Source organism: Benincasa hispida, chromosome 2 (genome assembly GCF_027475165.1).
Source record: "Benincasa hispida cultivar pf3 chromosome 2, pf3_genome.v1.1, whole genome shotgun sequence".
In the NCBI taxonomy this organism is placed as follows: domain Eukaryota; kingdom Viridiplantae; phylum Streptophyta; class Magnoliopsida; order Cucurbitales; family Cucurbitaceae; genus Benincasa; species Benincasa hispida.
Window position 1 is genome coordinate 15070691 of NC_143479.1, and position 72089 is coordinate 15142779.

General features: G+C 32.7%; 4 protein-coding genes and 1 long non-coding RNA gene across 5 annotated transcripts in view; 1 reads left to right on the forward strand and 4 right to left on the reverse strand.

Moving 5' to 3' along the window:
- Positions 1-8100, reverse strand: part of HDA05 (histone deacetylase 5) — an 8919-nt gene extending 819 nt beyond the window's left edge. The window contains exons 1-12 of the mRNA XM_039022412.2: positions 7469-8100; positions 6678-6879; positions 6361-6507; positions 6066-6178; positions 5197-5408; positions 4001-4065; positions 2850-3020; positions 2587-2670; positions 833-956; positions 598-719; positions 200-393; positions 1-36 (exon numbers count right to left, since the gene is read on the reverse strand). The exon at positions 1-36 is cut by the window's left edge and continues 100 nt beyond it. Of these exons, the coding sequence (XP_038878340.1) occupies positions 1-36; positions 200-393; positions 598-719; positions 833-956; positions 2587-2670; positions 2850-3020; positions 4001-4065; positions 5197-5408; positions 6066-6178; positions 6361-6507; positions 6678-6879; positions 7469-7653 (1655 nt within the window). The 5' untranslated portion in view covers positions 7654-8100. The remainder of the gene's footprint in view (positions 37-199; positions 394-597; positions 720-832; positions 957-2586; positions 2671-2849; positions 3021-4000; positions 4066-5196; positions 5409-6065; positions 6179-6360; positions 6508-6677; positions 6880-7468) is intronic.
- A 26773-nt stretch (positions 8101-34873) lies between these two features.
- Positions 34874-37593, reverse strand: LOC120070754 (PLASMODESMATA CALLOSE-BINDING PROTEIN 1-like). Its single transcript, XM_039022630.2, has 4 exons — positions 37353-37593; positions 36678-36917; positions 36330-36363; positions 34874-35495 (listed from the first exon to the last, which is right to left on the reverse strand). The coding sequence occupies exons 1-4, from the start codon at positions 37429-37431 to the stop codon at positions 35216-35218; spliced, it is 633 nt and encodes a 210-aa protein (XP_038878558.1). The 5' UTR covers positions 37432-37593; the 3' UTR covers positions 34874-35215.
- A 5141-nt stretch (positions 37594-42734) lies between these two features.
- Positions 42735-47732, reverse strand: TT7 (Cytochrome P450 superfamily protein). Its single transcript, XM_090310977.1, has 4 exons — positions 47244-47732; positions 47158-47164; positions 44316-44773; positions 42735-43556 (listed from the first exon to the last, which is right to left on the reverse strand). The coding sequence occupies exons 1-4, from the start codon at positions 47691-47693 to the stop codon at positions 42909-42911; spliced, it is 1563 nt and encodes a 520-aa protein (XP_090167103.1). The 5' UTR covers positions 47694-47732; the 3' UTR covers positions 42735-42908.
- A 5401-nt stretch (positions 47733-53133) lies between these two features.
- On the forward strand, positions 53134-55218 carry LOC150037668 (uncharacterized). The gene is made up of 3 exons (XR_016527930.1): positions 53134-53263; positions 53748-53779; positions 54850-55218. It is a non-coding gene; the product is annotated as an uncharacterized LOC150037668 (long non-coding RNA).
- An 11042-nt stretch (positions 55219-66260) lies between these two features.
- Positions 66261-71765, reverse strand: HSP101 (heat shock protein 101). The gene is made up of 6 exons (XM_090310978.1): positions 71099-71765; positions 69835-70016; positions 68362-68987; positions 67972-68254; positions 66701-66898; positions 66261-66563 (listed from the first exon to the last, which is right to left on the reverse strand). Exons 1-6 carry the CDS (start codon positions 71763-71765, stop codon positions 66261-66263), a joined length of 2259 nt encoding a protein of 752 aa, XP_090167104.1.
- Positions 71766-72089: the final 324 nt, after the last annotated feature.

A 72089-nucleotide genomic window follows, 5' to 3' on the forward strand; every position in this document is an offset into this window, starting at 1 on the left:
TTTTCTTGATATAAAAGATCGTTAAATTGCTCTAGCCTGTAAGAGAAGATCGAAAGCAAGAATTGAGAGAGATTAGTTTAAGATTTTGTGTTAGAAACCATGAGTTGGAGTGGAGGATCCCATAGTAGAAAGTATTAGAAGAAACTTGAGACTTTCTCACATGAGAAGAAGAGGCTAAAGAGAGAAGCTAATAACTCACGTAATTCTATACAAGCACAAGTAAGATTTCTCCTCGCTGTTGCTTTCAGGATGAAGAAAAGCAACTCCCCCTTGGCCCCATGTATTGGTATACTCGCGACCGAAAAATAGCCGATGAGGAAAAGTTTTCCACATAATCTCCTTTGGTGCAGTCTTATCCATTGAACCTGTACATGGTCTGTTCATACCCTCAACCTACAAGTTACTCTTCAAAGGTTAGACAAGAAGTGAGTAAAGTAAAACGAGAAAATTCAACATTGCATCGAGTCCATACACTACAAAACAAGACATAATACAGACGCTTGAAAATGATGATTGGAATGATTTTATGACGATCATAAATTATAGTTAATCCAGGATTATTAAAAGGAAATACTGTAGACATAGATAAAGTAGAACCTGTCCTCCTATAAGATAACAAAGGAATCTTGGGCACCACAAATTTGATCCAAATGCAGCATACCAGATGTCGGTTTTTGATAGCTCCACTCTCCAAGGGTGGGTAACATTAACCGCTTGACCTGTGTTACGGTGAAAACCATCGTAAGAACAAAAGAACGTTTCTTTGCACATGAATCAAAGCTAAAAGATTAAAAAAATACGGATTTGAAAAGATAATCTCAGTGCTCTTTACCCTGCCCGTCTTCCTTAACTTCTAATTGTGAAAGTGTGATACCCTGAAGAACTTCCTCGAGACTTTTTAATCTACCATTGGAAGAAGCTTCATCATCCGAATCAGAGCTTGAAAGCAATACCTCCTGGAAATATTGAAGAACAAATTTAACAGGATTATCATGTGCCTTGAATATTTTTATAGAAAGAGAGGGAGAGAGAGACCCAAAAAGATTTACAGATAACAATGCAAAACATATCAAAATAGATCATGTTGAACCTTTCATTCCCGTCTCACAAGTCAAAATTCGCTGGTGAATGAGAGAGAGAAAGAGAGAGAGAGAGGCCCAAAAAGATTTACGGATAAGCAATGCAAAACATATCACAAATCGATCATGTTGAACCACTTCATCCCCATCTCACAAGTCAAAATTCGCTAGTGTATGTGAAGGCTCGAGGAAAAACAAAGATAGAGATGATTATACTTGTACAATGTTCCTATTATGGGTGAAATTGAAGAATTACAGTTATGTGCCAACCAACAATCTATATGGACCAATCACAACCATTGGATTGAGCTAAGCTGTCTAATTGCGCAAGATAAATTCAACACACTACAAGATAGGAAGTTGTCCTTGAGAAAACACGATAGATGAGCACAGAAAGATTGAATAGGTCAAGTGTTCATCCTAATGACATGGTAGGATGAAAGTACCTGGTTCAGAAAGATAAGTATCCATCCACAAAAGGGCAGAGGAGGGTGAGCACACAAGTCTCAACCGAGCATGTGTACATCTCAAACAAGTATTGCAGGAAATGCATACAAATTCTTCACAGGACAAATGCAAATTTTTCTAGTACAAAGTAGGATGAGGCAATGGGCATACCAAGCCTGATAAGGTAGGTTCACAAAGAAGAGAGAAGACGAGGTCAAGAGGTGCCCATCCATGTGGTCTCTCTTTTTGCAATGGTGAAGGGCGCAATAGCCTCTCCATAAGGCATGAGTTTAACAACAATTAATTTGATACTTGAGCACCTTCGGGGACTGTCTTATTCGATGTTTGTTCAAATAGGAATGCTTTCAAAAAAAATACTACTGCTGCTATTTCTATTATGTTAGCAAGGTTAATAGCAGCAACAACAACTAGTTCATTTACAGACCCGATTGATTGATTACAAAAAGAACAAAATTATTTTGAAACACTAGATGAAAAGATAATATTAATCTATAATTAACCAGGAAGAGAGATTGACCTCCAAAAGTTTCTCACCCTTGACAATTCAAAGTTCGAAACATGTTCCTGGGCACTAAAGCAACAAAAGTAATCACTATTCCCTTTCACAATGGAGAAGGGATGAATCCGGATCAAGTATTCAAATTTGTTTGTTACTCAACTTTGCCAACTCAAGCCCTAACTTGATTTGAACTATAGAGTTTTTGGCAAGCCCGATATTGAGCCTCAAATTCTCTCCTATGCACATAATTTTTTGGTCTTCCTCGGCCTTCCTTCAACATTCTTGTTTGGAAGAGTCAAGTAGTGCCAATATGGAGCAAGTCAACTCAGACAGTTTTCCATCTAAATTCAGCAAGTGCAGTCTCTACTCTAAACTATTACCAAAGGTTTGAAAAGATATAGAGAGAGAGTAATTGAAAGAGCATTCGACATTCTACTCATGATCTAATATATATTATCGGATAACACAAATCTAATCATATTCAATAGATATCCACATAATGTGTATACAATGGTGAAAGGTTGGGAAATATGGGATTACCGGGAGTGGCACTTTTCTACTGATCAAATTGTCTGGTAATTCCTCTGAAAGTATAGGCCAAAAAGGACTCAATTCTTGGCGAACCTGACAAGAATCACACGGTTCTTATAGAGGGGTGTTTATTGCTAAAAATGCTTATGAAACAGAAACATTCAAGAATAACAAAAGCATGAAAAAAGGAGTTAACGGGTGGAAGAAGCTCCTACCAATCCAGGGTAAAAGAAATAATAATGGAAGGGTGAAAAAAATAAGTGAGAGCTTACTGCTTGGATCACTCGCCATGTTGACTCAAATGGATAAGTCTCTGAAGACTTAATCATAGTTCTTCCATCAAGCAGAACTTCCGCACAGGCAAGCATCGAACTTGCTATAGAGTCAAGATTATATCCTCCTTCCAGGGCCAGTACAATCTTTCCTTGTGCAAGATTCATCAACTGGAGAAGATAGGAAAACGAGTAACAAGGCTACCATCAAAGCATCATTTATTAAGTTTTGGTACTAAATACTAATTGTATGCCAAGGAGCATGCAAGCATTAACTCAAATTTTGAAGTCATTGCAAGAAGATGGTCATCAAATATAACCTTTTTTGGTTTAATTTACAGATTTTCAACTTATTCTAAATCTACATTCATAATTTAAAGCATAATACAGAAAAGCAGATGGTTATTTTAAGCTTTATTGCTAGAAATATTATAAGGAAAGTTAAATAGAATAAACAAATGATATTCTAAACCACATGTGGGTATGACGACCACAACACAGAACCCCTGGAAAGTGATTTCTCCTCGAAAAGCCTGATTAAAGGATGCTACAAAGAGGCATTAAACCTAATAACCTTTTAACCTCCTTCCAATATCTCTCAGCCCTTAAGAATCCTACCATTCCTCAGAAACCAAACTCTCCATAAAAATATTTAAAAACTTCTAAAAAAAAAATTTTAATTTTAAAAATTTTAAAAATGCCACCAAGCTGTAGCCTTATCCCGAATTCAAGATAAGGGTGTTCAAATTGTATATTTAAACCAACATCATCTTCAAGCTCTCATCCAAATCAATTCCTTAAGATCTGGAAGAAGTGACATTGAACTTTGGATTCATTATTATGATTATGATTATTTACTGTTTAGCACAATCAACTGCTTGAGAAAATATAGTTCGGATTATTCTTAAAATAAGATTTCAAATACCAATCCTAACATATGTCTTAGTCAGATGTGATGGGTGCAGGGTGCATACTGAATTACTGCCAAATAAACACATGCGAGAAGGTATTGAACAAACACATATTCTCAGCATCTAGGAACTTGTAAATTTAAGCCTCAAATATATGAGACGGCAAGAAACTGTAATCAACGGACAAGCTACCCTTAAGGTTTAAGACAAATCCAAAATAGGAAAAAACTGAACACTTGCCTTTTTCAACATAATTGAGTATCCATACGGTGTGACACAGCAACCACCCAGAGGATCACCAACGGCTGTTCCAAGCATGAAATAATTTTTTTACGCATCCCAATGGTTTTCAATCAAATATATTTTGATATTAGTCTAGCACTACCATATTGAAAGGGAGAACTTTGGATATAAACATATAAATTTCTTTCATAATTTTGTAAGTGTCATCAAATTTTTTATTTTACTCACTCATTTTACAATACTTGTTTTCATTTATTAGGTACCTCTTTCATCATGACACAATAATCTTCGATTTGATAGAAGTCAAACTTAGACCAAACCTTTCAAGAAATATGAACTAAGTTTCCGTAGCTAAATTACCCCTCCGAAACATGTCACATGATCAAAGTCTTCAAATGACTAGGAGGCACCATTGAGACCCCAGACCTTTTTTTCCTCTTTCCTTCTATTTTGATGAAAAACCAAGACCTCAAAACTATAGATGAAGATCTTTGGACAATTCATACAGTTTTTCCTCCCTAAACGATCAACCAAGAGAAAAACATAATCTCCTCTAGGATTTTAGCATTCCAAAGAATAGAAAAGGGAAACTGGAGATGGTGTGATGGGTCAAAAAATGAGCGAGAAGAGACTCACAAGAAAAGGTGTCAAGTCGGAAGGCTAGATAGACCACATACAACAATCACTAGACTTCGGAAAAGATGAGCTCTTTGTAATAACCAAAGACCTACCAAAAAAAAAAAAAAAAAAAAAAAAAAAAACTTGATGTCTCCAATGTCTAGGTTTTGTGATGAGCGGCAAATTTTTTAAAAGAGAAAGAAAAATGGCCAGGAGTGCCATTATTAGAGAAGAAGACCAAATTAACATGCACTTCTTTTTTACAGGAGAGATTTAAGATTCAGGGAAACAAATTAAGAAGAGAATCAATACCAATCTAAAGGTTCTCCAGATATGGTTGCAAGTTCCCATTCCCCTAGAGAACTCTATAGAGTTGCGGAAACAAGGAGTACAATGAGAGCCATCATTAGACCAAAATAGTGAATGCTTCATTTTGAAGGGAGAGATTAAAGAGTCAGGGGGGACAAATTACAAAAATCACAATCTGTCTTTCAACCAGCCACCAGTTGAACAACCATATAATATAAATGGAGGGAAGAAGAAGAATTTTAATATCTCGAGTTAGTAGATCAGACCTGCATCAAATCCAGCAGAGACTATGATCATATCAGGATTATATTCCTTAGCAACAGGAAGCAAGATATGGTCCCAGACTGCTAGATAATCAACATCCCCACATCGTGCATTCTCCCAAGGGACATTTATATTATATCCTGCTCCGGGTCCTTCTCCAACCATGGTATAATAACCATCATCTGTGGCTGGATAAAAACTTCCAAATTCGTGCCTGTGTTTACAAAATAAGTTGGCTCATTACTGGCAAAAATTATAATAAATCTGATAGGATATAAAAACAACTTTAAAAGCCACGCTTCATTGGTGGTGGTGGTGGGGGGGTAAGAGATTTTGAATGTTGGAGGCGTCAAGGTTGTTATTTACTTAACAACCCCAACCACTAATTATCTACTTAACGACCACTGCGTACAAAATAGAGAAATCAGGATTCCTAAGGTCCACTTCAGGGAAGGAAGAATGTTCTGGGGAACAACACTATTAAAGCTCTTCATTAGAACTTTGGTTAAATGAAATAGAACTTTTCAGGATGTTGTGATGATCATCTCCTCTGGAAGATGGTGAACGTGCAAGCTTCAAATTGTAACTTCCTTTGCGAACATTTTGTAATGCCATTGGACTGCTTTTGTGTAAGCTCCTAGGCATTTCTGTCACGGTGCTTTATCCACTCCGTACTCTTTCATAGTTAATAAAGATTCAAATACAAGACTACCAAGTTACTATGACCTCTAGGGTGTAGATTTTGCCTTACTGGCTTCCTACAGTTTCTGGTTTCTTACTCCCATCAGAAAATAGAGAATACTCAGTCAATATGTGTGTGTGTGTGTACACACATATATTTTAGAAAACACCAACATCCTTACGCACCTACCGGTGAACAGAGAAGAATAAAACACGGGGATCCTCCCAGAACATCTTTTGCGTTGCATTGCCATGATGAACATCCCAATCAACAATTAAAATTTTCTTAATCCCCAGATCTGGCTGTATCATGAAAGATAATGAACTGACGGAAAAGAAAAGAAGGTAATTGAACTAAACTAAATACCAAACTTGAAAGCATTTTCTGGGAGGAACTTCAGAATAACAAAGTAAAGTACAGGATCGTACTGTTACAAGATTATCCATAAATATTTGCTTAAAACATAAATGGAAAGCGGTCCTACTCTTTCATTCAAAATAAAGCTTGCTGCCACAGCTATATTGTTGAACAAACAAAACCCCATAGCTTCATCATGTTCAGCATGATGACCCGGCGGCCTCACAATGGCAATGGCGGAATCCAAATCTCCTTTAGCTACTCTTTCAGCAACCTTAACACAATGAAATAGTTAGATTATATATTTAAAAGAACGGACTTCAGGCAACTTTTCTCTATTATACCAAATCTACACATTTCAGTCACTTAGCATATAAAAAGGACCACATAAATGCCCTGTCAAAAATTCAACTTTCAAATAGGAAAAATTCCTGCGGATATTACATCTATGACAGAGCCAGCAGCCAGATAAGCAGCTTCGGATGACTCTTCATTGAAGTATATAGAGTTAAGTTGTGAGGCAATCTTATCTCTTCGTGAATCGAACTCTTTGGAGCTTATATTCTTAATCAAGTTAACATGATTTTTGGAGTGAACTGCCAAGATATGTTTATCTTCTGCTTCTTTCCCATTCAAAACCACACACCTGAAAAAGGGAATAGCTAGCTCAACTACTTATTCAAGAAACCAAATCGAACTATCTCAAACAACAAACTCTGTGAGTTTGCAAGTAAAATTTGTAGGGAAAAAATCTGCCACCGTAAAATAAATTTTCCAATAACAATAAACGGTGCAGATAAATACTAGAAACAGCCAACATAACAGATGTGCGAGTTGCCACTAAGACTATGAAGCGTGAAGGAACTCATGGATTCCATGAAAATTCCAATTATCACGCAAAGGTAAAGCTATTGTCTAAAATAAATAAATAAACAATTCCTTCACCATGCATGCATCCGAGGAATTCAGAAAAATATTATTGTCAGACAATCAAGGAACAGGATCATGCTAAGGTGGCGATACAATTGTCCGTTTCAATGAACAATCTCAGAAAACTATAATTTGGCCACGAGAAGATAAGTATGATATGGCACAGAGCTCCATTCTAGACTTTTAGTAGAGTATATCCCAATTCTTCACTTTTTCATTTCCCATTACCTTCGCAACACTGCACACAGCTTAAAGCAAATACACAACAGAAAAAAACGCTAATGAAAAAACAAAAACGATCATGCCTCTGAAGAATGCCAGCGCTCAGTAATTTGTTCCAAATGGCCCTAATTCGATTGGGATTTTCAGGATGGTAATCTCCGTCAGGTGTGTGATGCTTGCACATCCTCTTGTCGTACAAAACTCCTACTCTCGGTGAATCGCCATTGCTTCCGTTGAATTTCCTAGTTCCGGAGCCATCAACCTCCATTTCTCCAAAAGAAAATGTAACCAGCGAAGTCCCTAAGCTGACGAAAACTTTCCGAAACTGAATTTGGCAGTAAGGTAGTTGCCTCGTCGGAGTGTCGTCGCTCAGTTGATGATCGACGAATTATCTGCCGGAGAATACAGAAGGGTTTGATCTCACTGGCCAATCAAACCACTCGCCAGTCAGCGCAGTCTCTCTAGTCTTACGAGGGACGGCTGTGATCGCAAGTCGGAATGGTTAAAAACAAAATAATTTCTCCAAAATTATCAGTTTTCAAACGACTGGACCAAAAAAGAGATACTTGAATGTAAATACTAAAACCAACATTTTGACTACGATCAATATTCGGTATACTGTCCTTCAAAAATAATAATAATAATAACTAAAAATAAAATCGGTGTAATGTATTCGTGTTCCTTTGTTGTTTTAAGTAGTCTTTAGTTGGAACAAGAGCATCATTTAACGAGTATGGATTTCTACACATTATCAAAAGACAAAAAAAAATTGTTATGGGTAGATTCACAAACTCTCTCATAAAAAATAGTGAAACTCGAGTCAGAAAACCATACCATAAGGCCCTGTTTAAGCATGGAAAAGGGACATTTGGGCCAAGGCCTAAAACTGATCTACTCGCCTTGTCTGAAGTCGATCCTCCTCATTTAATAAACGGGGCATGTTTTGACCTATTTTGGCCTCAGGAATATGATAGCTTAGGGTAAAAGTTCAAATTGACCTCCTCGACCTTGGTCAAGGTTGAGGTCGAGCCTCCCCATTTGATGAATGTGATGCATGTCTTAGCCCATTTGACTTGAGAATTAACCTAATATTTCTCAAAAGTCCTCATCTGGATGCTCTAGGTCAGAATTGTCTAAATACATCATTATGACTTCAGAAGAAGTAAGTTCATTATCATCCCTAAAAGTCTTACTACAAGCCTCTTATTGACTTAGGCATCGAAGGCGTTATGGCAAATCCCACAACTGTGTCTAGATTCTCTTTGCTTTGCAGGTAACATCTTCCCTTAATTACAAATTCATTATTGGTTACTGTCACGTGAAGGTCAGGTGTGTTTTACATCTATAATCACATCTTGTACATTAAGTATCATTGATCCTCTAATTAACAATATGTTTATGATCCAATCATACATAAAGTTCTGGCCAGTTAGAGGGTGGGGCCCCATTGTTCAAGTTCTGAATCAATGATAGCACCTAAAATGTGTTATCTTAATCCTCTAATCTAGCTCTTTATGATGTTTAATGTGCTTACATGATTATATTTGTAAGATCTAGAGTATTCGTTCATTCAAGACTGTTACGAGTCTGTCGGGGTTAATTTGCCAAATTAGAAACTAAAAGGAGCAACCAAGCTTCAAGGAGTCAAAATTACGAAAATGCCCTCAAAGACAAGCGCAGTGGTGCAATGCTCGGTGTCGTGCACTATGCTTGAAGGTAGTAGCACCATTAGGCGAGAGCGTCACCATTCCTCAGAATATTTGTTGCACACACGTAGCGCTCAGAACGCAGACTTGTGCTATGACAACGAGGCCTCAAGGGCCATAGTGTCGCGGCACTATCCCTCAGTGTCACGGTGCTGCTATGATTATATTTAAGGAATCTTCAATTTTTATTGCAGGGGGCATCTCCCAGTCGAATTTTCCCCCATTTTTCTCTCTTCCACTTGTATTTTTCCTCCTTTCCCTTTATATAGTCGATAAAGACAATGTCGAATCTTGTCTTCTCCATCTCCATTGGAAGGTAAGGCTTATGGGTTTCTAGTTTAGAGGATTTTGGCATGAACTCTATGTAATTTTGGGAGATTTGTTTGAATGTAATTTCTATAACTTAGCTATGAGCTTCTTTCCATTTAAATTTGCTTTATGATCGTCTTTTTTCTTGATTGTCTGAAAAACTACTTGGAGATTTACAATTGATTGCTTGAGTTTAACTTATAATATGTGAGATGAAATTATAGGTTGATTTCCAAGAAGCGGCTTGTAATTGGTTGTCCATAACGAAGAGCATTGACTTATTGACCTAGGGAATGATGGAACACGAGACATACGCAGCGAAATTAGGATCTAATTACACTCTAATTGCTTCTAATTTAAAGGAAATAAGCATGTAAATGGAGGGAAAAAAACAGTAAATAAAAGTGGATAGCAAACAACCTTTGTAGCTTCCGAACACTGCTTTTCCTCGCTAAATCTCGACCTGAACTCTTCCGGACCACCACTAGAGTTGACCTACTATCCTCTGGACTCAGAACCGGATTGTGAGACCCAGTGGATAAAGGAAATCGAGAGAGAACAGAGATGGAAAAAATAAGATGGATCTTTGGTTTTGGGTTTTCCCTTTGTTTTTTAGCCCAATTTTGAAAAAACTAATTTTGACAAAATTGCAAGAGTTTTAAATCCAAATTCAAAAGCTCAATTTATAGAAAAAACCATGCAACAATTGCATGAACCAAATCCATAAAAACTCAATACCTATAATCCACTATCTTAGTAGGCTTAATGTCTCCACTATAAGCCAACATCTAGCCCACTATTTTGTTAGTAAAATTATCCAACAAAAGTTTGGATTTTCCCACTAACTTTAGTCAAAGGGCAAAATAGTCATTTGGTCCAAGTCAAACTTTGACCAAAAAGTCAACATTTTGACTTTTTATGATTTTTTCGCGTTGACTAATTCTAACCTCCTGAGCATGAATCCACATTCATTTTCTTGAAATTAAAATCACATTTGAATATAAAGTCGGTCAAAGTTTGACTTTTCAAAGTCAAAAGCCAACTCTTTGATTTTTTACATCTTTGACCATTTCCATCATTTTCGAGCTTTCGAATGTGAACGTATTCATATTCTTGATATTTAAATCACATTTAAATATTAAAGCTGTATCTCTAAACTGAAAAACCCGACCACTATATCACATATACTTGTCAGTTTCTCTCTCTTCACCTAATTCAAACAATTCGTATCATTCTATCATACTGTTCTAAGTTTATTCCATATGAGCTAGTAGGGGAACCTAATGGACCTATAGATCATGGGCTCCAACGATCCGAGATTAGCTAGCTAAACTCTTTAGACAGGGCTAATCAACATTCGTTAACTAACGGGTCATTCCACTATAGTCCCGTAGTTGCACTCCCCTCACTATAGATATATTTGTGTCTATTTGATATAACCATGATTAGTAAGCTAATCTTTCATAGGTTGTTCGTAATCTCGGCTAGGTCATAAAAACCGTTTTACCCCCAAGACTACATCTTATTTTTGAAGTTCCACTGATCCTCTAATGAACAATTGGTTTAAGGTCCAACCTATAAACTGAATTCCTATCTACTATCCCTATAACGGGTAGGAGTGAATTCCGTCTTGCACCCTATGTTCTCAGCTATCCACCCGATCTTACCCCTGAAATGGGAGGCTTATCAGGCCAGCGATATTGAGCTGCCCTTACCTATGCAGATCTAAGGATAATTTCGAGTGAACAAGAGTTCATAGTTAGCTCAGGATTAAGATTAAGTTACCTAGGTCATCAAGTAACGAAATAGTCAGTTTTATACATAAAACGACATTTAGAACGTAAAAAGTGTCTATTTTATGGTTCAGTCTTATGCAAACTCTTTACATAGGATGCCCCCACTCACATATCTTTATATGAACAATTCAGGATCACATCGTTTGTACTAACTACAAAGTGGGCCGCATCCATAGTGTCCCCAGAATAAGGCGCCCAATTTTATTCATATACTATAGACCATTTTGGTTATATATTTGAACTTGATACACATTTATGTCACTACATAAAGTTCAAACTACATTAAATAGCCTCAGGACCTTAGTTTATTGGATTCAAGATTACAATTTCAATAACAACTTTATCGAAAAACAAAACAGAATATGTTTTTCAATTTACAAATTACGAGTTTTAGGACATAAAATCCAACAGGGAAAACTATATTGAATGTTTAATTAGATGGTGGAAGTTAAATACTCATCCTAGCATAATCCCTAGATCTTAATACAGTTGATTAAATATATTTAGTATGGGTTTATCTATACATGTTAGGTAATTAGGACCATTGGTTGGATTTCTAATCAATTGGGCTAAGCATAGTCAATAAGTTAAATCTACATTTGGATAATTCGATAAACAAGGTTACATTGGACCATTTCGATCCCCTAAGCTAGAATGTCATTATTGATTGCATTTCTATCCTTTACTTTCTTATATTTTATTTTCAAACATGTTCGAAAATCAATCCATACCAAATCCCCCCTCCATTTACAGCTTTAACTGAAAATGGGTTTTGAAGAATTAATTTTTATGTTTCCCTGTGGTTCAACTCGGACTTGTCGCTTGTGCTACCTAGTAGTATAAGTAGTTAGTTCGTGTGATTATAAATTTTTATTTGATTTGGATCAAAATATTTATGATACCCTTTTCGGTTCGATTAATCAACACTTATAAAACTACTTATTTACTTACCTTATGTGGTAATGAGCAAATTCCATCTTGTGAAGTTACGTTCTCAACTCCCTATTCAGTCAAGTCTTCAAAATGGTAGGCTTATTGAATTGGCTACTTGGATCATTCCCACCCATGCAAATTAAGGGACGAGCCCTCATAGGTAGAAGTTCATAACTCACTTAGGATTCAAATCGAATCGCATATGATCATCCTATGAAATATCAACCTCTTCAATTAATGAATTTATAAGGAGAGATTAAATACTTTGTTGGGATTGGTGTCCTAAATCTCCTTGTAATCTCGTAGTTTATAAACTCTATATAAACATATTGTTATTAATAAAATAAGTGTTATTTTATAAGCATATACTTAATCCAATAAACTAAAATTCGAGGTTATTTTATGTAAATTTAAATAAGTATGTAGAGACATGCATGTGGATCTTATTTAAATACTAACCTAAATGGTCTGTAGTAGGGTGACACTATGGATACAGTCCGCTTTGTAAGTGTTACAAGTGTTGTAAAGTGCTACAAATGATTTGACCTTGATCATTCATGTGGAGACATACGAGCGGGGGTATCCTATACAAAGAGTTTGAATAAGACCGGACCACAAAATGATTAGTCTCTTTATATAACATTGTTGATGATAGAGACTTACATTTCACTAGGATGATCATAAGTGACATGACTTGAATCCTGAGTGAGTTGTGAACTCCCGTTCATGAAGGCAGTCTTTTGATTTGTATGGGTTAGAGTGGCCAAATTGCCAACTCAACAAGCCTAACATTTTGGGGATGGAGAGCTGGGAACTCAGCTACACAAGACGGAGTTCACTCCTTCCCGGATGTAGGGGTAAGTAGATAAACTGCTCCCTTAAAGGCTGATTCCAGGTCTTGAACATAATGTCGCACCCTTTCCTGGCTCGAGAGGACTTAGTCATAGTGGGACTATGACTTATTGTTCATTAGAAGAATCAGTGGTACTTAAAGAGTTAGATATAACTATAGGGGCAAAATGGTAATTTGGCCTAGCTGTACTTACGAGCAATTTGTGAAAGGTCATCGCACTGTTGATTGATTATATCCAATGGACATAGAAATATATTTGTAGTGCAAATGGTGCAACTGTCGGTCTTTAGTGGAGTGTCTGACAGTTAATAGATGGTGGATAATGTAATTAAAGAGTTTAATTAATTATTCACTTACCATTGGAGCTTCAAGCTACAAGTCCATAAGGTCCCCTTGGTAGCTCAAAAGGATTATGTTGAGAATCAGTTTGTTGGTTAATTTGAATTGTTCAAATTAATAAAAGATAATTTAATTATATATATGATATAATTAAATTAATTCAATTATATATGATATATTGATATAATGTATTTTGATACATTAATTGGAGGAATAAATATTTGAATGAGATTCAAATAGTTTTTAATATAATATAAATATGATTTATATTAAATGCCATAAAATAGAGAAAAAGAACTATAGTTTATATTGTATGTGATGCAATATTAAAATTATAGTTTATAAATATAATATGATAAGTTGGTTATCCATATTTATTTATATCTTTTATTATTTTGAATAATAATCCCTTTTTCTAAAAAAAAACTATCTTAGTAGGTGGTTATGAAATTTTTATGGCAATTGGAATAAAATGAAAAAGAGTTTTTCAATTTTACTACTAATTCTAAGATTTCCAAGAAAACAAATTACAACAAGATCGTAAAGGAGAGGCTATACAATATTCTACACGACAAAAAGGGCGATAGGCTCTTTGTCCATGCGATAAAAGAGAGACTATGCGATAGTCTACACGATTGGAAGACTTTTTCTATGCGATAGCCTATACGATTGAAGCAGTTCCTATGAGAAAGTGCTACTTTGATCGTCTTCCTTCTCCAAACTCATAAATATCCTCTTAACCAAAATAGTCAGAGCCCAAAAATCCTGGGTTCTCACCCTAAGTATACCAAGGAATTCAAGTGGTAGTGTCCCTGTTAGTTTGAGGATCGAGTTATTGTTTGCTGCTTGTCCGAGAGGAGTGTTCGTGACTTGTTCGAAGTGTTTGTGAACAAGTTAAATCGATGGATTACTTGAAGAATGGTTCTTCAAAGGTATAATCTCTTAACCTTTGTTTTATTTCAAAAGCATGTTGTAATTTACTTTGATTGCATAATCTTCTTGTATGACTATAAATGTATAAGTTTAATCACAATGGAATTTGGACGATCCGCTTCTGCTCAAGGAACTCCTCATGTTGAGTTTCCCTTCAATTGGTATCAGAGCCAGGTTATGTTCTGATTTCCAAATTGCATTTGTTGTATTGAAATTCATTTACAGTTTCTAATGGATTTTAAGTTCTACGATGCGTTTAAGTGTTAAATGTTTGTGGTTATCTCTGTTTTTGGCTTTCTGTTTACTTTACAAAAGTTAATTTGTAAGGTCCTGCATTTTTTAGCAATATTCTTGCAATCAAGTATGTATTCATTTGTGTTTTTTGAGTCGTCCATGAAGAAGCGTCAGACGCAAAGAGTTGTAGTTCGCTTCAATGGAGAAGATGAAACGATGGTCGCATCGTGTAACTCAAGCTAGACAATCGTTTAGATTTGGCTATGCGTTCGTGTAGAATGTTTTACTCGATCGTGTAGAATTTGCTAAACGATCGCATAGCTAATGCTACACGATCATGTAAAGAGTTTACTCGATCATATTGCGTTGGCTACATGATCGCGTAGACGCTCAGGGGTTAAACGATCGCGCGGCATTTTGATACTCGATGCAAGGCATGCACGCTAAATGATCATTTAGGTTATCATGCTCATTGCATAGCCATTAGCTACACGATCGCAAGGTATACGATACTTGGGGCTTGCTACTCGATCGTGTAGACTATCATGCTCATTGCCTAGTCATTAATTACACGATCGTATGGAATGCGTTACTCGAAGTGCGCTGCACGATCGCGTGGACTTCCATGCTCATCGTAGAGTCCTAAGCCACTCGATAATTACTATACGATCATTTATACTGAACGTGCTTTACTCAACGATCAAGTGACGAGGCTTCAAGGTGGGCGGTTCAAGACCCGATTCACCTATGTCAAACTAGTTGGCTCCAACTTTTGTAATAGTTTAGCCTTTGTTTTCCGATTTTTAGATACACTATCCCGGTCCATCAACTTTAATTAAATATGCACGTGATGTATGTTTATTATATGTCATAATGTATGCCATATAGTTTTAAAACCCATCATAGATTATGCATTAATTTTCATGCATCATTTTATATTATAAATGTTATAATATATTAGTATGCATGATTTAAATTACATAAAGCCTGCTTATGCATCATATAATATAATAGTTATAATATATGCATGCATTAAAGCATATCCATGCATCATCTATATTATAAATGTTATAATATAAGGTTGTATGTTAGCATAGAATGTATGCTTAGTTCATTACTTGTTATATAAAAGTTATATATATTAGTACGAATGAACAGTGCATGAAGTATGACACTTAGATTTATTTATAAAAGTTATAAATATCTTATGTATGTCTAGCAATGTGAATAGTTTTTATTTGTTTCATTTACTTTATAAGTGTTATAAATTAATGAAATTAGAATTAAAATTAATAATAAAGAGTTGCATACAAACTTAGGTAAAATCATTTTTTAAAATAGTTTAAAATATGATTGAGATAGATCTAAGCTCACAAATTTCTAATGAGATTAGAAATTAGATTAATCTTTTAAATCGTTTTAATAGGATTAAATTGATTTCAATAAAATATTAAATTTGTAATGAATCTATCTATAAGGAATCTTTTGTTTAAGGCGAGTCCTGACTAGGCTGAGGTATTTAAGCTGACGAAAATGAAACACCCCAACCTGGGAAACGACCTGGAAAGATGAATTAGATAGATTTGCTACAAGCGTGCAATTGTTGATTAATATTTGTTAAAGTGTTTAATGAATGTTAATCAAATTTGTTTAACTTTTCAAAGTAAATGTTATTTTTGGGCAAACTTAAACAATCACTTAGTAAAAATAATTAGTCGTATTTTTCCAAAGTAAATTAAACTCTAGATTGTTAAAATACTCAATGGGAGGAAAAGATATATATGATATTTCATTTTTCCATTTACGTTTCTCCTTTAATATTCACACCGTGAGATTCATGCTTGGCCTCGTAGCACCCTAGGAGAGTCTCCCTTCGGATGGTGTTTGCATGGGTCAATATCAAGGTGAATAGAGAGGTATTCATAGTAAATGGGAGAATGATGTGTGCCAACATGTCCTGCAGTCTCTTTCATTAGTTTGCATCGTGAAACCTTCTTGCACGGCCTCAAGGCGTCCTGGGAGCGTCCCCCTTCAGATAGTTTGTGCAGTTGGTCAATATCAAGGCGAAATCAAGAAATGGATAGGGTCGTTTTAGTTTTTGACCCAATCGGTTTTTTCCTTCGGTTGGCTAATTAGGGCGAAACTCTAGGATCTAAAATGAAGGGTCACACTTACAGGAAATTGTTAAACAAGTTAATGATTTTTTGACCAAATCATGATGAATGATCATTATAGGAATAAGATTTATTCTGGTGTAATGATTAGTTGAGAGTGTCTTAATTCAATGAAGGGAGAATTAACTACCCCTCGGTGGCTTTTGTCCTAAATCACTGAAGCGTCATTGCAAAACTAGATATTAAATAGGGTTCATTTAGATTTTTTCTAAACCTAATTGGATTTGTTTTAAAGAGTTATGCTAAGATCTAATATAGATCAATATGTTTCTTTTTTTCAGCAATATGTCGAATACTGATTTTTTGTTAGTTGCCTTTTCTACTTTGACCGATTTTAACTGCATGACGTAGAAAGAATCTATTAAAAAAAAATTTGTGGTAAACGACCTCAAAGTTGTCATGTTTGAGGATTGTCTTCAAGTCACGACCCCTGATGCACCACGAAATGTTCGTAATGCATAAGAGGTGTGGAATAAGGCTAATTTGAAGGCCCGACTTCACATTTGCTAACATACCTGATGCATTGGCCATGCGATCATAGAATGCATAAATGTTCATTGCACATGCGATCATGGAATCATTGCAAGAATTGTTTGAACGTAAGTTCTCACTTTGAAAGCAAAATGGGATTGATGACAATGAAACTAATAGTGACAGTTCCCAAGATAATCTCTAGTTCATATTGAATATCAAGGGACTAATAGAGAAGGTAATTGTTGATAACTCTGATGAAGTTCATCAACGAGGATTGTCCTCTGAGATGAAATTTGGAGTCTATAATATGGATTTTGATATTGATCCCACTACTCTCCAGAAAAGAAAGAACTCCAAAGACGATAAATGTGATTTATTTGTCTTGGAGACGTGTTTAGTAGAGAATGATGATTCTGCCTAGATAATTGATTCAAAGGCTACTAACCACGTGTGTTAGTTCCATTAAAGATTTAGTTCCTGGAAATAGTTGGAAGCTAGAGAGTTGACTCTTAAAGTCGGTACTGGTGAGGCCGTTTCAATTGTTGCTATAGGCAGGCTCAAGTTATTTTTGGAGAAGAAATGGTATCTGTTATTAGATAACATTTATTTAGTTCCTCATATTAAGAGGAACTTAATTTCAGTTTCTTGTCTGATTGAACAAAATTATTCCATTTCATTCTCTGAGAATAAAGTGTTTATTTTTTAAGAATATAATAGAGATAAGTTTTGGTTTAATGGAAAATAACTTATATGTACTAAGGTCATTAGTCATAAAATTCGTGCTCAATACTGAAATGTTCAAAACAGCAACAACTATAAAAAGACCAAGAATTTCTCCTAAAGAAAATGCTTATCTTTAGCATCTCAGGTTAGGTCACATCAATCTCAATAGGATTAAGAAGTTGGTAAAAAAGTGGACTTCTAAATGGTTTAGAAGAAATCTCTTTGCCAGTATGTGAATCATGCCTTGAAAGCAAGATGACCAAATGACCTTTTACTGAAAAATGTTATAAAGCCAAGGAAACCTTGGAGCTTATACATTCAGACCTCTATGGTCCGATGAAGGTAAGAGCACGAGGTGGATATGAATATTTTATCTCTTTCATAGATGATTATTCTAGATTTGGGTATCTATATCTAATGTAACAGCTCTTGAAAAGTTCATGAGTACAAGACTGAAGTTGAATACTTGTTAGGTAAGAAGATAAAAGCACTACGATCTGATCATGGTGGAGAGTATATGGACTTAGGATTCCAAAACTATATGATAGAACATGGAATCACATCCCAATTTTCAGCCTCAGGTACACCTCAGCAAAATAGTGTATCAGGAAGGAGAAACAGAACCCTGTTGGACATGGTTCGGTCTATGATGAGTTATGCTCATCTTCTAGACTCGTTTTGGGGATATGTAGTAGAGACTGCAGTTTACATTTTGAACAATGTTCCCTCAAAGAGTGTTTTTGAGTTATGAAGAGGTCATAAAGGTAGTTTACGCCACTCCAGGATTTGAAGGTGTCCAGCCCATGTGCTTATGGAAAACCCCAAAAAATTGGAACCTTGTTCAAAAGTGTGCCTATTTGTAGGTTATCCCAAAGAAACGAGAGATGGAAACTTATATGATTCAAGTGAGAATAAAGTGTTTGTATCAACAAATGCTACCTTCTTGGAAGAAGATCACATAAGGGATCATAAACCATGAAGTAAATTTATTTTAAATGAGATTTCTAATGAGACTGATGAGACTTCAACAAGAGTTGTTGAACAAGCTGATAGATCAACAAGAGTTGTTGATGTCAGTTCATCTAGTCAACCATATCAAGAGTTGAGATTGCCTCGACATAGTGGGAGGATTGTAAATCCACCTATATGCTACATGGGTTTAACAGAAGCCCAAAACATCATATCTGATGATGGAGTTGAGGATTCATTCTCTTATAAGCAAGTAATAGAAGATGTTGACAAAGATGAATGGATTAAAGTCATAAATCTAGAAATGGAGTCTATGTACTTCAATTCTGTCTGAGAGCTTGTAGATCAACCTGATGGGATAAAACCTATAGGTTGTAAATGGATCTACAAGAGAAAAAGAAATGTAGATGAAAAGGTGCAAACCTTTAAGGTTAGACTTGTGACAAAAGGTTATACCTAGGTTGAGGGAGTGGACTTTGAAGAAATTTTCTCACCTGTTGTCATGTTAAAGTCTATCAGGACTCTTCTGTCCATATATTATGACTATGAGAATGGAAAATGGACGTCAAGACTGCCTTTTTGAAGGGTAATCTTGAGAAGATCATCTACATGGTTCAAACAGAAGGATTCATTGAACGAGATCAAGAGCAAAAAGTTTGCAAGCTTAATCGGTCCATTTATAGACTGAAACAAGCATCTAGATCTTGGAATATAAGATTTGATATTGTGATCAAATATTATGGCTTTGATCAGAATGTTGATGAGCCTTGTGTTTACAAGAAAATCATCAACATCTCAGTAGCTTTCCTCGTGCTGTATGTGAATGATATCCTACTCATTATAAATGATGTAGGCTTTCTAACTAATGTTAAGAAATGGCTAGCCGCCCGATTCCAAATGAAATATTTGGGAGAGACGTAGTTTGTTTTAGGGATCCAAATCATAAGGGATCGTAAGAACACAAGGTTGGCCTTGTCTCAAGCATCGTATATTGACAAGATGCTTATCATATATTCGATGCACAATTTCAAGAAGGGTTTATTACCTTTCAGGCATGAAATTGTTTTGTCTAAAGAACAGTGTCCTAAAACTCCTCGAGAGGTTGAGGAAATGAGACATATTTTCTATGCATCGGCTATTGGTAGCCTTATGTATGCAATGTTATGTACTGGACCTGACATTTGCTATGCAGTAGGGATTACCAATCGATATCAGTCCAATACAGGATTAGATCACTGGACGACGGTAAAAACGATCCTCAAGTATCTTCAGAGAACGAGGGACTACATGCTCGTGTATGAAGATAAGGATTTGATCCTTATAAGATACACATACTTTGACTTTCAGACTGATAGGGATTCTCAGAAATCCACATCAAGGTCAGTGTTCACTTTGAATGGAGGAGCTATAGTATGGGGAAGCATCAAGCAAGGATGCATCGCGGACTCCACTATGGAAGCCGAGTACGTAGCCGCTTGTGAAGCTACTAAAGAGGCTATTTGGCTTAAAAAGTTCCTTACTGATTTGGAAGTTATTCCAAGTATGTCTTTGCACATCACACTTTATTGTGATATCAATGGTGCTATGGCAAATTCTAAGGAACCTAGGAGTCACTGAAGAGGCAAGCACATAAAACGGAAATATCATTTGATCCAGGAGATTGTGCATCACAGTGATGTGATTGTCACGAAGATCGTGTCGGAGCACAACGTTGCTGATTCGTTTACAAAGGCTTTCATGGCTAAAGTGTTCGAGAGTCATCTAGAAAGTCTAGGTCTACGAGATATGCGACACATTGTCTAAGGCAAGTGAGAAATGTTACTAAGGTATAGTGTATGCCCTAGTTTATTGTATTTTGTACTTTATTTGTATTGTACTGTCTCCCTTGTTAGGTTTTATGTCCTAAAACTCACAATTTGTAAAAGAATAATAATATTCTATAGTTAATAAACTTGTTATTGATTTTATAATTGCATACATAAAAGTCTAAATCCAATAAATTAAGATCCATGGCTATTATATTAATACTTGAACTTTATGTAGAGACATAAAGATGAATCAAGCTCGAGTAAATAGCAAAAACGATCTATAGTACATGATTAAGGTTGGGTACCTTATTCTGGTAACATTATTGGAGGCGGCCTACTCTATAGTTGTTGTAAGTTGTTGTAAAGTTACTATAAACAAAGTGATCCAGATTCGTTCATGTATTTGACATGAGGAGTGGGGGTGTTCTATGCAATGAGTTTGCATAAGATCGGAACAAGAAATAAGTCATTCTTACTTTATAACGTTGTTTACTATATAAGATTGACTATTTCACTTAGATGACCTAGGTAACTCGATCTTAATCCTGAGCTAACTATGAACTCCTATTTATTCAGGGTTATCCTTAGATTTGCATAGGTGAGGGTTGGCTCAACAGTGTCGGCTCAATAAGCTTTCCATTTTAGGGGTAAGACCGAATAGATAGCTGGGGACATAGGGTGCAAGACGGAATTCACGCCCACCCGATTTAGGGATAGGAGAAAGGTTGTTCTCTCAAGTACTGAATCCAGGTCTTGAACAAGAGGCCCCACCCCCTCACTGGCCTGAGAGAGTTTGGTTTAGTGACTGGATCACAAACCAGTTGTTCATTAGAAGATCAGTAGGAACTTAAGGAATAAGACGTAATCTTGAGACATTTGACCCAGCCGTTATTACGAAACATTTGACCCAACCATTATTACGAACAATCTGTGAAGGGTCGACTTACTAATTATGGTTAAATCATATGGACATAATTTATCTACAGTGATGGGAGTTCAATTATGGGTTTTAGTGAAGTGGCCCATTAGTTAACGAATGGGGATTAATTCGATATAATGAGTTTAGCCAATTAATCTCGGATCAGTGGAGCCCATGATCTGTAGGTCCGCGGGTCCCCCTACTAGCTCATAAATGGATTAGCTTTAGAGTAGTGTGATAAGTTAATTTGAAACATTTAAATTAGAATTAAAGGAATTAGTAATTGTATGAGATATAATTATACGTTTAATTTTAAGAATTAAACGGAATAGGAAAATTAATATTTAAATATGATTTAAATATATGAAGGTGGATTTGTGTAAAATTAATTTAATATCTGATATTGAATTAATTAGAATTAATTAAATTGTTTATTAATTATTATTAATTTAATTAGAAAAATTAATTATTGAATTAATTTTGTAAAATTAATAAAGATTTCATTTTTGAAAAGAAAATTAATTTTGGAAATTAATTTTGAAAATCAAATTTGAAAAAGAATAGAAAAATGAAAAATCTCAAAAAGTGGGGTTTTTCCACTTTCTATTCAAGTAGCATGTTCATAGTTCCACCATGAATTTGAGTCTATCTTCCAAGCATAAGCTGCAATACATGCAACAATGGTGTTTGCATGATAGTCATGCAATAAATTAAGAAGATTGGGCTAAGAATCGATGATGCCATTGACAGTTTTTTTTACTGAAAAAACTTATGGTTGAAGAAGGTCTTCAACCATAGTGATGCAGTAACCTTATCTCCAAATTCCCTTAATCCAAGCTTATTTTGAGTCCCACAATTCAATCTAAAACTCCAAGAGAATAGTGGAAAAGATCTTGAGGTGGTCTATAGCAAGATTTAGAGAAATTTACAGCTAAGAATCAAGATTTCAAGAAGTTCTACAAAGGTATGGCTTGAAACCCTCTTATTTTAGTATGAGCATGCTTTAATTATTATCAAAATTAAAGAATTAGAGTGCTTATTGATCCTTGTTGCTTCCGCTGCTTGCTGATATATTCCAACATCCTTAGGCTTTAGGACAAATGGGAGATTGTTGGGATTGATTTCCTAAATCTCTTTGTAATCTCATAGTTTGTAAACTATGTATAAACATATTGTTATTAATAAAATAAGTATTATTTTATAAACATATACTCATCCAATAAACTAAGATCCGAGGTTATTTTATGAAGATTTACACAAGTATGTAGAGACATACAGGTGGATCTTGTTTAAATAATAACCTAAATGGTTTGTAATAGATGGATAAGGTTGGGTACCTTATCCTGGTGATACTATAGATACGACCTGCTTTGTAGGTGTTACAAATGTTGTAAAGTGCTATAAATGATCTGATCCTGATCATTCATGTAGAGACATGCGAGCGGGAGTATCCTATATAAATAGTTTGTTTAAGACTGAATCATGAAATGATTAGTCTCTTTATATGACCCATTGATAATAGAGACTTACATTTCACTAGGATGACTATAGGTGACATGACCTGAATCCTAAATGAGTTGTGAACTTCTATTCATGAAGGCGGTCCTTTGATTTGTATGGGTGAGAGTGGCCAGATTACCAACTCAACGAGCTTACCATTTTGGGGATGGGGAGCTGGAAACTTAGCTACATAAGACAGAATTCACTCCTTCCCCGATGTAGGGGTAGGTAGATAAATTGCTCCCTTAAGGGTTGATTCCGGGTCTTGAACATAGTGGCCACACCTTCTCCTGGCTCAAGAGAACTTAGTCATAGTGGGACTATGATTTATTGTTCATTAGAGGAATCAGTAGTATTTAAGGAGTTAGATGTAACTACAAAGGCAAAACGTTAATTTGGCCCAACTGTACTTACGAGAAATTTGTAAAGGGTCATCACACTGTTGATTGGTTATTTCCAATGGACACAGAAATATATCTGTAGTGCGAATAGTGCAACTGTCGGTCTTTAATGAAGTGCCGACAGTTAATGGATGGTGGATATTGTAATTAAAGAGTTTAATTAATTATTCACATACCATTGGAGTTTCAAGCTACAGGTCCATAAAGTCCACTTGGTAGCTCAAAAAGATTATGTTAAGAATCAGTTTTGGGGTTAATTTGAATTGTTCAAATTAATTAGAGGGAATTTAATTATATATATGATATAATTACATTAATTCAATTATATATGATATAATTGATATAATATATTTTGATACATTAATTGGAGGAATAAATATTTGAATGAGATTCAAATACTTGTTAATTTAATATATATATGATTTATATTAAATGCCATAAAATAGAGAAAAAGAACTATAGTTTATATTGTATGTGATGCAATATTAAAACTATAGGTTATAAATATAATATGATAAGTTGGTTATCATATTTATTTATATTATTTATTATTTTGAATAATAATCCATTTTTCTCAAAAACTACCTTAGTGGGTGGTTATGGAAATTTTATGGCAATTAGAATAAAATGAAAAAAAGTTTTTCAATTTTACTACTAATTCTAAGATTTCCAAGAAAACAAATTACAACAAGATCATAAAGAAGAGGCTATACAATATTCTACACAACAAAAAGAGCATATACGATATGCTATTTGTCTATGTGATAAAAGAGAGGTTATGCGATAGTCTACACGATTGGAAGACTTTTGCTATGTGATAGCCTAAACGATTGAAGCAGTTCCTATGCGATAGTGCTTCTTCGATCGTTTTCCTCCTCCAAACTCACAAATATCCTCTTAACTAAAATAGTCAGAGTCCACCACTCCTGGGTTCTCACCCTGAATATACCAAGGAATCCAAGTGGTAGTGTCCCTGTTGGTTCGAGGATCGAGTTGTTGTTTGCTGCTTGTTCGAGAGGAGTGTTTGTGACTTGTTCGAAGCGTTCATGAATAAGTTGAATCGAGGGATTACTTGAAGAATGGTTATTCAAAGGTATAATCTCTTAACCTTTGTTTTATTTCAAAAGCATGTTGTAATTTACTTTGATTGCATAATCTTCTTGTATGAATGTAAATGTATGAGTTCAATCACAATGGAATTTGGACGATTCGCTTTCACTCAAGAAACTCCTCAGGTTGAGTTTCCCTTCATATTTCACGATCCAACCTTATATAAACTTTTTGTATAGGATACCACATATCTTCACATGAACGATATAGATCAAATTATTTGTAACAATTATAAGGTGGGTTGTATTCATAGTATCACTAAGATAAGACATCCAACCTTATCCATATACTGTAGAACCTTTATGTCATTTCTTGAACATGATTCCCTTGTATGTCAATCACATATTGTTCAAGATTGCATTTAATAACATTGAAACTTTTATTGTAATGGATGATTTCATATTGCACATAAAACAATTAAATAGCTCATTAATTACGGGGTTCTAAAGCACAAATCTCAACACTCGACTCGAAAGCTCTGCAATTTAAATGTGATCAAAGTAAGTACTAATTTTTCTATGAAGATTATGGTCATTGGAATCAAAAGCTTTCCCGTTGAAAAATGCAATGGAGAGAGATGTCCATGGGGCGGGGTGGGGTCGGGGATGTCATTCCCCATCCCCATCCCCGTTCCCCATTTCATATCCATCCCCGTGAAATTCCCCACAGGGATTGGGGTGGGGATTCCCCACGGGGAATTTTTTCCTATTGCTTTTTTTCTTTTTTCTTTTTTTTTTTTGTAAAAAGCCAATTAATTTAAATCATTAATGTGAGCAAATTTTGATTAAATAATTAACTTTATCACTAAATTGTTTATTATGGTTAGTTTTAGATGACAATTTGAATTTAAAGATATATTACACAAATTTTAGCCTAAAAATGCTTATTAATTTTTTAGTAGAAAGAAATAAATATAAATCAAATTATTCACATATTTAATCTAAATTTAAACATTCAATTTAAACATATTCATTATCTTTCCCAATAAATAATCAAATTTGAAATTTAAATGTAATATTTATATAATAATAATAATAATAATATAACATTAAATAACTATACTAAATAAATATGTAAAAGTAATTGGGGTAGGGACGGGGAACATTCCCCGTCCCCATCTCCGTTTAGCTCATGGAGAATTTTTTTTCCCACTCCCTCTCCCATTCCCTGCCTAATCGGGGAATCCCTACCCCGTTCGGGGTGGAGCCCCCTAGGAAAATTGGACATGTATTAAACTTTAATTCAAATCGGTTATCTGAAAGAATATGTGGGTGAGAGGAAAGAGGAAGCTGATAGAGTAGCCTAATGCAATCAAGCAAGAGATGAACAATGTACTTATTGAATCAGAGAAATCGGATGAGGCTGAGATCAACTCTCTAGTTTTATATAGAGTATTCAATATAGTAGTCCAATTTCATTTATTTATTTTTTTTCTTATCCATTCAAGATTTGATTTAAGTGTTAGGATGTATTTACAGTTTTGTATCGTGAAGTTTTAAACTCCAAGAGAAGTCAATATTTTCATTAGAAAGACTATGTACTCAAGTTAATTTCACTTAAAGTTCTCCTTGAGTATGAGGCTAAAGGAATGTAATTCCAAGCGGAAGTATGTAAATACACGTACCAATGTAATTCAATTTGAAAAACTCGAAAAAAACTAAGTAATTATAGAAGAACGGGATAAGCATTTACAAATTACAACATGCTTCTAGAGAGAAAAGGACGAGAAAAACTAACTCTTGAAGACTTTTCTTCTCGTAATTCCTCTCCTCGAAACGGAACAATGTGGACACAAGATCTCCCTCGAACTGGAAAAACGCCTCTCACGAACAAACATCACAAACAAAAGACACCCCCACTTGGTTTTCTTGTTATTCTCAGGACAAAATTCAAGGATGTGTAGGCTCCTTAATTTGGTAGGGAGAAATTTTTTATGTGAGAGAGGATTGGGGAAGAAGATCAAATACACATAAAGAACTCCGCTATTTGCTTGTCTATGATTTATGGGTTGGAAAAATATTAATAAAAACAAAATTCTCTTTTACTTTTATGTGAGAGTGAGTTGGTTGAAGAAGGAGTTAAAACTTTCATCTACTAACTCACAATAACTCCCCATGGCAGTTACTATTTTAAATTTAAATAATTTATATATTAAATCGAAATTTAATATATAATTAAATAAAAATATTAATTGATTAAAAATTAATTATTATCATATATTTATTTTAATTTGAATTATATGCAAATAACATCTTCTCACATAATTTTAATATGAATCTCATTCCTATTAATTATAACCTTTAGTTTTAATATGAATCTCATTCATATTAATTGTAATATATGGTTTAATATGAATCTTATTCATATAATTAATATTTGAATCTTATTCAAATATTTATTTCTTACATACTATAAAGTATAATTTTGAATCTCATTCAAAATTAACTTTATGTTATAATGTATCTTTATATATTATCTTAATTGTATCTTATACAATTAATTCTCTTATTTAATTTGAATAATTCAAATTAATTCAAAATTAACTATTTCTTGTTTTACCCTTGCTGAACTAGTAAGGGGACCTATGGACCTACAGATTAGAAGCTCAAATGATACAAGATTAATTAATTAAACTCACTAATTAAATTAATCAACATTTATTAACTGCATGTCACTCCACTAAAAACTCGCACTTGCACTTTTCACACTGTAGATATATTTTAGTATTCATGGATATAAGAAATCAATAGTAAGTCGACCTTTCACGAATCGCTCGTAACTACAACTGGGTCAAATTGTAGTTTTACTTTTGTAGTCACATTTAACTTTTTAAATACCACTAATTCCTCTAATGAATAAACTGTTCGTAGTCCAACTATAAACTAATCCCTCTCGAGCCGGTGAGAGGGTAAAGTTTCAATGTTCAAGATCCGAAAGAAGCCCTTAAGGAAACAATTCATCTACTTACCCTAAAGACGGGAATGAGTGAATTTCATCTTGTGTAGCTATGTTCCCAGTTCCCTACTCAGAAAAATCCCTAAAATGGTAGGGCTTATTGAGTCGGCGAGTTGAGTCACTCTCATCCATACAAATCAAAGAACCGCCCCCATAGACAAGAGTTCAAAACTCACTCAGGATTGAGTTGGAGTTACTTATGGTCATCCTATAAAATGTTAATCTCTTCAGTTAATGGTGTTATATTAATCATTTCGCAGTTCGATTTATACAAACTCTTTGTATAAGATACTTCCACTAGCATATCTCCACATGAATTATTAAGATCACATCGTTTGTAACACTTTACAGCTTGTGTAACAATTATAAAGTGGATCATATCCGTAGTGTCACCAGGATAAAGTACGAAATCTTATCCATATACTACAAACCATTTAGGTTATTACTTGGACATAATCCACTTATATGTTTACCACATACTATTCAAGTTTCATAAAACAACCTTCAATCTTTCTTTAATGGATAATAGCATATAAAATAATCAACCATTGTTTCAAATAACATATTGACTACGAGGCTTAGGGCATACATTCCAACATAGGCTTCACAGGGAGATCATCTATCATTTATAATGATAAAAGTGAAGAGCTTAAAGGTAAGAGTCAAGCAGCAAAAGTCAAAAAGTAAAATGCCAATATATAAAAACCAAATTGGGCAAAGCTAAAAAAGGTAAAAGGCGAAAAACAAAAGCTAAAAAGGCAAAAACTAATAAAGCAACGACTGAGAGAAAATTCACCTAAAAAGGCTAAATGACAATACGAAAGAACAAAAATTAAGATCAAGCTCAATCGTGTTGATGGAAGGTGAATCCAGAGATAAATATTCATAGGGGGTTGCTTGAGTCAACCTTAAGAATATAGAAGCCATATATCTCCACCATCTTCACATCAACATCCTAGTGGTTGCACTAACGCATTAGTAATAGTTTGAGGCTGAGTCTGACTCTAAGTATAGAGAGGCCAAAGATCTCAGCCATGCTCACACAAATATCCTTGTGGTTGCGTTAATATATGCCTCAACAATGGTCTGAGGCCAAGGGCCGCCTGAAATTTCAAAATATCGAGGAATATCTTGCAAGGCTGAAATAAAAGAAAAGTATTTTCTTTACTGAGGATGAGGAGGAAATATGAGCCACTCGAAGTTTGGAGAGGCAATATGAAGCCCAAAAAAGTTGGATTTTATTGGGTGACGAAGCTTAATCCGCAACAGAACTTAAAAACAAACTCATTCATATGCTAAGGAGAAAAAGTCATAGACCAAAGGTACATGGCCTCATCCTCAACCTGTCGATGATAAAAAAAGGCCTATGGCTGGACATTCACTCGATATATGGTGACGTACCCCCAACATATTGTTCAGAAAGAACCGAAGACAAGAAAACAAGATTGCAAGCAGTTGAAGTTATCGTCTTCTTTCTGTTATGATGTTGTAACCACCAGAGCTTTTTCGTTTACCATGAAGCGCCTGTGTATATATGGGGAAAAAAAAGAATAAAAAGAGAAAGAGCAAGGCATTCGTTCTGTAATAACTTTGAAGAATAAATAATAAAAGAGACCCTCCCAATTTGCACAGTGGACGTAGGCCTTTGGCCGAACTACTTAAACTCTTGTGTTCTTTCTTTCTAACTCTACAATCGTTTAGTATTTACTTAAGTATCGTTTACACGATCGTGTATTTCCTATTGCATCGTGTACATGATCGTTTAGCTCCACATTCGATCGTCTATATGATCGTCTATATGATCGTCTAGCTCTTCAGATGTCGTCTACACGATCTTTTAGCTCTAACCAACTATCGTTTACACAATCGTCTAATGCTTCGTTTTATCGTTTACATAATTGAACTATCGTTTAGTTTTTGGAGTTTAGTTTACACAATTGAGCTGCCATCAGGTAAATGATAGAAGAATTTTGAAGCCTCAGCATACAGTATCCCCTGACTCTTGAATTATACTTGACCGTTAAATCTGAGTACTTTGTGATTGCAAACGAGAAGATCTTAGTCATCTGGGACAACACATACTCTTTTGGATTTTCAGATCTCACCATATGTCTAAAGCTTATCGACAAACATTAAGGACAAAAGCTCCTACTTGATATATGGTGATGTACACCCCACATACTCTTTTGTGCTAACGCATTAGCGATGGTTTGAGGTTGAGGCTGAGTTTGACTCTAAGTATAGAGAAGCCAAAGATCTCAACCACGCTCACACAAATATCCTCTTGGTTTCGTTAATATATGCCTCAACAATGGTCTGAGTCCAAGGGCCGATCGAAATTTCAAAATATCGAGAAATATCTTGCAAGGCTGAAATAAAAGAAAAAGTATCTGCTTTATTGAGGACGAGGAGGAAATGTGAGCCACTCGAAGTTTGGGGAGGTAATATGAAGCCCAAAAAAGTTAGATTTTATTGGGTGACGAAACTTAATCCGCAGCGGAACTTAAAGACGAACTCATTCACATGCTAAGGAGAAAAAGTCATAGACCAAAGGTACATGGCCTCATCCTTAACCTGTCGAGACCAATGAAAGGCCTATGGCTGGATATTTGCTCGATATATGGTAACGTACCCCCAACATACTCTTTTGGCTTTTCAGATCTCACCATATGTTTGAAGTTTATCGACAAACGTTAAGGAAAAAAGCTCCTACTTAAAACCATCGAGGCATACATTGGAAAGGTGTCAAAATCACACTACGTGTTGTCTTTTGAGGCCAAGTAAAATGTGATTTCGGGATTGGTTCGAGCCCAAAAGGTTTGGACTAATCACTCTCTTCATCGTTAAATTGAGGCAAACCTCGGGATAACAAACTTTATACACTAAATGAAAACTTACAAGGCCGAGTAAAGTGTATCTTCAGGATTAGTTCAAGCCCAAAAGGCTTGGATTAATTGCTTTTTAAGTCAGTGAAACCAAGACAAACGGGGCGATGAGTTAAAATCACACTAAGTGTTGCTTTACGAAGTGGAGTATAATATGATTCGAAGATTAGTTTGAGCCAAAAGGCTTGGATTAATCACCCTATAGATCGTTAACCGAAGTAAACATCGGGATGATAAGACTTTATACACTAAGTGCAGCCTTACAAGGCCAAGTAAAGTGTGATCTTAAAATTGATTCGATCCAGGCTTTTTTTTGTGTTATTAACGTATTAGATATGAAGGTTTTATTTTAATTGGATGTACTTTTTTCAGTCTTTGGGTTATTTATTAGGGATTTATTTCTTTTTTTTTAGATATGTGAGGATTGGACTGGGATAGGCTCATTTTTATGAGCTATAACAGTTATTGCTCAATTTATTTATAATATCTACCAAATCAATAATTAATAATTAATTCAAGTTAGATATAATAATTAGTATATAATTTAATGGTAATTCATTTAATTTGGTCTGAAACCCAAAATTTAACGACCTACAAGACTTCAAATATGTGTTCGCATATATGAACAAACCTGTGTTTGTTAATTATTAGATATTTTTCTAAAAACAATATATATATATATATATATATATAAATATATATATATATATATATATATATATATGTATGTATGTATGTATATATATATATGTATGTATGTATGTATGTATGTATGTATGTATGTATGTATGTATGTATGTATATGTATATATGTACACACACTAATAACAACGCTTAAAATGATTGTGTATGGAATCTTACAAAACGAAGATTAAAATAATTAACATTATATAGAGCATTAAATGGACAAAAAATACAAACACCGAACTTGAATATAAACTATAACTTGCATTATTGAAATTTTATATATTTGCCTAAAGAATCAAATGCATTCAATCGTAATTATTATGATTTTAATTAGGGTTTGATTTGAAAGGTTTTTTGTTATAACAGTTTCCTATTTTTAGCTTTCTGTTTCCACTTTGGTGAATTGTAGTAAGAGTGGGTTGCTATTTTTTCTCCTTTATTTTCGTGGATGTAGTTTAGCTACTATTTAAGCTTAGCAACATTATCAATAAAAGATAGTTTGTTGTGCAATTCTTTTTTGTTCTCAACATTCTGGTATCAGAACCAAGGTGGTTTTGATTTTTCAAAGCAGTAGTCTTTGAAACTTTGCAACGAAATAACTACGAAAGGAAATAAGAATGAAGAAAGTTTTGTACAGCCGGCAATTCCACGTTTCGATGGTCATTATGATCATTGGAGCATGTTGATGGAAAACTTCCTTCGATCCAAGGAATACTGGGAGTTGGTCGAACTTGGATATGTTGAACCAACTAGCGAATTGTTGCAAACAGAAGCCCAGCGAAAGAAAAATGATGAGATGAAGCTGAAAGACTTGAAAGTGAAGAATTATCTCTTTCAAGCCATTGGTCGTACAGTTTTAGAAACCATTCTCAAGAAGAACACTTCTAAAGAAATATGGAATGCAATGAAGAAAAAGTTTGAAGGCAATGCAAGGGTCAAGAGGTCTCATCTACAAGCTCTTCGTAGAGACTTTGAAATTCTTGAGATGAAGTCTGGTGAAGGAGTGACAGAATACTTCTCCAGAGTCATGACGGTGGCAAATAAGATGCGGATTTATGGAGAAGATATGCAAGATGTGAAAGTGGTCGAAAAAATTCTACGCTCTTTAACAGAAAAGTTTAACTATATCGTTTGTTCTATTGAAGAGTCAAAGGATATCGATACTCTCACTATTGATGAGTTGCAAAGTTCTTTGATAGTACATGAACAAAAGTTTCAGCGACGAAGCGGAGAGGAGCAAGCCTTGACGAATGATGAAGGAAGAAGTTGAGGTCAAGGCAGCTACAGAGGAAGAGGAAGGGGTCGAGCAAATTTCAACAAAGAAAATGTGCAGTGTTACCGATGCCAAAAACTTGGGCCAATATGAGTGTCCTGAAAATAAAGACAAATTGCACAAAGCTCATATGGCACTAGGGATATCAACTGATCCATTGTATTTTAAAGATGCTATACAAGATGGAAATTGGAGGCTGTCCATGGACAATGAAATCAGATCCATTGAGAAGAACAAAACGTGGACACTTGTTGAACTACCAATTGGAGCTAAAAGGATTGGAGTAAAGTGGGTCTACAAAACCAAATACAATGAGCACGGAAAAATTGATAAGTACAAGGCTAGATTAGTTGCTAAAGGCTACTCTCAACAATATGGAGTAGACTACACAGAAGTTTTTGCACCAGTGGCAAGGATGGATACAGTAAGAATGATTATTGCTCTAGCTGCACAAAAGGATTGGAATATTTTTCAGCTTGATGTTAAGTCAGCTTTTCTCCATGGTGAGTTAACTGAAGATGTTTATGTAGAGCAACCAAAAGGGTATCAAAAGAAGGGTAATGAGCACTTAGTTTACAAATTGCACAAAGTTTTATATGGATTAAAACAAGCTCCACGTGTTTGGTTTAGTCGAATTGAAACACATTTCATCAATGAAGGATTTCAAAGGTGCGATAGTGAACAAACATTATTCACCAAGAGAAGTTTGGAAGGAAAAATTATCATTGTAAGTGTGTATGTTGATGATTTAATTTTTACTGATGATGATGAAACTATGATGATTGATTTTAAAAATTCCATGTTGCGTGAATTTGATATGACCGATTTGGGAAAAATGAGATTCTTTCTTGAGATTGAGGTGGTACAACAGTCTTCTGGATTTTTTATATGTCAAAGAAAATATGCATTGGAGGTTTTGAAAAGGTTTGGCATGCTGGAAAGTAACTCTGTGAACAGCCCAATTGTTCCTGGTTCCAAATTGAGCAAAGCTGGAAATGGGGTCCCTGTTGATGATACATATTACAAACAATTGGTGGAAAGTTTAATGTATCTTACTGCCACAAGACCCGATATGATGTTTGCTACTTGCCTTATAAGTAGGTACATGGCAAAACCAATGGAAGATCATCTTCAAGCAGCTAAAAGAATACTTCGGTACTTAAAAGGAACTGTGAACTATGGAATTCATTACATAAAAGGAGGAAATGCTAGATTGTTGGCATATACAGATAGTGACTATGCTGGAGATTTGGAAGATCGAAAAAGTACATCTGGGTATGTATTTTTAATGAGTTCAGGTGTTGTTTCGTGGTGTTCAAAAAAACAACCTATTGTGACCTTATCAACTACAGAAGTTGAGTTTGTAGCTGCTGCAATTTGTGCTTGTCAAGGAGTTTGGGTGAGGAAAATTTTGAAGGAGTTGGGCCATCCAGATGAAAGTTGCATTACCATATTGTGTGACAATAGTTCAACCATCAAGCTATCAAAAAATCCAGTTATGCACGGTCGAAGCAAGCATATTGATGTGAGGTTTTATTTTCTAAGAAATCTTACAAAAAATGGTGTAGCTAAATTGGTTCATTGTGGAAGCCAAGATCAAGTGGCAGACATTATGACCAAACCCTTAAAGTTAGAAGTTTTTCAGAAGCTTCGAAGGTTGCTGGGAGTATGTGAATTTTCAGAGGAAAACTAATTGCTCCTGAGCATTTAGTTTAAGGGAGGGAATGAAAGGTTTTTTGTTATAACAGTTTCCTATTTTTAGCTTTCTATTTCCACTTTGGTGAATTGTAGTAAGAGTGGGTTGCAATTTTTTCTCCTTTATTTTCGTGGATGTAGTTTAGCTACTATTTAAGCTTAGTAGCATTATCAATAAAAGATAGTTTGTTGTGCAATTCTTTTTTGTTCTCAACACAATTTTCATATTCGTACTAAAAGTTTTGTATCTAAACACTTTAAGAGGTCATTTTCTCATTTTTCTATTTTATATATTAATATTAAAAAAAAAACTTTTCTCTGATATATGGATATATTGACGTGAACATTTAATTGAAATAAAATAGACAAGAATGAATATTATATTATATATTAACAAAGATGTTTCATGCTAAACCATTGTTCTAGAATAAGAAAAATCGTCATTCCCAATGAAACCTGTCACTATTGCTAACCCGAATAGATTTCGTAGTAAATGACCTCTTCATATTTTTCAAGCCAGATATTAAACCATTGTAATTTATCGTTTATTATAGATTTAAAAAAAACATAATTTTCACAAATAGAAAAAATGTTAAACTTCTATGATTGCCTATTCATAGAGACTGGGAGAAATTGATAGAAATCTAAAAGAATTAAATTTGATTATTTTATATAAATAGTTTTCTATACTTTTCTATTTCTAAAAACCCTCTTAAAATTACATCATTTATCAATTATTTAAAAATATAACCCTTCATTCAAATAATTTCCATATTAAATCATTCACTTATGAAAAGGGGCAAAATAAAAAATGTTGAATGAACATGGCCATTTTAGATCCGGTAAAGTTAGCATAGACAAAGAGAGAAGAAAAAGAATAGTCTATGGGGTCCCACTAGAGCATGAAAAATCCATACAAAAAGGAATTAGGAGCCCAACTTCTTTTTTTCTTCTCTCTCTCTTTATGGTACCAAATGGGAAAGAGTAAAGAGAGTGGGGGAAAGAACAAACAAACAAAACAAAGCTGTCTAAGAGTAAAACCAGTACATCAAGAACAGGAACATCACATGCTAGCCACCTTGCATTTTGGAATCCAATCTGACCCCTTCACCAACCATAACCACAACTATTCCAAAAATAAAAGAAAACTGCCATCAAGCCATATGCCCACATAACAAGAGAGTGAATAAAAAAGCAAGTACATTGGCAATTAGAGTGAGTTCGAGTCTCGATCCGCTGTCGCTGTAGTCGGTGTTCATCCCGCCCACCCCCGATGGTCCTAGACCGTTGTTGCCACTACCAAACCCATTCCCACCGAGGACGCCGGTGGGCGTTGAAGAACCAAATGGAGTGTTGGTTGTGGGAGTCAATCCAGTGCCTGGGTTGGTGGTGGTTGGAGTCCCAGTTACTGGTATAGTGCCACTGTTTACAGGGCTGCAACAACAGGTTACCCAAAAATGAGATACAAATAACCAAAAAGGTTTGGATTCATTAATAAATTAATGGTTCATTTTGGATAAGGTAGCTTTTAAATATGCATCTCATCCTTGATCCTTTCTACAAGGAAAATTAACCAGTTTTTGACAAGAACATTTCAAATTAGCTCCAACAGAAAAGACAAACAGTTCTTCCCCAAGAAAATGAAGTGCTTCATCAAAAATCATGGTCTGTCTGCCTAGGATTGGCTTCCCAGGCATTAAAATGTAGCTCAAATCTCAATAATTTACAATCTCGAGGAGTAACATAAATCTGATCAAAATTATGAAGAAACTACATTTTCAACCTCTATAATCTTTTGAGTAAATATATTTACCAGTATGGAGTTTTTATATTTAAAGACAACAATGGGGGCGACAATTATAACCTCTTGAGTAAATGTGAAAAGTTGAAAAACACAGTCCAAGGGGGAAACAAAAAGAAGAAGATCATGAAATCAAAAATAGTCAATTGACAAAAAGAGCAACTATGATTACAGAACAATGGGATGATGAGGAATCTAATGGCAAAAGTTTCTTTTTCAACAGTATCCATGATTATTGTTAAGTTTTTAGTTAAAACATGCCCTTATCCTGTTCAAGTAAAAAAGGCTCTCCGTTTGTTCAAATGAAAATAAAACGTAAAGTAAGAATACTTTTAATATTATGCTAAGGAACAAGATTAAAGTGGATAAAAGGTCCAGAAATAGAACTGGGAATAAATTATTACTATGCCTAACTTTCTTTGTTTCTGTTCAAATAAACATGGTGGAAAGTAGGTGCAGAAGTATACCTGGCGCTGGAAGGATAAACGCAGCCTGAGATGCCTGAGAAAACACCAAGATATTGAAAACAGAAATCAGATTCTTATTTCTCAACATGATAAGAAATATGAAAACAAAAATGCGTTTTATTTTTAAAGTAGTAGCTGAAATAGATGGCCAATGAACTTTGAATGAGTAGCTTGGATAGATTGCCAAAAAGGTTGGAATTTGTGGCTATAACTAGAATCCAAGTTAGTTCCGAGGTGGGTTTGTTTCCATTTTTCCTCTCTCAAAGTTAATCAGATCTTAACTGACTGAATCTTCTTATTTAGAATGAACTAGAGAAAAACATGTGGAGGTAGACAGCAAAATCTTACTGGGGTCAGAAGTGGTGACCATTGCTGTGCCAGAAAAATCACAGGAACCTGGAGCTTGACCCTTCCTTTGAAAGTAGCTATTAGCAGCAAAGGAACAATGAGCCTTGACAGTGTTGGGAAGGAAACAGCCTCCATTTTGATGAATAGGGATACAGTCAGCTCCAGCTCCACAAGCAAAGTCCAGTGTTTTCTGGAGAGCAGTATCACCCACTTCATCCTTGCAAACGCACCATGTTGCACCTACAAATTCCAGAAACCAGCATTTCAACAGAGAGCCAGAAGAAACCAAAGACTATGCAAGAAACAGAAGAAAATATACCAAACTCAACAAGATCTAAACATCTATAAGAAACCTCAGAAGTACTGGAGACTCCCAGAAATTTTAAACCCCTTATCCATCCAAAAAGAACCACAGATTTCAAACTAAAAAAGAAAGCTATATCTTTTGAACCAAAGAACAATAACTACATAAATGAGACCATAACTAGAAGATCCATCGACACATTTCTGCAAAGAGAGTCAAATGCACATTTAGCACATTTGCATAGCCTTTAAAGATAACTCACAGGCAAAATGCTTGAATCAGCCAAAAGATTAATGAGAAGTCAGTATATATGGCTTTAGTCTACACTACAAAGGTAGAGAACGAAATACATAAAAATGCAGGGAGCTTACTTGAATGGCCAGTCATGGCCAGAATAAGGAGCCCAATGGCTAAAAGAGGCATAACCCAAGACATGATTACAAAGCTCATATCAGATAGTGGCCAGAAGAAAGCTCTCACTACCACACACGGAAAGAGAGAAGGGTGGAAAGAAAAGGGGGAGGAGAGAGTGTTTAAGAGAGTGGAAATGTAAAAAACCCTGAAGTGAAGGGGTATGTTCTATACAGAATAAAGGCAGTGGCTTTTCAGAGTGTAATTGTAAACAATGGCATCAATGAGAATGGCCCACTTTTGTGTTTCTAGCCACTGTTCTTTCTGCTCTTTGTTTACTAGTAGGCGCGTGACACACCAATCAATAACTTCAATCTATCAACTCAAAGAAACTAAGAACATGTTAACCCATTTGTAAACGACGTTCGGTTCAACCATATAGAGCTGTTGGTCACAGTAGAAAAATAAAGGAACTGCCAAACCATTCCGAAACAATTTGAAACTTAATTCTTTGATCGAATTAAAACCAAACTTCAATTCACCTCATTGTTTTTTCCCCTTTTTCACACAAAACGATTAAATGCCTTACTCCAATTACACAAACACAAATGAATAAAAAAAAAAAAAGAAAAAAAAAAGGGAGGAATAAGAATCAATCAATATCCCCAATGCTGACCCTAAGCAATTGAAATTATTATTTTAATGTACAAAACACAATTTAAAATAAATATAATATAATCTTAGAGCTAAATCTTCGTGAGAGAATTTCTCGAACAATACATCTTACCTTTTCTTGAGAAACGGGAGATTTCTCTTGTTTCTTCTCAACGGCTTAAACATTTGAAGTGAAACAAAAATTAGACCCCACAGGTTTTTTTTTTTTTCAATAGGTAATATTATTATAGAACAACAAATCCCACGAGACCAAGACACCAATGCAAAAAGAGCACCTACAAAAAAACAGCCAACAAAAAGGCCAATACGAACAAATAACCAAACATCCAGAAGAATAAAAAACGCCCCACAATTCGGGAACCTCAGAAACTGGACAAACAGGGTTAGAGGATCCAAACAAAGAACGAAGAAATCGAAAAAACTAGAAAAGTTCATAAAGATCAATCCGCCACAAAGTAACACGTGCACGAACCATAGATCTAATCAGCTGAAACACAGTAGACACCAATCTCGACTGACTACTATGTAACCGATGGTTTCTCTCTTGCCAAATATAGTAAATCAACGTACACTGGAATACTCTAAATAACTTACTCCTCACACCCTTACTAGACCCCACACCCAATTCAACTCCACATCCCACCCAGCAACACGATGAAACGAACCCAACAAGCATACCAAACCCTCCAAAATTTCACGTCCAAACACACAATCAAAGAACAGATGATTCCTGGACTCAATCTTACCCAAACATAGCAGACAAGCATTATCCACCGACTGATCCCATCTCCTCAACCAATCTCGAGTCCCAACCTAACCTTCACTGCCAACCAGCACAAAATGAATGTGTTAGAATATTACTCCCATACCAAAGCAGACAAGCCCACGCCACCCTAGACACCTAGGACACAAATTCTGCCACGCATCAGCAACAGTGAAACGATCATTACCCCTTGGAACCCAACGGTTTATTTATTTTACTAAAAAACGAAAAGAAATGCGAGGCACCAGATAATCCCCGGTAACTTAAGTAACTAAAGACCCTATCAATTCTTGTGAATAGAAGGACTAAGCATATTTTATTAATCAAATAATTAACTAACATAATAATAAATTAATTAATTTTAAATTTAATTGATCTCCTACGTTTAATTAAATAATTATTTATTTTTAGTTTTTATATCCAAATTATTGAATTGAATACAAATATTTAACTTCTAAACATTAATATCCTGCACATCTAAACACAGATAATAATTATCGCGGTATTTAAAATTCAAGACATTCAAATTTTAGATATTTAATACCCATGAAACAATATTTATGATCCAAAGAGTCCAAAAAAAATTATTGTGTTCAAATTTAACGAATGATTAAAGACCTTATTTAATTTCTCAAACTCGATTTTTTTCCATCAAACGTGATTTATATACACTCAATTCACTTACTTAAAAAAACAAAAAAACAAAAAACATGGTAGCTGTTTTGGTAGTTATTTTTAATGGTAAAACTCCTCAAAATTTGTATCTTTATCCTTATCTTTACTATATTAAAAAAAAAAAGTGACTTAGATAAAGAATCTTTTGAGGACAATTTTGTCCAAAGTCTTATTATATAATACCCAAATTATCCTTCATATTTCTCCAAATTTTTTCTCCTTCTCTCCCCTCACTCACAAAAAAATCACCACCACCACTTCCTATTCATTAATTTTTGTCTCTCTCATTAATTTTTACAAATTTTTCATTAAAGACATTAAAACCAGTTTTCATTTTAATGAGTATAACCATCTTTTTCATCTTAATTGTAAGCATTAAAGGTGAAATTTTAAGATGAATATTAAGAGTTTTAGGGGGGGAAATGCAAATAACTCTTAATCTTTTTCAATTTGATAACAAAAAAGTTGAATGGTCCACTATAATACATAATTTTCATTCACCTCAAAATATTTTGTGGATTAAGGACTCATTGTCAAACAAATTTATTATATTTTTCTCTTCATGACAATAGTAATAATAATTATGGCTAAGTGTTTGATTCAAGATACATCTTAATTTTATGATTTTTTATCGATAATTTATTTCAAATTTTGAATTATGTTGCTGCATTGGATTGTACCAAAAAACTATATTTGTGCAATTATTTTTTTTTTGTCAAATAGATTAAATGTCTCTCGATCTTATGACCTTTTGTCGGTAAATTGGATTGATGTGTGAAAAAAAATACGTCATTATTTTTTTTATTATTATTAAATGCATGCAATATGAATTGATGTAATAAATATAAAATTAAAAAAATAATAATAATAGTGATTCATTATAATAGAAGAGATCTTACATTCTCCATATATATGGTCTTGTGCATTTATCTTTTGACTTATTGGAAAGTAAAAAATAATTATTTTTTCTGCCTCAATTTTTTTTTTCACATTTATTTATTTTAATTTTGTAAATGTTGCATATCATTCCATTTGTAAGTCATGTAATTACCACAACATGATTATGATCTTTTTTCCAAATAAACTGAAACCTTTCTGAATCTGACAACATATTTATATATAATTTCATGCATTTATATTTTGATTAATTGTAAAATAAATAATTTTTTTTTTATATTATGTTTAGTATTAGGGTTGTTTTTAAATATAGAAAAACAAATCAAAATATTTACAAAATATAGCAAAATTTTAGAATTATCAATGATAGATATTTAGTGTCTATCAACGTCTATCCTTTATAGTTATAAAATTTTACCAATAAATATTTTTAACAATTTTACCATTTGAAATAATTTTTCTTAGTACTGTGTATTTTTTTAACATTTATTTTACCTTTAATAGAAATAAGTGGGATAATTGAGAATTAAACTTGCATTTAGTAATGATAAAAGGGTTTTCTTAACTAAAGTTAATTAATATTTACAATATCAAATAAAAATTAATTGTGGTTTTATTTTAAATTAATATTTATGATACTAAATAGAGGCTTTTTAAATATAAAAAATATTTAAAAATATTTACATTTTATAGAAAAAATTTCAAAAGTATAAACACTTTGGGAACTTTTTACTATAAAGTGTAAATATTTTTAAAAATTTTCTATCTATAATAATTTCTCTATTAATAAATAAAAATTAATTGTGGTTTTATTTTAAAAATTAGCCAATGTTTTTAAAAACTTAAAACAATAAAATAAACAAGATAAAATAGACGTTGAATACAATTTTAGAATTAAAAAAAAATGATATTTTTAAATTTTACACTTAAAAAATATCTATGTTAAATTACATTACACGGACAACGTATGTTAAGACTTCTAGTATTTTTAAACATGACAAAATGTCACTCAGGGGTTGCTCGAGATCATATGAGGTCTTAGACAAAACTTTGATAGAAAAGCCTTTATATAGAAAATATTATCTAAATTTTATTTTTCTTGCTTTTTGAGATGCAGAATTGTGTATTGAATTTTTCTACTATTATTTTCTTATTGACTTTTTTTATATTCATATTCATATTTTCTAGTAGACATATCGATATTCTATGTAAATATAAACAAATCTTAGATGTTAAGGTATTGAAAAATCAATAATGTGATTTTTTTTTCAAAAAAATGTAAGAGAATTTGAATGGAAAAACCTAAAACTTTGAATCAACTGGATTGAATTGAGGAAATAATTTATGTTATAGCAAAATATCGATGAAAGTCTGCGAGTTAGAGAAACTTAGAGAGAGAATTCAACTTAAAATGTCTACGCTACCATACATAATATATTTGGAGAAACTTTCACCTCAACGTAAACTTGTAAGAATTTTAAGGGAATTATATTAATGATTGAGACTTTTTAAAGAAATTTGAAAGGATTCATGAATAAAAAAAATAAAAGGTTAATAAATTTGAAATGTCGACCAATCAAAATTGAGAAAGTTTATGAGTTGATTTATTATCAATTTTTTTAATAGTTTGTATTTTTAATATTATAAGAAAAATTTTATGAAAAATAATAAGTATATTATTTATATTTTAAATTTAATTTTATTAAAAATTAAATTAAAGAAATACCAATTTTATTTTTTATATATATGAGACATTTCTAAAATAGGGACTTTAGGCCATCACTCGTCTACAGCTTAAACTGGCCCTAATATCACTGCACTCAATTTACACTATAACTTAAAATTTTAGGCAAAATACACGTGATAGATTCAAGTAATAAATTTTAGAAGATATTAAAAACTTTGCCAAATTTATATTACTTTTAGATTATATGACTTTTTTTATTCTCTCTATCCACTTTTATCTCGAAAAGGATATTGAAATGTTTTCTGAACTGGGAATGTTTGCAAGACAGGTATTTATAGGCGATTTTAACTAAGAAATTAATAACTAATAAACAATAAAATGTTACCAGAAATAGCAATCAACTTTTCAATAATATAAATAAAGTTAAACCATAAATCATAAATTAATGTGTTTGGAATATATTTCAAGTATTTAATTTTAAAATATATTTTTAGAAAAATTAGAACGTTTGATAAGCATTCAAAATAATTTTTGAAATATATTTTAAATATTTTGATAAAAAAAATATTTAAATAAAAACGATTTTTAAAAAATACATTTTTTTAAAGTCAATCCAAACGGGTCCTAATAAATAGTTATCTCCCTACACAATAATATTAAAATAAAATGAAATAAAAAAGAGAGAAAAAAACCTGAACAGTATGATAAAATCGAACAGTTGTCTTTTATCAACTAAGCTCAAATAGACACAATTTAATAACTAATATTACAATAAACCAGCACGAGATACCTTGCAACTTATAAACTAATTTTTCCAAATCAAACACAAGAAGAGAACTTACAACCAATAACAATAGGTAGAAGTTAGAACTAACGAATTTAAGGTGATTTTTGATAAACCCCAGGTAATAATCTAGGCCGTGGATGCACAACCAAGGGCTGGGCCCGACGCAGGGTCAGCCCATAAGCCTCGTCCATGTTCAACTCATCAGGCAGAAGCCCATTAGGTAAGGCCCAATCAAAGGAATGGACCAATGTGGCAGTTAACATCTGAACCATCCTCAGGCCCATACTCATGCCCACACAAATCCTTCGCCCAGCCCCAAAAGGAATCACCTCAAAGTCATTTCCCTTCACATCCACGTGGGCCTTCTCGCCACCTGGGAGGAACCTATTGGGCCTGAATTCGAGTGGGTCGGCCCATTCTTTTGGGTCACGACCAATGGCCCATACGTCGACCAAGAGAGTGGTGCCTTTGGGGATGTGGTAGCCGTTGATTTCGCAGCTCTCGGCGGCCATGCGGGGGAGGGAGAGCGGCGTCGGTGGGTGGAGCCGGAATGTTTCCTTCACCACCGCCTGAAGATAAACCAATTGCGGCAGGTCTAGATCGGAAACTGCTCGATCACGGCCCACTACGGAGTCCAGTTCTTGTTGGGCTTGGGCCATCATTTTGGGATGTCTGATGAGCTCTGTCAAGGCCCATTCTACTGTACTTGCTGACGTGTCGGTTCCAGCTGTAAACATGTTCTATATGAAACAATAAGGATTTGATTTAGATTGATTGTAATTCTATAATGAAAGGGTTTGAATTTGACATTAACCTTCAAATCATACCATTGAAGACTAACTTAAATATAATTGAAGTTCAAATCATTGTTTTTTTTTCTAAATTTATTGTTAGATAGGCTAAATTATAAAAATAAAGAATTTTTCCATTTATTTGAAAAATATCAATATTGATTTAAAAACTGTAACATTATCCTTGACATTTTATAAATGTTTTAAAATTATCATTAGAGTGGAAATCTTTCAAATTTTAGATAAAAATTGATTCTCATCATTGTATATAAGCGACTCTAAAACATTGTGACAATATTAATATTTGTTTTAAGTCTTAGGTCATGAAAAATTACTCTCGTTTCAAGTCTTAGTTTTATATGGAAGGATACCAAATTTCTATTACTATAATAGTTTTGAAACATTTATAAAAAATTAAAATTAAAATTACAATTAATGAAAGAATAGATATATTTTTTTTAAATAACCAACAATGACCATTTTAGGCTCCACTTGATAACCATTTTTTTTTTGAAAATTAAGCTTACGAATACTACTTCCACATCCAAATATTGTACTTAAGAAAAATGCAAATTATAAGTAATAAATGGAATAGACTTGATTTTAAAAAACAAATTAAAAAATTAAGCGAGACCTTAATAATTTAATTAAAACATTTTTTTGTGGGTAGGAAAAAAAAAAAAGAGAGAAAAGTGAGAGAAATAATACCAACAACAAAGCCTTGATCTCAGTATCATTAATCTTCTCATTCTCATCTTCAGCTGAGGACAGGAGAGTACTCAGCAAGTCTTGGTGGCCGCCGCCGCGGCCTCTGGCCAATAAATTCTGGTGCTCCTCCACGATCTTAGTCAAAAAATCATCGAACCATTTGTGAACCTTCTTCATCTCACTGGCCACACCCAGCAAATCAAGCCACTCAAGCGACGGGAAAAAGTCGCCGGGGTTGAACTTTCCGGCCAGTATCATCACTTGCTCTACCATTGCCTTAAATTGTTTCGCCTCTGAATCGTCGCCACTGCCACCATCACCGAAAACACGTCGGCCGATCATTGTCCGTCCGAGTGCATTCGCAGTGCACACGGTGAGCAAGCTCCCCAAGGCTGCCGGAGCTTCGCCGGAGCTTCGCCGGAGCTTGCAAGAGCCTGTACCAGCACCGCTATCTCCTCCTGTACTCGGACATATATTTTAATTATCTTTACTATTGAGAAAATTATCGATAATTTTTTTTATAGAACAGCATAAATTTAATATCTATTATAAAAAGAAATACATTTTCTCATTGATTTTCAAATTTAGCATAAATTAGATTTTTTTCATTTTAATTGTATCACGTGGTACACTCTCATTGAGTGCTGGTTAGGCTACATTTAATTTTTTTCTTATTAAAAAAAAAAGAGAGAGAAAATGAGCCCTACTTAATTTGTCATAGGTTTAAAAATTATATCAGAAAACTATAGGACAAAATTTACCCACAAGTTAGATAACTCCAGTTAGACTTAGAAGATTAATTTGAGGGATAATAATTACAAAAAAAAAAAAAAAAAAAACAAAAAAAAACAAAGATAGCAACACCTAATTTTTTCTCGTTCGTTTATATCTTTTGGTTTATACACTTACACGCACGTTTCTGTCGATTTCAAAGAAAGTATAGTTTTGTCTTTGCGTAAGTCATCGACAGTTCCATTATTTTTTTCATACTCATATTACCACTATACTGTATTAACTTTTCATTGATTATCATATCTAATTAACCATGTCCGCAAGTTAATAAAAAATATCACGTGTCATTAGTAAAATCTCCACAAAAGATTTTAATTTTATGGGTATTGACGGACATATCGATAAAATATTAATATCGACATATATAATTTATAAAATTTATTTAGATTAATAATTTAAGTTGTTTTTACTCCAAAATTAAGTTGTTATTAGTAGCGAATATTCATAATAATTTTCTTTTAAAGTATTACCGAACATTCATGTAAGATGTTAGAGATATTCATAAATATAAAAGTGATTAGTAAATTTATAATTTTTTTCCTTGTCAAATGCTTATCCAACTTTTGTTGATTAAACTAAAAGAAGAAAAAGAATTTACCGTTGAGCAATGATTAGGTGAAATAATTATTATTTTTAATAAAAAAAAGAAATTAAACATCTAAATCTCGTTTGGTAATATTTTTTTTAATTTCTTTTTTAGAAAATTAAATTTAACGTGATTTAAGTAAAACTACTCGGGAGAGTAAATAATACAAAAAAGCAATTTAGAGATGAAAGTTATATAGACTTAATTTTTTTAAAATAAAAATAAAAAAAACAAAATGGTTAGAAAAGGTACATAATTTGTCTTGGGAGTGAAAATTATGAGCGTAGACTTAATTATTACTGCACTCTCTTTTGTTATCTGACACCATACTTTCGACTGATCATTTTCATTCCTTTTTTACTGTCGTTACAAAAATGATCATTTAATAGTTTTTTTTAAAAAAAAGAACATTTAATTTGCACCATTTCTGTTTCATGTTCAACCCAATTTATTTTCCTAATTACAATCTATCTATCTATATATATCTATATATGTATGTATAGATTAAACAAAATTTAGAAATATAGAGAACACAATTAACTAAAACTAAAAACAAGTGACCAAATTAGTATTTAAATATTAAATTCTAAAAAAAAAAAATAACAAAGTAATTTAAATATATTGAGAGAGATCGATCAAACCTCACATCGAAGGATTTAATTTTGCCCCTAAAATTATCAACTTGGGTGTAAGATAAGTTGGGTTAGATTAGGTTAAATCACTTTTCAAGACGTGAGTTCTTCGACTTAAATAGTTTTTACTAAATAATAAACCCAACCAATACAACCATAAAATATTTTAGTTGTCTCATATCTTTTATTAAACTTTTTGTTGTAAAAAATAAGTAAAATATCAATATGAAAAAAATTATTTAATTACTTAATTTTATGTATTCCATTAAAGTTAACAACTCAATTTAAATTTATATTATGATTTTTCTTCTTTTTAAATAGCTAAAAAAATCATTTTAAGGAGTTGTTGGATAATAAAATAAAATCAAAATCAATATATCTAGTATAATAAGTAAAAAATTACTTTTTAAAATTAGTAATAAATTAGAGTTAGTTCCGACTTATTTTGGTGGTATCCATCCAACCAAACTTATTAAAATTTCATTTATTTGAACTTTAACACAATCGAAATTGTATAGATTGGGTTGGATTGATGAGTATTTTGAGACATCAATCTTCTTGGATGCAAGTATACCCATCCAGTTCTGTTGAATTGAGTGTTGGTTGAGTTGATAACTCAAAGGATCAAACAAAATCTTTAACCCAAATTGTCGATTATATATATATATATAGAGAGAGAGAGAGAGTCGTGGCTAGGCTGCAACTAGGAGTTCTTTTTCTCTTGTTGGCTTTCTCCCATTATTTCACGGGGATCTCGAATGTAGCCGTTTGGGCATTTCTAATTTTTAAAAAAGTTTTTCTTTGCATCTAATAATAAAAATAATACGAAAACCTATTTTCTGAGAAGAAAAAAATTAGGGTAAAAATCAGGTATGCATACATATAAACAGAAAGAAAACAAAAAAAATCAGAACGAACCTCCCGTATGCGGCGATGATCATCTAGGGCTTTTGAGGAGAACAAATGGACGGTGCTGATCTTCCGGAGTAATCGCCACCGTGGACCGTACGGCGCAAAAACCATATCCTGATAATTATAAGCGATATATTTTGCACCGGCGTTCGGCGGCCGGCTAAGGAAATTAGTGTCGTGAACCTTTAAGAGTTTCTCCGCCACCGCCGCTGATGCCGCCACAACCACGCCGACAGAGCCTAATCGGAGGTACATCAAAGATCCATACTCGCCGGCCATGGCGGCGAGTAGGGAGTGGAGAGGTGCTCCGCCGATCTGCGGCATGTTTCCTACGATCGGCCATGGCTTCGGTCCTGGCGGGAGGCGGAATCTGCTGCGGCGGAAGAAAGTGCGGTGGAGGAGAATGGTGGAGGCCAAGGTTACTACGGCGGCAACGATGAGGGCAATTTCGTCCATGATATATTTTCCTTTTATGTTATTGGTTCGTTGACATAGTTGGAGAATTTCACCGCAGGGAAGCGAAGGCAGTGCCTTAAAAGGAAAATGGAGTTGGATGATTTGGGGGTAAATTTGTAATTTCCACTTGAAGTAGTTAGGATCTACGATTGAGTTTCATTTGAATCATTGAAAAAAAAAATTATCTGCAGTTTTCATTAAATGTGTATTAATTCATTATAAGAAAAAAAAAGGTCAAATTAATTTAGTAGTAAGAGCTTACATCCCAAGGAGCAGTGAAGGCAGGCCCCAATTGCTCGAAGAAATATCCGAACCCCCTTATGTACATATTGTGGGAAAAATAAACATCAGTTATTGGAGTATTACATGATTCAAGATTCAATAAAACATATATTTCAAAATTAAAGGTTTAATAAAGTAAGTTGAGATTGAGAGTCGATATTGTCTTTTATACTTTCATATGTATTTGGTGGTAGATTTACAAATTGATCATTTTAATATATTTGTAAATCATAAAACTAATTACCTATACAATATTAGATTAAATATAAACAATTACTAATTAACTTATACATAAGACACATTATAAACATTGTATAACTATTATTTTCTCTAATATCATTATAAGTTGTAATATACCATGTTGTTCATTTTGTTATTTAATAAAATAATATTGAGTTGATGGATAAAATATTATATTTATTTAATACTTTTATAAATTTTTGAAAATTAAGTTTATAAATTGAAACCCTAAACATGTATACTATATATTATAACACCTTATAACATACTTTCAATGTATGTAACATGCTTCCTATGATGGGATTTTAAATCTACATGGCATACCATATGCACATACAAGATTTATTATAACATAAACCACACGCATAAATAATTAAACACAAACTGATATGATTTAGTTTTGGCATTTTCAAGCAAACTAAGGCCTAAATTATTACATAAATCAGCAAAAGAAGCTCCAAAACCCTTTTAGATAGCACAAACCGATTTGAACCGGACTTCCAAAGCTTCAAAATTGGCTGAACCAGACCCCAACTGGTCGAACCGGATCTCCCAGACCCAAACCAACTGGACCGGTTCACTTGGACCACCGATTCGGATTTGCGCACGCATTCTGGATTGGGATGAGCAGCATTACAACACCCTCACCCTAGCATTGCAACGCCACATGTTTAAATGAGCAGCGTTGCAACGCTTTAAAGGCAACATTGCAACGCTGCCTGTAGTGGCTGCTGCTGCTAAAATCGGTTGCTGACCTTCTTCACTTCTTTCTTCCATCACAAACTAATTTCAACTCTAATGATTCCAAATGAATTAAAGACGCTTAAGCACACATTAAGGCCCATCAATCAAGAGCCAATTACAATAATTACAACATAGTTGAAGAGAATTTGATGCCAAAACTCAGAAAAACCATATCAGTTCATTATTTTCATACAACTTATAAAAAACACCCATCAGACTAAAATTAATACAAATTGAGTGCTTAAATCATGCTTTGATACCAATTTTTAGTGTTTAATGATTCTGTTTTTTTCCGCTGCATGTTTTTAGCTCTAATTCATCAATTTTAACTCTAAAATCAACATGCTCATCAAATGAAAAGAAGGTGGCATACATACCTTTGAAGATCTTCTTCAATGAAATTTAGTTGCAATTCTCCTTTCTTCTAGTCGTGAACCACCACTAGAGCTTCCCTACTATCCTCTAGGAGCCTTAGATTGAGTTGTGAGACTCAAAATAAGTTGGAATGAAGGGAATTTTAGGAGAAGGATACTGGTTTTTCACTTGTTGAGAACACCTTCTTCAACCTCCCGCTCTCAGCCAAATCTCAGGTTTTTCATGCAATTTTTCAGCTCAATCTGTGTGTTTTGTATATGACTTCCATGCATTCAGATTGCACATAAAACATCCACCTCCTACTTAAGAGGATTTTGCATGATTAATTGTGGAAGGATGAATAAGGTGCTAACCAAGAAAGTGGAAAAATCCCACCTTTTGGGATTTTTTCATTTCCAAATTATTTTTCTTAATTTTGAAACATTTTTCAAAAATAAAATAAAAAACTTAGTTTTAATTCTTTAATTAAAACTGGAAAATTTATTAATTTTATAAAAATTAATAACTAATAATTAATTAAATAATTTTATTAATTTTATGAATTTAATATCAAATATTAAATTAATTTAATACAAATTCCACCACCATGAATCCCTATCTATGTAATTAATATTTAAATCATTTTTTTTTAAATAATAATCATGTTGGATTTTATGTCTTAAAACTCGTAGTTTGTAAATTAATAAACATATTATGTTTTGTTTTTCGATAAAGTTGTTATTGAAATTGTAATCTTGAATCCAATAAATTAAAGTTCTGGTCTATAGTATATGAATAAGGTTAGACGCCTTGTTCTGGGGACACTATGGATGCGGCCTACTTTGTAGTTAGTACAAACGATGTGATACTGAATCGTTCATATAGAGATATGTGAGTGGGGGCATCCTATGCAATGGGTTTGCATAAGACTGAACCATAAAATAGTCACTTTTTACGTTCTAAATGTCGTTTTATGTATAAAACTGATTATTTCGTTAATTGATGACCTAGGTAACTTAATCTTAATCCTAAGCTAACTATGAACTCCTGTTCACTCGGAATTATCCTGAGATCTGCATAGGTGAGGGCAACTCATCATCGTTGGCCCAATAAGCCTCCCATTTCAGGGGTAAGATCAGGTGGATAGCTGGGAACATAGGGTGCAAGATGAAATTCACTCCTACCGTTATAGGGATAGTAGATAGGTTGTTCCTTTTAGTACTGAATCCAGGTCTTGAACAAGAGGCCCCACCCTCTCCTTGGCTCGAGAGGGGTTCAGTTTATAGGTTGGACCTCAAACTAATTGTTCATTAGAGAATCAATGAAACTTAAGGAACAAGATGTAATCTTGGGGGTAAAACGGTTTTTATGACCCAACCAAGATTACAAACAACCTGTGAAAAATTAGCTTACTAATCATGATTATATCAAATGGACACAAATATATCTATAGCGAGGGGAGTGCAACTACGGGACTATAGTGGAATGACTTCGTTAACTAGCTCTGTCTAAAAGAGTTTTAGCCAGCTAATCTCGGATCATTGAAGCCCATGATCTATAGATCCATTAGGTTCCCATTCTAGCTCATATGGAATAAATTTAGAATAGTATAATAGAATAATTCGAATTGTTCAAATTAGGTGAAGAGAGAGAAACCGACAAGTATATGTGATATAGTGGTCGGTTTTTCAGTTTAGAGATATAACTTTAATATTTAAATATGATTTAAATTTCAAGAATATGCGTACATTCATATTCGGAAGCTCGAAAATAATGGAAATGGTCAAAGATATAAAAAGTCAAAGAGTTGACTTTTGACTTTGAAAAATCAAACTTTGACCGACCTTATATTCAAATGTGATTTAAATTTTGAGAAAATGAATGCGGATTCATGCTCAGGAGCTCAAAATTAGTCAACACGAAAAAATCATAAAAAGTCAAAATGTTGATTTTTTGGTCAAAGTTTGACTTTGACAAAAATAACTATTTTGCCCTTTGACTAAAGTTAGTGGGAAAATCCAAACTTTTGTTGGATAATTCCTGGCTTATAGTGAAGACATTAAGCCCACTTAAATAGTGGATTCTAGGTGTTGGGTTTTTATGAATTGATTTCATGCAAATTTTGCATGGCTCTTTTCTATAAATATGAGCTTTGAATTTGGTTTAAAGACTTTTGGCCATTTTTCCAAATTTTTTTCTAAATTTGGGCTGGAAAAATCACTACTTTGGAGCAAATTCAAAACCCAAAACCTAACCCAAAATTTCATCTTCTTTTCCATCTCTTTCTCTCTCTCGGTTTCTTCATCCACTAGGTCCCACAATCCGGTTCTGAGTCCAGAGGATAGGTAGGTCAACTCTAGTGGTGGTCCGAAAGAGTTTGAGTCGAGATTCAACGAGAAAAAGTAGTTTTCGGGAGCTTCAAAGGTAATTATTAATTTACTGATTTTTCCTTCAATTGCATGCTTTTTTCCTTTAAATTAAAAACAATTAGAGTGTAATTAAATCCTTATTCCGATGCGTATGTCTCGTGTTCCATCAAATCAATTCTCCAATTTCGTTTAATTCCATAATTAAACGTGTAATTATATCACATATAATTATTAATTCCCTTAATTCGAATTTGAATGATCCAATTTAACTTATCACATTATTCTAAAGCTTGTTTCATTTGTGAGCTAGTAGGGGATCTAATGGACCTACAAATCATGGGCTCCAATGATCCAAGATTAATTTACTAAACTCTTTACACCGAATTATCCCCATTCATTAACTACCGGGACACTCCATTAAAACCCATTAGTTGCACTCCCCTCATTGTAGATATATTGTGTCCACTCGATATAACCATGATTAGTAAGTTAACCCTTCACAGATTGTTCGTAATAACAGTTGGGTCAATAGCTGTTTTACCCCCGAGATTACCTCTTGTTCTTTAAGTTCCACTGATTATTTAATGAGCAATTTGTTTGTGATCCAATCAACAAACTGTATCCCACTCGGGCCAATGAGAGGGTGGGGCTCCTTGTTCAAGACCTGAAGTCAACACTTAATGGAACTACCTCTCTACTATTCCTAAAAGCGGGTATGAGTGAATTCCATATTGCACCCTATGTCCCCAGCTATCTATCCGATCTTACTCTTGAAATGGGAGACTTATGGAGCTGGCGCTGTTGAGCCAACCCTCAAATTTGCAAATCTAAAGGATAATCCCGAATAAATAGAAATTCATAATTAGCTTAAGATTAAGGTTGAGTTACCCAAGTCATCGCTATAAAATATTCAGTCTTAAATAGTAAACAACATTATAAAGTAAAAGTGACTTATTTTTTAGTCCGATTTTATACAAACTCATTGCACATGACGCCCCCACTCCTCATGTCACCACATGCATGAATTAGGATCACTTCATTTGTAGTACTTTACAACTAATTATAATAAATACAAAGTGAGCTGCATTCAATAGTGTTACCAGAATAAGACACCCAACCTTATTCGTATACTATAGATCATTTTGACTATTTACTCGAACTTGATCCACTCTTATGTCTTCACATAAAGTTGAAGTACTCATATAATAGTCATGGATCTTTTAGTTTATTGGATTTATTTCTAAAACAAAATGAGCAATTCAGATATTCAATAACAACTTTATTGAATCAAAACTTCAATAACAACGTTACTGATTTACAGAATAAGTTTATTGTTTACAGACCACGAATTTTAAGACAAAAAATCCAACAATTGACAGACGATCTAGAGTTGCCTCATGTCCAACATCATCATAACTTTTTGAAAGAGAATGTCATTTTCCAAGGGGTATGTCAATATTCAAAAGTGAGGGAAAAGAACAATGGGCTAAGGGTTCTTATTATGCAGTCTTCTAGGGAGGTTTTCACCTGTATATTGCATATGTGTGGAGGTTTTTAACTATCTCACAATCTGAATATAAGGTATGACCGTATTTAGTGCTTAGTTGTTAGCTTTCTACTGCGATTTAATTCTCATTTGAGGCTTATATCTATTTGCTCTTCTAATACTGCATTGGTGCTCTCCCCAAAACACTTCAATTTTCCTTTGCCTACTACACGAACAGTGGTTCATATGGGGTTTTCTGGTGTTGTTGCATTCTTTCTTATTCGTGTGTTCAATATATGAGTTTTAGGGGCTTTCTTCAATTTACTGGTTGTTCTTTTTCAAATTTGATTCATTTGGTGTCAGTAAATGCCACTTTTGTCTTCTTTTTAGCATATAAAGTGGTATACAAATTTCCGTTTGTGACAACTAGTAATGGTTATTTAGTAGGCAGCAATGCTTCGATATAAAGATCTTGAGTGTTTTAGGTTGCACACTTCATCTGTTTTCCCTTGCTCAGTTAATCTATTCTTTTCCAAATTTGGGTAGCAAGAGAAATTAATGTTGATTCCAAATCCGCAGGTTGTATCTCCAGTCAAAATGACTTTTGAAATGTAAGTTCTCTCAGAAATGAAAAGTTGTGGGATAATTGTTTTTTTGCAGAAGTTCTTTGCTTAATTTCTACCTGTTTTAGTGTGTAGTATCTTTATTGTTGGACAGATATGCAATGTGTGTCATCCCAATCAGTATATTTTTCGCGTCAAGTTTTTGGTTAGTAATGTTGTAAAATTAGTCCTCTTGTAATAGTACTTGGAAGAGCTCTTACTTGTAGTTAAACTTTACCTTTGCTTTAAAAAACTCATTGATGAAGATATTAATGAAGCTGTGAAGATTTGTCAGGACCATTACCTTGTTGAGTTTTTTTTTCTTTTTATAAGTTTAGTTGTTTATAAAGTTTTTTTTTTTATGTTTATGCATTATTTGTCTAAATGAATTTGATTGCATTTTGATAGTTTGTGGGTTATTAATACATTGTGGGTTAGGTTAATTCTTCATTATCATCATCGAATCTTTTATGTTATCTCTTGTTTAATCATTTCTTTTGCTTCTTCGTCATTTTGAATCTAATTCGTCCTTAGAATCTTGTTTGAATAGTCTAGGATTGACTATTGTTGAAATGTCTTGAATCTGTTTGTTGGTGCTTCGAACAACCAAGTACGGGGGTCTCGCTGATTGGGTTTAGAGTAGTGTGCTATATAAACTCTCTAATCCCAGAGGCGCCGTTTTTTTATATAATTTCTGAAAACATTCTCTTAAATAATATTGTTTTCCCTCTACCCGTGGACGTAGCTACACACACTGTTAGTAAACCACGTATATCTGTGTATCGATCTTCTCTATCTCTACGTTCCTTTTTGTGTTCTTTAATTGTCGATTTTGTAACAACTATCTTCATGTCAACTATCTTCATGTTGTAACAACTTTCTTTTTGTGTTCTTTAATTGTCAATAGCATCTTTTAGTTAGAATTGTTTTTTATGGTTTCGTTTGATTGAAGTCTTGTATCCGTTTGGTGTGCTTTTTAGTTGCTTGAAGTTCTGGTATTGCTTTTACGGGGTTTTTTAATTGCTTGAAGCTAAGCTCAAACTTATGAAATAATCTAGTGTCTTCTACATTTTTAATAGCAAAAATCCAATGCTTTCGTTTCTTCCATAGAGCAAGAGCTCCCACAAGACATCGGGACTAGTGCCATTGGTAAATTCCAGCTTCACACCAGATGAGCATTAGTGGAACTACATAATCGAAATTTCATTTTATGCATCCAGACAAAAAGAAACATCAAATTCAAAATCGTCCCTTCATCTAAGCTCCATTCTTCTTTGTCAAACATTACAAAGTTAAGCTAAATGAGCATATATTTGAAATTGTCTCTTTAGCTTATTTGGCTTTTCAGTTTAATAATGTATAATGCTTAACATCTATGAACATTTTGACATTGTAGCAACCACTAGTAAGAATCTAATTATTTTGTAGGTCTCTGGTATGTATCCTTGTTCTGGAACAATTTAACTTCAAAACTTATTAGATATTCGTTGAGTGCAATACCAATCAAGTTTATGTTTTTTTTTTTTTTTAATTTTTTTTTATGAATTTGATAGATTTGGATTTAAGTTATAGAAGTTTCTTTAAAAGAGATTTGAAATTGTAATCATTAGTATAGCATATGATATACTAGTTAGATTGTTTAATCTTGTTTTTGGTTGGCCAGGTATCTTATGATTTCCCAGTGCATAAAAAGAAAGAAATATTATTGATTTGCATGTGCATAAGCAAGAAAATATATATATTTTTTATTTTTTCAATAACAAAACAATGACACATTTAATATCGGATAATTATTCACAAAAAGTAGGTGAAAACTGACATTGAAGATAATGTTCAATGTTGGTTGAAAACCAACATAAAAGATGGTATTCTATGTCGGTCAAAAACTGACATTGAAATGTTGGTCATGTTGGTCATGTATAATATTAATGAGGTCTTTTAATCTATAACCAAGCTATCACTCAATGATAAAAGTCTATCACGATCTATCATTGATAGACAACGACATTTTGCTATATTGGAAAATATTTTCAATTTTACCGTTTAAAAAACTATTACCATAGAATGAATCTAAAAAACAAGTAAGACCAAAATTGTATTTGGAATTAGGAATGATTTTTCTAACCAAATTAGAAATATGCGCAAATTAATAAATAATTATTAAAGATACAAAAAGTACCGTAATTATTATTTTGATATGTACTACATTGTTTAAAGTTAAAGGTTCAATTATTTACCAAACGTATTATTATACGTGAACGAAACCTACCCTAGTTTTCCACTACTCTCAAATTATAATCATTTAAAAAAATTGAGTGTACCCACCCCACTTTGAATATATAAAATTGATGAAACCATTTAAAAAAATTGAATGTACCATACCCCACTTTGATCAAATTAAAATTGATGAAACTATATCGTTTACTTTTTTTCCCAACTACTTTGTGTATATTAATTTCATCTTTTTAAATGTTGAATACTTGTACGAATGTGGGTGAAACTTTTCTAGACATTGATGTCGTTCATTTTCTACTTAAAAAGTACTATATCACCCCTTAGTTTTAAACATCCACATTATAAAAGTATGAATGTGAATGAAACTTTTTTCTTTGGACGTTGATGTTCTTTATGCTTTATTTAGTATTGTTGATGCCAAATTTTGGTCAAAGAAAAGCACACTTATTTACACTTGATAACAATGCTAAATTTATAATTTGGATAAGAGAATTAAAGAAAAAGACCTCCGATACATAAGCCAGTAAGAGAATTAAAGAATGGAGAAAAAGTCATAAGTTTTAAGTTTACGATAAGAGAATTAAAGAAGGGAAGAAGTCAAAGTTTAACTTTAAGATTTAGATCCCGGATCAAGTTCAGAATCAAGTTCAAATTATCTCATATGAAGCCATGGTTTATTTACAGGGGATTTGATCTAAAGATTCCTAGTATGATTTAGATATGAAATTTAACCCTCCTAGAATTAGAATATGACTTTTCCTAATCCCAAACAAACTAGATCAAATCTTATCTTATCTCATTTTATCTTGATTTGGTTCAATTTTATCTTATCTTGATTTTGGTCTTTATTCTATCTCATCAAAATTCACCTACAACAAATACCTATTTTATCCCCTTATCTTTAACATCTATATAAAATATTAGTTTAAAACAACTAATTATTAATCTCTCTCATTCAAATTTAAAATAAGTTCTCTTTATTTCTAATTCTAAAATAAGTTATTTTTTACTCGAAAATGTCTTAAATTTACATAAAGTTTCAAGAATGCCCTTATGATTATTTATTAATTTATAATTAATTTGATATAGTTTGAACTTATATAATATATTTGTTTTTATCAATTTGAATTTCTTTTAAAATTAATACAATTTATACTATTTTTGTATGTTATTTTTCTCAACAAAATAATGTATCATAATTTAAGATTTTCTATAAAATAAATATTAATTTGAATATATTGCTAAAAAATAATAAGAATTACAGTATAACTAAAAATATATGATATACGATATTGACAATATTTATTTTAATTATATAATGCAAATGAAGATATATATATATATATATAATAAAACAAAAATGAAGGACAAAAATATAAAATGAGAATGGCTTCAACTCAGAAATTTGGAAAATGCATGTTTTAGGAGGATATCCAACACTCTTTAGATGCCCTCCATTTGGGTATCCTAGTATGCATCTTAGAATATTCGAGAATGTTAAATTTGATTAATGAAAAATAAATACATATTTTATTTGATTAAATCTTAGAATCTTAGAATGTTAACTTCATGGGAATCTAAGATGTCTGTAAAACAAACGACCCCTTAAATTAATAGAAATGTTAATTTGATTAATGAAAAATAAATACACATATGAAATAGTAGAAATACTGAAAATTCTTGCGGCCAAACTCTAATCTCACCGTGAGATTGAACCTTCTCCACAATAATCAAATTTATTGCTTCTCTATCATTGAACTCGAGATAGTGTTAATGTACCTTGCTTTCAAATCAGTCGAACTCTATGAAGAATATCAAAGAATAAGAACCCGTTTGTATTGACTTTTTAAGTATTTATAATATATATATTTTTTTGTATTTATATAAACATTTAGAAAGTAAATCTAAATATATTCTAAATCTTGAATTTATTGCACTTTGCTGCATTATGGAGAGTTATCCTCTTCTTTTGAGACCATTTCTTTTGTTCAAATTTCTAGATCCAAAAATTGGCTGATAGTGTTGCCAAGAATGTTAGGTTGCTTGGGTTTTGTATGACGTGGCTGGGCTCTTTATCAAATTGGATAGCTGTACATAAGGTGCCACAATTTCAAATACATATTTATGAATTTTGTTTTAATATCCCGTCATTTATTCAACTTTTTAATTATTTTTCATTGTTAGTACAATATGGCAAGTAATTGATTTACATTTAAAAATGAATTGTGCATCTAATAATTGATATAATTGATATTAATATCAATTAAAAAATAAATATTTAGTAAAAAGTCAGATTAAAAATATAAAACTTAAAATATATGGATCAAATGAAAACAAAACTCAAATTTCAAATGATATGATTTTAAAATTTAGAAATTAAATTGAATCAAACTCAAATTTAAAGATTATAAAGTTTATAAGTATAAAATTTTGAAACTTCACCAAATTAAAATTATATCTAAAACTTAGGGATGAAAGAAGTATTTTTTTTCATAAATAAATAAATAAAATTTCCTTTGTAGGTCAAAAGTTTTCATTACTGTTCTCCCATTTTCCGACAAGAAAGCTTTGGAATTGAATTTCATGCCAGCTGTCACCAATAATATATATACATATAAAATTCCATGTTGGATTTCATGCTAGCTGTCACCAATAATACATACACATATATATCTAATGTTTTATAAAAGGATGTTAAAAACCTGGTTTCTCGACAAATTTTTTCTAGATGACAAGTAATACTTTCTTGTTTTGATTTCAAAATTGAAGCTATAAAAGGAAGTACAAACTTCGTTCCTGATTACCTCACTCAAGAATTTCTTCAAAGCAAAACTAAAGAAGAGAGTGAAAGAGAAAAAGAAAAGAACGAATGAATGAATTCTACTTGCAAGAAAGAAGAAAAGCATGATTGTGATCAAGAACAATAACAACGATCAACACCTCCACAAACCAAAGCATCGTACTCTCAAGCGTATCAATTTATCAAAGGAGAATCATCACCTGTAATGGAGGATCGAAAAGGAAAAACTCCTCAAGTATTGCCGTTATCAAATAAATTTTAAATTTTGGAATATTTCATCCCTTCAAGGCCTTCTGCCTTAACAATCAATTCTTCCCCTATCAAAATTGAGAAGTCATCCACTCCTCCAATCACTTACATCCAAGCCATTACAAACTCAAACTCTCAAAATTCAGAAATTATACCTTCAAACAAAATATTTAATTTTCGATCATCTTCATCTACTTCTTACCATAATAAAACCCAGACCTCATATATTACAACTCTTGAACCAGAATTCATAGGTGAATCTACGCTTGAAATAATTCAAAAAACATTTCTGTCAAATTTCCATTACATTCCAAACCATCCACAAAAAACTCGTTAATTCTATGAATTTATTCTTGTTGATACCGACTCAATTGAAATCATCCATAACAAGAATAAAGACAACCCCAATAGAATTGCCTTTTCAAAAGTCAGAATTCTTCGTGGACAACCCCAATAGAATTGCCTTTTCAAAAGTCAGAATTCTTCGTGTTCTAACTCCAACAAAATGGAATCAAAGTATTTATACTGAAAAAGATTTTCTCATCAATTTTCTCTACAAACGTATTCATACATTGATTATCAAAATGTTTGGTACAATATGTTTTGGTTAAACATTTTTCATCATTCTTGGTTCATAATGTTTGACAAAACATGTATTCAAAATTTTCCATTATGGTTTAATGATTGGTGGGATATATTTGGCCTTAATGAGACTATCCTACCATACTTTTCAATTCTTGAATGTATTAAATACTTTTCAAATAATGTTTTCTTAAATTCTTTTGACTTAACTTTACGTTTTTCAAATTACTTTCATCTAGCATGGATCTTTTATTGGAATTATTCTGTTACATAATCAAATGGCATCTCCCGCCTATCTCGATCATATCGAATCAAGTGGTGGGACAAATTCAACACAGCTGTTGCTTCAAAAAATGTGGTGGAAAAATGGTTTTCCATCTATCCTCACAACATGAAGTCAAACCTACAAAAGAATCAACAATTTTTTACTAAAAAATCAAGACTGATGGCTGCAATGGCACAAGTATCAAATGAAGAAGAACTCAATATTATTCTTCAACAAATTTTTTCTTTATCCACCACCGGCCAAGAAGAAAATACATCAAACATTCAAGAAGAAAAGGATGACAACGAATTTGTAAATTTTATGCGTCATATCCACACGCCAACTCAATCAAATAAGTAGATGACAAAATCCAATTGAAGACAAAACGTTGAACGCATGTCAAACTTATGTCTCAATGTATTGTACAAATGTTTGGTTTTTAGATTTTAGGTGTCGTGTGTCCTATAACGTGTCCACCCATCTTTTAGTTTTTGTCTTGAGAGAAAATCTAGAGAATTTATACCTTGTGTTGAAAAATAAAGAAGTTCTTCATTTCTCCCAAACAATTCAAGTAAGTTCATATTTCCAACACCTACTTTATTTACATCAATCTTTCTTTATCAATTTCAACAATTAATTTAGTCTTATTTTATTACTTTCAATTTACACAAACTTTTCATCATCATTTCAATCACATATTATATTAAATCTTTGCCTCATTTCATACCAACATACTCATTCCATTCTATAATCATAATTTTCTATTCCATAAAATATCATAATTTTTCATTCCATAATCATAAATTTCCATTCCATTGTCCATTTCCTCTCTCTTTGTCATGTGTCAGCCATGCATCCTTCCACCACCTCCATTTACTCCATATTCAACATGCCACACACACATCACGTGTCCATATCTTCCATTTCTTCCATGCTTATATATATATTATTATACAACAACAAGAGGATCTCGTAGCCCGGGATCAAGGTACCACAACAAGTAAAGCAACAACAAAGACCGAACTTTTAATAGAACCAGAGATCAAAAGCCAAAGAAAAAGAAAACAAAATAACCGTCCAGAGAAACAGTCACGAATCAAAACAAACCCCACAAACCGTGGGCAACACCCAAAGAAACAAAAGACTGAACACAAAGGAAGAAATAACATTAATAAAACTAGAGAATACCAAGAAGATCAACCCGCCAGGAAACAACACGAGCACGAACCATAGAGACAATAAGATGGAATAAAGCAGACGCCATTCTTGGACGACCTCCATGCAGCCGACGATTCCTCTCCTGCCAGATATAATAAATAGAAGCACACCGGAAGACTCGAAACAACTTATTTCATAATTGTTAAATTGAGGTGTAAATCACTTGTGGGCTTGAAATATGAAGAAGCCGCAACAAGTAGAAAAGAATATTGATTGGGGAGGCAACAACGATGCAAGGACATGAACGCAGGATCTCCTGAACCAATCTGCTCTGATACCATCTTAAATCATCGATTGACCCAAAAACTTAAGCTGATGGGTGAAGGTAAATTTAATTATATAAATTTAAATTTACCTATGGGTTATAAGATTTCTATTATTCCTGTTGGGATTAGTGTCCTAAATCTCCATTGTATTCTCGTAGTTTGTAAACATTGTACAAACAAATTGTTATTAATAAAATAATTGTTATTTTATGAGCATTTACTCAATCCAATAAACTAAGATCTTGTGTTATTTTATGTAATTTAATCATGTATGGAGAGACATACATGTGGATCATATTTAAATGATAACCTAAACGGTCTGTAGTAGATGTATATGGCTGGGTACTTTATCTTGATGACACTACGGATACGACCCGCTTTATAGATGTTACAAATGTTGTAAAGTGCTACAAATGATCTGATCCTGATCATTCATGCGGAGACATGTGAGCGGGGATTTCCTATACAAAGAGTTTGTATAAGACTGAACCATAAAATGAATAGTCTCATTATATAACGCTATTAATAGTAGAGATTTACACTTCACCAGGATGACCATAGGTGACATGACCTAAATCTTGAGTGAGTTGTGAACTTCTACCTATGAAGGTGGTCCTTTGATTTGCATGGGTGAGAGTGGGTAGATCGTTGACTCAATATACTTACCATTTTGAGGATTCGTCTGATCGAGGAGTTGGGAACACAGCTACACAAGACAAAATTCACTTTTTCCTTGATGTCGAGGTAAATAGATAAATTGCTCCCTTAATGGCTGATTTCGAGGCTTGAACAATGTGGCCACACCCTTTTTTGGCCTGAGAGGGATTTGGTCATAGTTGAATTATGACTTATTATTCGTTAGAGAGATCAGTAGTACTTAAGGAGATAGATGTAACTACAGGGACACAACGATAATTTTGGTCCAAATGTACTTATGAGCAATTTGTGAAGACTCATTGCATTATTGACTAGTTATATCCAATGGACATAGAAATATATTTATAGTGCAAAGAGTGAAGTTGTTGGTCTTTAGTGGGATGTCTGACAGTTAATGGATGTTAAATAATTTAATTAAAGAAGTTTAATTAATCGTTCAAGTACCATTAGAACTTCAAGCTACAGATCCATAAAGTCCCTACTGTAGCTCAACAGGGATTTAATGAGAACCAATTTTGGATTAATTTGAATTGAGAGAATTAATTATATGTGATATAATTAATTTAATTTAATTATATATGATATAATTAATATATATATTTGATACATCATAATATAAAGTTTATTTGAGAGGAAATAAATATTGAATGTGATGCAAATATTAATATGTAAATTGGATTCATATAATTGAATTTAATATAATTAAGATTTATATTAACTGCAATTGATGAGAGAATGAAAACTATAAGTTATATTGTATATGCTATAATATTAAACCGTAGGTTATATATTATATATGATAATATATGGTTATATATATATATATATATATATAATAAGTTAGTTATTATATATATCTATATATCTATATAGTTTTATATTAAATTAGAATTAATTTTTTTATTTTTATTTTTATTTTGAAATAAAGGGAAGGAAATAATTCTCCTCTTAATTCTCTCAACTCTCACGTAATGAGTGAGAGGGTGGTTTTCTTCTGAGAGTTCTTCTTCTTCACAGAGCTCTCTATATGTGATAGGAATACAAAAGAATCTCTACAAACTTTTTCTTTAGGTTATCATAAATATCATTTAAATAGGAATACAGAAGAATCTCTCTCTATATATATATATATGTGTGTGTGTGTGTTATATCAAATAAAACATATAGCCTATAGTTTTATATTGCATCAAATACAACATAATCTATAGATTTTATTTTCTTTCAACAATACGTGACATTTAATATAAATCACATTTATATTAAATTCACTTATATGAATCTCATCCATATAATTGATATTTGGATCATATCCAAATATTTAATTCCTCCCAATATAAATCATATTTATATTAAAAATAATTACATGAATCACATTCATATAATTAGTATTTGAACCATATTAAAATTCCTCTCATATTACCTTAAATTATAATGTATCAAATACATTATATTATTTATATCACATATATAATCATTTAATTAATTATATCATATATAATTAATTCCATCAATTAATTTGAACACTTCAAATTAATCCAAAATTAATTATCAATTAAATCCCTGTTAAGCCATAAAGGGGACTTTATGGACCTATAGATTGAAGCTCCAACAGTACTCAGAAAATTAATTAAACTCTTTAGTTAAATTACCCAACATCCGTTAACTGTCTATCACTCTACTAAAGACCGATAGTTGCATTCTTCACACTACAAATAAATTTCTGTGTCCATTAGATATAATCAATCAACAGTGCGATGACCCTTCACAAATTGCTTAAAAGTACAACTAGGCCAAAATTATCCTTTTGTCCCTATAGTTACATCTAACTCCTTAAGTACTACTGATCCTTCTAATGAATAATAAGTCATAGTCCAACTATGACTAAGTCCCTCTCGAGCCAGGAGAGGGTGTGACCACTATGTTCAAGTCCCGAAATCAGCCCTTAAGGGAGAAATTTATCTACTTGCCCCTGCATCGAGGAAGGAAATTCCGTCTTATGTAACTGTGTTCCCAGCTCTTTGGTCAGATGAATCCCCAAAATGGTAGGCTTGTTGAGTTGGCAATTTGGCCACTCTCACCCATACAAATCAAAGGATTGCCTTCATGAGCAGGAGTTCACAACTCACTCAAGATTCGGGTCATGTCACCTATGGTCATCCTAGTGAAATGTAAGCCTCTATTATTAACGGCGTTATATAAAGAGACTAATCATTTCATGGTCTGGTCTTATACAAACTCTTTATATAGGATACTCCCACCCACATGTCTCCATATGAATGATCAGAATCAAATCATTTGTAGCACTTTACAACACTTGTAACACCTACAAAACGGGTCGTATCCGTAGTGTCACATGATAAGATACCCAACCTTATCCATTTACTACAGATCGTTTAGGTTATTATTTAAACAAGATCCACTTATATGTCTCTACATACTTGTTTAAATTACATGAAATAACCTTGGATCTTAGTTTATTGGATTGAGTATATCCTGATAAAATAACACTTATTTTATTTACAACAATATGTTTATACAAAGTTTACAAACTACGAGATTACAAAGAGATCTAGGACACCAATCCCAACTGTCAATTCATGTCTGCTCCTCACATTATTCATTTCATTGTTGTTCTTTGTATTTTGCAGTATGTTAAAGGCACCCTGGGACATGGTCTTCAGTTCTCTTCTTATTCTTCCTTGGTTCTCTCCGACTATATTGATGTTGACTTGGCTGGTGATCCTACAATGATCGATGGTCTACCACAGGTTACTGTTTTTATTTGGGTGATTCTGTCATCTCCTGGCGAAGTAAGAAACAAACTATTGTCTCTCACTTTAGCACAGAGTCAGAATATCAAGCCCTAACTGATGCTGATTCCAAAGTCTTGTGGCTTCACTGACTCCTGGCTGATATGAGAGCTCCCTAGGCCTCTAACACTATTCTTCATCGTAACAATCGTAGTGCTATTCAAATTTCTCATAATGATGTGTTTCATGAATAGACGAAGCATATCGAGACTGACTATCAGTTTGTTCATCATCATCTTTAAAGCTCCATCTTGCATCTTCAAGCCATATCTACGATTGAACAATCGGTTGATATCTTCACTAAAACACTCTCTCCTGCACGCTTTGATCAGTTATCTTGCAAACTCAAGTTGGTCTCTACCCTACCATCTTGAGTTTGTGGGGGATGTTAATTGTTATTGTTTATTGTTATAAGGGTTGTTCGGTTTGTTGGGTGGTTACGCTTTTGTAGGCTTAGTTTACAGAATTTGTGTATCTATCTTTAGGTAGTTTTATATGTATTCCTATGTTCTTTACCATTCAGATACACAATTAATAGTGATATACAAAATAGTTTTATAGGGTACATCTCAAGATGGACCTATCTTTATGCATCTCAGCATCATTCGGCATTGAAAAATAATTAACATATTTCAAAAAAGAATTAAGAAGAATTCACCACATGACAAATTATGATTAAACATGTTGGATGCACTAAGTATTTTGTTTTTTTTTTAATATTACAAAACTAGGTTCAAAATGATAATGTTTTATACTTTTAAATGTTATAAAATTAAATTTATTGAGCATGAAATTATGATGAAAAAAAATAAAGTACATAAATGAATGGAGAAAAATGATTTTTCAAGAGTATAAAACCACGCTATGCATTTATAAAAATATAGAAACAATAATAAACCAAAGCTGAAAATAAATGAATGGGCCAAAATGATTTTTAAAATTACAAAACCGTAACATGCATTTGTAAAATTCAGAGACAACCAATAAACAAAAGCTAAATGAATGCATTAAAACAAGAAAAATTATTTCAAATGATAAAATTGCTGACAAACACAAATATTAATCTATCGTTGTATATAGCAATTTATCAGAAATAGACTGTAATATTTTATTATTAATTATAAATATTTTAATTCATTTTACTATATTTAAAAACAACCTTAAAATAAACCCTGTGAAAATGAATAATGTTGAAAGAATAATAATTACTTATGACAAATAAATATTATTTTTCTACGAATCACTATTCAAATTTTAAGAAATAGAGACCAATTGTGAGAAGGTAAACAGTTTTTTAATAGCAAATTAAACCATCAATGTCTATAATGATAATAAGTGTTTAATTTTGTGATCTACCAAAATAAACTAAAGCAAGATTTAGCTGATGAAGTTCTCAAATATCATTTCACTAATCACTATCGCTATTGGTTTTAACGTCATCTTCATCTTGTCCATCTTCGTCCTCATCACTTTCGTCGCGTTTATTTTTCTCCACAGATGGAATTTGAATCAATAACTCATATTTTCGATCACTGATTCCATTAAACAAACCATTATTCTTCTCAACTCTATACTCCAAATCTTTTCCGCCATTGCTAGCATCGATGTACACGGTGAATTTTTCGTCAATCTCTTCTTTTATAAGCATCTTCGAAAGCTCCGTCACAATTTTCTTCTCCAGCCACCGCCTGATCGGCCTAGCACCGTAAACCTAAAAACAGTTTCCAAGGATGACGATTTTATTAGTTTCCAAAGAAATAATCGATATAAAATGGCAATGTGAAAAGGAATATAAAAATATAAAAATTATATTTAGATTAAAATGTCTATTATTTATATTATGATTACCGAATCAAAGCTTTGATCAAGAACGAAGTCGAGAGTGGCCTCCGTCACGGCCAATGCAATGTCCTTTTCGGAAAGAAGGCGAGCAACATCTTTCACCATTGATTTAGTGATCCTCCTTTGTTGATCTTTCGAAAGTGGCTGGAAAATCAGAATCTCGTCCAGCCGATTCAAAAACTCCGGCTTGAAATGTTCTTTCACCTGTCAATATATACTCGCAAAAAGATGAAAACTCTTCAATTAAGTTATCCCCTTTCAATACGATCATATATATAATATTCTAAAATGTTTATTATTGCAGTGTCTTCCTAAAACTAATAGTAAAAGAAAAAACAAAATGATTGATGTAGATAAAAAAAAAAAAAAAGAAAAGAAAACAGAGAAAAATACATTTTTGTTGTATAATCTGATCACAGCTTTATATTTCATTTTTAATATTAAATTATATATATATATATATATATATATATTTTTTTTTTTAATTTGGTATTTAAGATTTCAAAGATGAGGTTTTTTTAAGAATTTTTTTAGTTAAATGTTAATGTCTATTAATTCATTTAAAAAGTGAAATTAGTTTTTACCAAATTTTCATCCACTATTAAAAAGTTTTACATCATAATAATTTAAAAATGTTTACCTAAAAGTTAATTAACGTCAAATATTAAAGAAGGTTAGTGAAAATGTAAGATATTTAAATATAATGATCAAAATGAAAATTAAAGTCAAAACTTAATAACAAAAGGAAAATAATATTTTGAAATCTAGAGACTTAGATAGAAATAAAATTCAAATTTGGAGGTAAAAAAGTAATATACTCAAATATAAAGACCAAATAAAAATTAAATTAAAAATTTGATAATAATAATAATAATAAGCTTAAAAAAAGAAAACCCAATTTTTTATTAAAAAAATAACCAAATTAAAATTTAAACTTAAGGGCTTGTTGGATTGTATCAGTGTAAAAAAATGTTTTTGATAAAAAGAGATTAAAATACACATATTTTAAAAATTATTTTTGAATGATTGGTAAATATAAATATTTTAATTTTTTTTTCTAAAATAACATAGTTTCGAAGTTAAAAATTTGAAGAGTTAAACCAACAAACACACCATATATATTGACATAATTATTAGAGTGGGTAAGTTTAAAAACTAAATATAAACTAATTCCTTTTTCAATATAGAAAATTCAAATTTCAAATTTATAAAAAAAATAAGTAGGAAAATAATAAGAATAATATTAAAAAAAATAAAATATATAATGAATTATAAACCTTTTGGAGAACCCTATCACGAGCAACTTGCATGGAACAATATTTTTCGAATTGCCCAGAAAGAAGATGCCCGGCTCCAAGATTAGAAGTCATAATAATAACTGTGTTCCTGAAGTCCACGGTGGAACCTTGCCCGTCGGTCAGCCGCCCGTCATCCAAAACTTGAAGCAAAATATTCAAAACATCCACGTGTGCTTTTTCCACTTCATCCAAAAGAACTACACAGTACGGCCGCTGCCTCACTGGCTCTGTTAGTTGCCCACCTTCATGGTATCCAACATACCTTAAAAACAACATCCAACAATAATCATAAACTAAAATATAATGTATCTAATAGAATTTTTTTATTTAAAAAAAAAAAAAAAAAAAAAAAAAAAAAAAAAACTATACCCAGGGGGAGCTCCGATGAGCCTGGAAACAGAGTGTTTCTCCATGTACTCCGACATATCGATCCGCACCATATGACTCTCATCATTAAAAAGCTCATGAGCCAAACCCTTGGCTAGTTCCGTTTTCCCAACCCCAGACGGACCCAAAAACAAAAACGAACCATTAGGTTGGTTCGGCAATCCGAGCCCAGCTCTGAACCTCATCACTGCTTCGGTGATTGAATTGACCGCTTCATTTTGTCCTACAACCCTTTTCTTCAACCGCCCAGCCAAACCCATCACCCACTCCTTCTCTTCCCCGGTCAGCCTCGAAACCGGCACCCCGGTCCACCGGCTCACCTCATCCGCTATCTCCTTCGGTCCAACCGTGTCCTTCACTATAAACCCCTGTTTTTTTATCCTCCTTTCAACCTCATCCATTTTCAATTCTACTTCATCTAATTTCTGCCGTCGGAGATCTGCAGCTCTGATTAAATCTTGCCGTTTTTGGGCCTCTTGAATCTCAACTAATATCTCTTCTTTCTTTTGTTTCAGTTGTATCAGTTTATCCACCTCGGATTTTTGTTTGCGATGCTTTATTAACAATGGCTGCAGCTCGTTGTTCAAGTCATTGAGCTCCTTTTTCGCCTGAATTTTTTTTTTTGAAAAAATTATTATATGCATTAGTTTTTCTATTTTTAATATAAGAATTAATGAAGGAATTTTTGGAAGAGAAATAAAATAAATAAAAGGTAAATATCAATTTACAACCACTAAATTTTGGATTCTATCAATTTAAACCTTTAATTTTGAAGATTGCGTTAATTTAAACTCTAAACTTTTACAATTTAAATCTTGAACTTTCATTAGTGAATTTAAATAAAACATAATAAAAGATTTAAATCATACACTTATGAAAATTCAGAATTACTTATGAAAATGAAAGCTCGAAGTTTAAATTGATTCAACTTTGTAAAGTTTAGGGTTCAAAATGATCCTCAAAATTAAAAGATATAAATTGATATTTACCTAAAAATTACCTTTGGTCCTGAATTTTTATTAAATTGACAATTTAGTTTCTAAATTTTAGTGGGTAACAATTTAGCTCATGTACTTTTAAATTTATAACATAATTTAGTCTCTAAACTTTAAAAAGTAACAATTTAATTCGTACACTTTGAAATAATTTGTAATAGTACAGTTTTAATTACAAAAAATTTCATTTAAATTAATCGACAATTTTTATTTCATTACAACAATCTTATATTTATTTTCTAACCTATTTACCGATGTACATGTATACAAAAGTTCATTAAATTATAACCATAATTTTCATGTTATAAATCATATCGTAATAAATTATAAATTACAAAAATTAAATTATTAATAATTTAAAAATATAAAAATTAAAATTTAAGGATTAAATTGTCATTTAAAAAAAAAAAAGTTAAAAAGGATGTAAATATTTTTTATCCCACAAATAAATTATAATTACTTGAGGAAGACGGGCTTGGCTTGCTTTGTCGTCCTCTTTCTCAAGTGCGTTGACTTCAACTTCAAGCTTTGACCTTTTATTCTCCAGTTCGTCGATTTCTTCAGGTTGGGTATCGAGTTGAACTCTCAAGCATGCACTTGCTTCGTCAACTAAATCGATTGCTTTATCCGGAAGTTGTCGTCCTAAACAAAAGTCAAAGGAAAAAGATAATGAGAGTACAAAGGTTAAATTATATTCTATAGTTTGAAATTAGAATTAATTAGTTTTTATATCAAATTTAGTTCATTAATTGGTTCTACAAAACCCTTACAAATTGTCATTTAAATTACTCAAGTCTCTAAACCATATAAGCTATTTATAATGAAATTATAACTTTAAAGCCATTCAATCTAAATTTAATCTCCTAAAAAAATAATTTATAAAGACTAATTATAAATCAATATCTAATTACACACACAAAAAAAACAATTTATTCGATTACTATTCTATTCCTTATAATATGATAGTTCAAGTTTTTAATATATTTTTAAACGACTACTTTTAGTGATATATTTAATTTCTATTAGTTTATTATTGATTTTTTTCAAAAAAAATATTTATATATTAGAATTTTTAGTTTTACCATAAAATTTTAAAACATGTTCCCATTTTGTATTTTTTTCATCAAAATTATTTAAGTTATTTAATCAGTTTCGATAATCATTAGTTTTAAAGAGATAAAATTAGACACTGAAAGTATTAAAATCTAAAATTGAATAAATTGTGATATATACAAGACCAAAATGGTATTTTGATGAAAAAAAAATAGTTTTTACAAATTCTAGAAACAATTAAAGAGCATTAACGAAAATTGTAGTTAGTTTTCTTTCAATTTTGCTTTACGAAAAAAAATGAATAATAATGATAATAAATAAATACTACAGATTATATATATATTTTTAAAAAGGTTGACAGTTAACTAAGGCGTAGTATCTTAAAAAAGTGTGTAGCATGCGGTCGGTAATATTTTTCAAAATTACAATCCAAATCGGATACTTATAGTTTGAATATGTTGAAAATTTAATTCTAATAATTTTAAAAATTAAAATTACTACCAAAAGTTTTAAAACTTGTTTTAATTTGAAGAATTTAACTAAAAATTATTGTTATTATTATTTTACTTAAATAGATAAAAACCATGATAAGGGTGAGAAATGGAGTCTTAATATTTAAATAAAGATTAAAATTACAATATCTTTAGAAATATTGTTTTTAATATTTATACCTGTGATGTAGCGATGAGATAGTTTAGCAGCAGCAACAAGAGCAGTGTCCTTAATCTTAAGAGCATGATGATTTTCATATCGTTCTTTCAACACTCTCAGAATGCTAATGGAATCTTCAACGCTCGGCTCATTCACATAAACTTGTTTAAATCTCCTCGCCAGAGCCGAGTCCTTCTCAATATACATTTTATATTCCTTCAACGTCGTCGCTCCGATACACCGGAAATTCCCTCTCCCTAATGCTGGTTTCAGAATGTCGGCGGCGGTTCCGCTATTTCCGACCACTAAATGAATTTCGTCGATGAAAATTATCACTTTCCCTTCCGATTCTTCCACTTCCTTCATCACATCCTTCAGTCTCTGTTCCAATTGACCTCTGTAAATTGTTCCTGCGATTATGGCACCCATGTCCAGTTCAACGATTCTTGCGCCGGAGAGCTTGGTCGGTAAATTTCCGGCGGCGATTTTCTGTGCGAGTGCTTTGACGACGGCGGTTTTTCCGACGCCTGGCTCGCCGATTAGGATGGGATTGCGTTTGGTTTTACGGCAGAGAATGGTGAGGAGGCGGCGGATTTCTTGGTGGCGGCCGGAGATTGGGTCGAGAATTTGTTTCTCTGCTTTGTCGACGATGTCGTGGCCGTAAGTCTCCAGCGCCGATTTGGCCATTTTGAAATTCGGCGATGATTTGGGGTTTGTTTTTTTGTTTTTTTTTCGTTTGGGTGGAATTAAAAAAAGAATAATATATTATTATTATTTATAGTATGGGATGATTTTTTAAAAGAGTGAGGGAGTTGAGGAGTTGGTGTCTCGGGTATAGGAAGAGGCTGAGGGTGGAAGACGAGAAGTGCGAGTGCAGACCCCCAAAATATTTGTATTCATTTTTAAAATATATATATATATATATGTATATATATATATAATTTTGGACTTTTTGGATGATGTAAAGTTTGAGATTTTATTTTATTTTATTTGGATTAAAATATCATTTTT

Excerpts from the sequence above, each read along its gene's own strand:
- TT7 (XM_090310977.1), bottom strand. The coding sequence starts at position 47,693 with ATGGACGAAATTGCCCTCATCGTTGCCGCCGTAGTAACCTTGGCCTCC. Across the intron at positions 43,557-44,315 it reads AGATCAAGGCTTTGTTGTTG|AACATGTTTACAGCTGGAAC; the intron begins GTATTATTTCTC and ends TGTTTCATATAG.
- LOC120070754 (XM_039022630.2), bottom strand. The coding sequence starts at position 37,431 with ATGAGCTTTGTAATCATGTCTTGGGTTATGCCTCTTTTAGCCATTGGG. Across the intron at positions 36,918-37,352 it reads GGCCATGACTGGCCATTCAA|GTGCAACATGGTGCGTTTGC; the intron begins GTAAGCTCCCTG and ends TGGAATTTGTAG. Across the intron at positions 35,496-36,329 it reads GTTTATCCTTCCAGCGCCAG|CCCTGTAAACAGTGGCACTA; the intron begins GTATACTTCTGC and ends CTGTTGTTGCAG.
- HSP101 (XM_090310978.1), bottom strand. The coding sequence starts at position 71,765 with ATGGCCAAATCGGCGCTGGAGACTTACGGCCACGACATCGTCGACAAA. Across the intron at positions 70,017-71,098 it reads ATCTCATCGCTACATCACAG|GACGACAACTTCCGGATAAA; the intron begins GTATAAATATTA and ends ACTTTTGTTTAG. Across the intron at positions 66,564-66,700 it reads TTGATCAAAGCTTTGATTCG|GTTTACGGTGCTAGGCCGAT; the intron begins GTAATCATAATA and ends AACTGTTTTTAG.